Consider the following 72089-nt stretch of genomic DNA (forward strand, 5'->3'; position numbering starts at 1 on the left):
TAGTTGATGGAACTTAACTTGTTTAGAACTACCTCAATATTCCTGCAAAGACCAACAACAGAGCAACCCATGTTTTAATGGAGGAAACCATCCAAAAATGCTCCATAAAGGCAGAACGAAACAAGATCTTGCCTAGAGAAAAGGGCTTTAAGGAGGAACAAGATATAAAGATGGATGTGTTTAGGAAGGAAATTCTAGAGTTTAGGCCCGCCTTTGGTGGCGCGATTAAACTCAGAGATTACATCAGTAGACAGAGACGCATACTCTGCTTTGTCCAGTTAAGTTCCTGTAAACTTTCCCAAGCTGCCAGCCTGTTTGGCTCTGTGGTGCTATGACTGCTTCCGAATCTAACAATTGTGAGTTTACGCTGGGAGCTGCTCAGCATGTGATACTGGCTGGCTTCTCCCAGCAGGCATGAGGGTAAATTTCCTATCTGTTCTGGTGGATATTAAAGACTGTAGGAGAAGCTGTGAATTCTGCTGACAAGCATTCATTCTTAACAATGTGCATTTAGCATCTCTAATATGGGAAATGTCCTGAAGTTCCAACAATATTTTCACAACATTAATATCCTGACAAAGGGATAATACAGTGGTAATCAATATCTGCCCTGTGGGATGATTTGGTCCAGTTCACTTTTGTCAACAGTGACCTGATCACCATTCTTCTGCCTGAACTTACCAGCAGCTGAAGCTCTATGTACAGCTCTTACACTGAAAGTAAAGCTAAGGAAATCCCCAAACCACTCACCTTAATATTACTTCCTAAGCATCAGGTGGCTGTTTCAAGGACTCTACAATAGTACACTGTCCATGTATATCCGGCATTGAGATGGACCCCATGTTAAAACCACCATATTAAAAATGACTAAAGGTCAGCAGAGTTTACTAGCAGTTACCAAACTGGCTGGCAGATTGGGATGGTTTACGGAGAATGTACACAACCAAAGGCCTCTCAAAGTCCAACCCTACATCCCCATCATCAGAGGTGGAAACAGGTAAGTCAGGCCAACAGGGCTCTGGGAAAGCTGTATAGACCAATCCCCTGTACGGAGGATGCAATGGATTGCAGAAACGTTAATGAACTCCAACCATACCGTCAACTTCAGAGGAGATGGAGACGGGAGGTCATCGATGGCCTACACTCCACCGGGAGCAAAGAGCCGAATTGAATAAGTAAGTATGTAATACAGCCAAAGCAAATTATGTGTCTTTGGCTTGTGCTCATTCTCGGTATCACAATAGCTGTATAGGACATCTACGCACAAGGCCCCTTCACCTTTGATGGTGATTGAAGTCTATCTCTGACAGACTGTTGAGCAACTTGAGAATTGGCATTGGTTTATTATTGTCACATGTACTGAAATTCAGTGAAAAACCTTTTGTTTGCATTCTATCCAGGCAGGTAGCGCAAAAAAAAAAATCAGAATATAGTGCTCCAGTTACAGAGAAACCTCCAAGAGGACCGCAAGCTTGTTGTAGGGCTTGGGGGAGGTTCCTGCTTCAGAAATGAGAGTATGAATTCCCACAATGACTGGCAACTACACAACTTGCAACTAAATCAGCCTCTACTAAAAAAACTTGGCACTTCATGCCCCCTATACAGAGGTTTGCCCATTTACCTGACCCATAATATCACACATCACAGATTGTTTTCAACACAGGAGGCCATTCTGCCTGTTGAACCCATGCTACATTTTGTCAAGGTAAGTCTGGTTTCCCCATTCTTTCCGAATGTTATCTCTACAAATATTTATCCAAGCCACACCTACTCTACCTTCTTCCCCGACTCTGGCAACAAATTTCAGATCATAACTGTTTGCTTTCTGAGAAACCTTTCCTCACAAATGCCTTTAAGTTTCTTTTGTAGTCACATTAGATGAATGTCACTGGAGCTCCAGTGACTTTCACACATTTTGGGGGATGCTGGAACACATATGGAGAGTTCCCAAATGTGGAAGCGTTTCCCTGTTTCTAGTGCATTCTTCTTTCTTGCTCCCTGCCCCTCGCCCCCACTGTGGAAAGGCACCAGGCCCTGTCCAACGGAAGAATACTTTCACACTGAATCATCAAGGTTATGATGCTTGCAGTACATGGTAGCCTTTTTTAATGGTATGTTTTTAAATTACTATTTTCCACACAGAGGCAAGTTACTGCGCTCTCAGTGATTCTACAGAAAGATAGAAAACCGAGCCCCCTAGCCACTCAAGATTAATGTTGTGTAGCACACAGAGCAATTGGGCTAATAGGTTCCACAGATGATCAAGGCCTTAGGACACCCCCTGTTGCTACAAAATAGACTAAAGCAGCATTCTTTATGCATTCACATTAACATGTTGACAACCATCCCACTTTTTTGAAAAAAATCTTTAAGCATTAATATGCTCATATCCTCATACTTCCCTGTAACATCAAAGGAAGCCATTTGGCCCATCAGGTCAATGCCAGATCTCAGAGAAATCCTATTGCCCTACTTATTTCCATGTAATTTATTTTTTTCACAAGTATTCTTTAATTCTCTACAAGTTTTCTCAACAATAGGTTCCCAACCTGTGGTCCATGGACCCCTTGCTTAATGGTACTGGTCCATGTATAAAAAAGGTTGGCCACCCCTGATCTGCACACTGGGAGAAATTTACAATATCTAGCAGGGTTTTGGGGATGCTGGAGGAAACCAGAGCACCTAGGAGAAACCCATGTGCTTCCTGGAAGGAGGTGCAAACCCCACACGTTATAATGGAGCTGTGAAGGAGCTGTTCTATCTGCAGAACTGCAAGTGGGCATGATACCATTCTCTCTTTTGGGGTTGCACGGTAGCGTAGCGATTTTACAGTCCGCCAGCGGTAAGATCGGGATTCATTTCACACTGCTGTCTGTAAGGAGTTTGTATGTTCTCCCCGTGACTATGTAGGTTTCCTCCGGCTGTTCTGGTTTCCTCTGACGCTCTAAAGACCTTATGGTTAGGGTTAGGAACTTGTGAACATACTGCATTGGTGCCGGAAGCATGGTGCGGGCCACTCCCAGCATTTCCTGGCGCAAGTGACGCATTTCACTGTATATTTCAATGTACATGCCTAAAATAAAGAAAATTTTAGAATCCTGTTGTTCATATTGTGGTCAGATGGGAGAGGAGAGTTATACAGTGTTCCTTCTTTGCAACAATGTACTAATGTCACAGACTCTGGAACATTCAATCATAGTTCACAGTTCAAAGTAAATTTAGTATCAAAGTACGTCTACGTCTCCATGTACAACCCTGAAATTCATTTTCTTGTGGGCATACTCTATAAATCTATAACAGAATAATAACCATAGCAGAATTAATGAAAGACCGCACCAACCTGGGCGATTGACCAGTGTGCAAAAGACAACAAACTGAGCAAATACAGAAAGGAAGAAATAATAATAATAAATAAACAAGCAATAAATATCAAGAATGTGAGATGGAGAGCCCTTGAGAGTGAGTCCATGGGTTGTGGGAGCATTTCAGTGACGGGGCAAGTGAAGTTATCCCTTTTGGTTCAAGAGCTTGATGGTTGAAGGGTAATAACTATTCCAGAACCTGGTGCTGTGAGTCCTCAGGCTCCTGTGCCTTCTTCCGGATGGCGGCAGTGTGACGAGAGCGTGTCCTGGGTGCTGGGGGTCCCTGATGATGAATGCTGCTTTCCTGCGACAACGTTTTGCAGGAAATGATAGAATCACACAGAACAGAAACAGGCCCTTCAGCCCAACTGATCCATTTCAGCCATGATTCCCATCTAAGCTTGTCCCATTCACTCACATTTGGCCCATATTCCACCAAACCTTTCCTAACTATATACATCTCCAAGGGTTTTAAATGTTGTTAATGTACAGTACCTGCCTCAACCACTTCCTCTGGCAGTTTGTTCCACATAGAGCATAGAATATAGAACATTACAGCACAGTACAGGCCCCTCGGTCCACAATATCATGCCGACATTTGAACCTACTGCAAGCTCAATCTAACCCTTCCCTTCCATGGAATCCTTGTGCCTAAGAGTCTCTTAAATATCCTTGATGTATCTATCTACCACCAGCCCTGGCAGTGTGTTCCACATACTGTCTGTGTAATAAACTTACCTCTGATGTCCCCCTTATATTTTTTTACAATCACCTTAAAATTATGCCGCTTGTGTTAGCCATATATCGTCCACCCTCTGCCTTATAAAGTTGTCTCTCAAGTTCCTATTAAGCTTCTCTCAATCTATGGCTCCAGTTCTTGAATCCTGAATTCTGGGGAAAAGGACTGTGCCCATTCACCCAAGTTATGATTTAGATTTTATAGATCTCTCTATTCCATATCCCTCATTCTCCTGTGGTGCAGCGAATAAAAACCCAGCATTCTCCCTCGCTCTCCTTAACTCAGTCCCTCGAGCACCAGCAACATCCTCGTAAATCTCCACTGCACTCCTTCCAGACTTACAGCATCTTTCTATAGCAGGGAGACCAGTCCGTCGGCTTAAAGTCTCAATACATAAACAGTTTAAGTCTGCTGATCTGCAAGCAGCTCTTTCAGATACGTGTTGCCTCTTAATGTACTTGTAAAGGCAACACACTGGAAGACAATGTCCAACAAGCCCATTACACTCATTTGGTTTAATGTGACCCAGCTGATCCTTGATCTATTAAACTGACTGAATTAATGGTCCAGTACTTTGTGGTTACTCAGCTGTGATCCTTTCCTGGCCAATGACAGCAGCTCATTTAACTAATTGGCCAGAGTCACAGCAGGTTAACGAGCTTATATAACATTCCTCTGCTTTACCTCCTCCAGCTGCTCAACCCTCCGTGGTCTCTGCTTTGCTCTTCTGTACCCTATTGAGTGTTACCCTCTTCTACCCTGTCCCTTCCTTCACCATATTCCACCACTTTCCCACCTGCAAGATCTCTGGACACAAACCCACAGTTTGTAAGTATCAGGAACGGTAGGTGGTGTAGTAATGTCACAATCAGCGCCAACGCTTTACAACACCAGCTCTGAGAGAGGGGTTCAACTCCTACCGCTGTCCATAAGGAGTTTGTACTATCTCCTCACAAACATGTGGGTTTCCTCCAGGTGACCAGGTTTCCTCAGACGTCCGGGTTAGGGTTAGTGAGTTGTGGGCATGCTATGCTGGTGGCCAAAACATGGCGACATTTGTGGGCTGCTCAGCACAGTCTGCACTGATTTGGTTTGACACAAACAACAAATAAAGCTGATCTTTACCTTCATGAAATTACCATAGCTCCAGGGACTTTGGGCAGCTGAACTGGAGATGTGGGGTTACAGGATCCCACGAGAGTTTTCACACCTCCGCCATCGCTGCAAAACTGCAAGACCACTCCTCTCAGTGTCTCAAATTATGACGTCCATACTGTCTGGTGAAAAGGCTGAGCTGCAGAACTCCTTCTCTAAACAGCTTTACAAACTATAAGGTCGCCAACGTTTCTGGAACATGTTGGAATTTCCATGAATTTGAGGTTAACCTCTCGCTGTAACCAACCCAACAGGCAAACAAGAAGCTTTGCAAAGGTTCATTTTCCTTTTAAACTCTTTTATTACATATGAACAGAAAGAGAGATGAGAGGTAAGTGTTCGATGAGAGAAGGCAGGATGGTCAAGAAATACAACGTGTTGAGGACATTCTCACATCTTCTTTAAGGCTAAACTTGATTAGTAACTGTGTCAAACATTACAGGAAAATGGCAAGAGAATGGGGTTGAGAGAGAAGATGTTAAAGGTTCAAAGGTACTTTCAATATCAGAGTATGTATATGGTATACAACCTGAAATTCGTCCTCTTCACAGAGATCCACGAAACAAAGAAACACCAAAGAATGAATGATAGAAACATAGGAGCCCCAAAGCAACATCCTCCCACTCCCTTCGCACAAAAAACAGCAAAGGCACTGTCTCCATCTCCTCCCACCCATGCCAGCAGAAGCACCGAGACACCTCCACCCCTCTTACCCCCACCCCATGCAAGCAACAGCAGAAGCCCTAAAGAGTCCTTGATCCAGAGTCCATCAGACTTTAGTTCACAAACCTGTACTTCAGTAACTCAGACAGGCTGTCTGTCCCAGTGAGGGAGAGACAGGTTGCTCCTGGAATGAGAGCACAGACCCGCAACTTGCTCTTCCGATGTTACAATCTTCCACCTTGTTTCTCCAGGCCCCCCGTCTCAAGGACTCGCTCGAGTACAGCGTCCTTCCTCCAACAGCAGCTGCTGATTAGCAAACGCTCTGCCTGCTGTCCTAGTGTTGCAGAATCCATGTCTCAGTCTCCCATGACACTTCAGTCGGTGAAATTAGCCGTAATTGAAAGGCAGAGCAGATTCTGCAGGCTGAATGACCTAGTTCTACTCCTATGCCTTATGGACTTGAAACATTTGTCCAGCTGTCTCTCATATTCCCTTTGATGGATTGGTCCTAATTGGGGTAGTTGCAACGATGATTCAGGAAATGTGCCCAAAATCAAAGTTCTGACTAGATACAGACAGCTCACATGGGCGGGCAACATTGTTCAACTCTAGGCTCCCGAATCATTACCTCCATTCCAAGTTCTAACACAGCATCAATTTTCAGGTGGACCGACAGAATACTTCGAGTATGTCCTCAAAGTCTTCTTGGCAGACAGTTAATATCCTTGCTATCTTGTCAGAATCTCTTGAGAAGGAATAATTAAGATGGCACAGAGAACTCCAAGTCCCTTCATCAGAAGCCCAGCAAAACTGGTGGAAAGAATGCATCACTTCCCACACCATCCACCCACCATCACCTGTCCCAACGTGGAAGGGTCCACAGACCCCACCTCAGTACTCATGGGACCCCTCCAACTCTTCTCCTCCCTTTCTCTGCTTTCTCTTTTTCTATTGTAAGGGATATATTATCAGCCGAGATTCAAAACAATCCCACATACTCCAAGCAACACACATAAAAAATACTGGTGGAACGCAGCAGGCCAGGCAGCATCTATAGGAAGAGGTACAGTTGACGTTACGGGCCGAGACCTTTCGTCAGGACTAACTGAAAGAAGAGATAGTAAGAGATTGGAAAGTGGGAGGGGGAGGGGGAGATTCAAAATGATAGGAGAAGACAGGAGGGGGAGGGATGGAGCCAAGAGCTGGAAAGTTGATTGGCAAAAGGAATAGGAGGCTGGAGCAGTTATTTTAATCGAACAATTCCACAAACTTCCACGAATACTTTGACCACATCTCCTCCCACACTGCTGCCTAAGTAGATGTTACTCCATTTTTCTAGTCTATGTCTGTTTTGATGATAATGGTCACCAGTGTCTTCATCACCAATAGTCGTCACCACTTCTCCGAGATGGTTTCCTTTCTCCTTAATCACAATTACCCCTCTACAGGTTTCTCAACCACGTCTGTTGCATTCTTGCATTTCTAGTCTTTTCTCCCACAAACAGCAAGGATAAAGTTTTCCCCAGTCTGTATCTTTCTCCCCACCAGCCTTTACATTGTACAGATCCTACTCTGTAATTTAAAGATTGTTTTTTTATTAAGATACAGTGCAAAATAGGCCCTTCCAGTCCTTCAAGTCGCACCGCCCAGCAACCCCCAGTTTAACCCTAACCTAATCACGGGACAATTTACATTGACCAACTAACCAATGTCTTTGGAAAATGGGAGGAAACCAGAGCACCCAGAGGAAACCCACACTGTCAAGGACAGAAGGTACAAACTCCTTACAGACAGCGATGATGGAACCCGGGTCACCTGTACTGTGGTCTGTTGTGCTAACCACTACACTACTGTGCCGCCTCCTTCAATATGAAGCCTCCAGCAGACAAGTTACTCTCTTCCCTCTCAGTGTTTCAAAGAGACCATTCCCAGTGCAATGATGTGCCCAGGTTCTACCTGTCACCCTGGCTATGAAGGATGGGTCTGGCCCCACTCCCGCGCAACGCACCAGTCAGCTGGTCGTTGCCGCCATACCTGTCCTTCATAGAAAAGTTCTTCCAGGACAATGCCTTTGATCACAAGGCTATCAGGCAGTGGTTGGCATGTAATGTCCTGCAGGCACTGCAGGAGAAAGATGTGATGGACATAGTTGGGTGGTTCCCTGAGCAGACCGTCCAGTTCATCTGGCAAAATGCCTCATCGCCAGACCTCACCAACAGGCACCAGGACCTCGCCTAGCTGGTGGTGAGAGGGGTCCTCCCAGTCAGATCCCTCCTGTACGCCCAGAACGTCGTCTCCACACCCCGCTGCCCACGGGAGGACTGCAGTGAGGAGGAGTCTGTGACCCACCTCTTTGCACACTGTCAGTTCGCAAAGAGGGTGTGGAGGAGGATGGACTGGCTAGTGTCACGTTTCATCCCCAGCAGCTGCGTAACAGAGGACTCTCTGATCTACGGGCTGTTCCCGGGGACACACACACAGACCAACATCCGGTGCTGCTGGCAGATCATCAACTCGGTGAAAGACGCTCTTTGGTCGGCCCGAAACTTGATGATCTACCAGCACATGGAGATGTCCGTGGGTGAATGCTGCCAACTGGCACATTCTCAGCTGCAGGAGTACGTGCTGAGGGACGCACTGAAACTTAGTGCAGCTACCGCAAAGGCCCGGTGGGGAAGGACCACGGTTTAGGGTTCTTCTCCCGCGGGAGTGGGAGGGGTCAGGTGGCGGGGAGTATACCCCTCAACAATGGTGTAGTAAAGAGAAACAACAGAGTGACACGTGGGTGGCTAAAAGTGTGGAAATGTATAGACAGTAATGGAAACATCTGTAAAGGATTGACAGTCATTGAATGGTTTATTGTACATAATTTTATTTTTGAATAAAGTATATTTTGGAAAAAAAATGCTTTGGTTTACTCTTCAGCCTCAGCCAAAAGATGTGAATCCTGGCTAAGGTTGAAGAGAAAACCAAAGCATTTTTTTTTTACACCGTCCCATGCAGCAATAGCAGAGAGAACACTTGCCCTTTTACGTAGTGGTGCTAACACTGGCTCCAGCTATAATTCGCTTGTACTTTTTCCAGTTTTGTGTGCTGCCTTTGTGGTCTCAGCAACGAGCTCCTCTTCACTGAAGGAAACATGTTATTTGTGCAAACACCATTCAGAACTTCTCTATTCGGTCCAAGAGGATGGTCTTGAGCTCCCAGTCACTTTAACTCTCCATTCTGAACTCTGTCTTTGGCTTGTACTGTTCCAATAATACCCACCATGAGCTCAAGGAACAGAATCTAAGCTGACTAGGAGTTGAAACTCAGCACTAAATTCGGCAACTTCAGACAACCAGCTTCACTAGTTTGCATCAGAACTGGCCAGTTCATCAATGTGTTGCACTAACCCTGCATTCCTCTCTCTATGGGTGCTGCCTGACCAGATGAATATCTTCAGTATTCCCACTTTAATTTCCGATTTCCAGCATCACAGTTCCTACGTTGGTTTGTTTTCATTTTCTCTCTCTTTCTGTTTTCATTCATTTCCTTTGACTTCAGAATCAGAATCAGGCTTAATATCATTGATATATGGCGTGAAATTTGTTGTTTTGTGGCAGCAGTACATAAAAATTACTATAAATTCCAAAAAATATAGAAATATAAATTAAATTAGAGCAAAAAGAGGGCAAAAGCGGAACAGTAGGTCAATTGTGCTGTATGTGTTATGAGATACAAATTTAATAAAACATAAAGCACTATCTATAAGAGTTTAATATGTCTCAGTTGCTATTGCTTAATTAGGTGAAAATGCGCCATGTGGTGTACTACTGACCCCTTCAGGCACAGGTATTGTCCAGGCTAATCTCCAGATACTGTCAGTGATGATAATGGTGATAGCAGGTCACAGGTGCCTCTGGTTCATCCAAGTGAAATGGAGCTCTCGCTCCTGACTTGTAGGAATACTGACAAACTTGCACATGAACAAAGAATACTTAAATAATTGTCTCGGGAGGGCGGAAGGGTGGGAGGGTGGCTGTCTCCTACAGGGTGCTCCAGATTTTAGTGGAGGAAAGAATTTTAGAAAATCTAGGGTTGCACATTCTTAATGTTCAAATTTAGGAGAATAAGGACATCATACCCAACAGCATTTAGTGGCTATCTCTAGTTGTCTCCAAGGTGGTGGTGGGCCACTGCCATCCTCCCAATCAAGGTGCTTGTAAGAATATGTGCAGAACGAGGTTTCATGGACCTTGAGCCTGCTCTGCTATTATTACATCATTGCTGACATCACAACTATGCAGCGACTATATTTCACGGAGTTTGAGGAGATTTGGTATGTCACCAAAGTCACTTACAAATTTCTACAGATGAACTGTGGAGAGCATTTGAACTCGCTGCTATGAGTTGGCGGGGGGTGGTGGTGCTACTGCACAGGACTGAAAGAAGCTGCAGGAAGTTGTGAAGCTAATGACACCAGCCTCCGTAGTATCCAGGACATCTTCAAGGAGCAATGCCTTAAGAAGGCAGCATCCATCATTAAGGACCCCATCACCCAGGACATGCCCCAGTCTCATTGCTACCATCAGCAAGGATGTGCAGGTGCCTGAAGGCACACACTCAATGGCTCAAGAACAGCTTCTTCCCCTCTGCCATCTGATTCCTGAATGGATATTGAACCTATGAACAGTATCTCAGTAAATTTTATTTTTATATTTGTGCTACTTATTCATTTAACTATTTAATATATTTGTGTATATTTACTGTAATTCACATCTTTTCTCTATTATTATATATTGCATTATGGTGCTACCACAAGGACAACAAATTTCACGACTTTTGCCAGTGAAATGGGCCCTTTGGCTCGTCATATATACACCAACCTGTCTGCCCATCTACACCAATCCCTTCTGCCTGCATTATATGCATATCTTTTATGCCTTAACTCTCTAAATTTCTCTTGAACATAGAGATTTTATCTGATTGCAGCACTTCCTGTGGTAGCAAGTTCTAAATATCAACTACTCGATGCCAAAAAAAACCTTTCCCTCAAATCCCCTTCTAGTTCTCACCTTAAGCCTTGTGTCCTCTTGCTTTTTCATATACCATTACCACATGAAAAATATTCTATCTACCCTATGCATATTGTACCTGTATATACTTGCATCAGGTCAACTTTCTGTTTCCTTTGTTCCACTTCCTTCCTGTAGTGGTGACCAGAACTGTGATCAATACTCCAAGTGTGTTCTTATCAGGATTTTTACAATACAACAACCAAGATGAAATCTGAAATAAAAACACAGAATGCTGGAAATCTTGGAGAGAGAAACTGAAATTTTGCTTCAGATCAATCATCCTTCGTTAGAACTGAACTGACATGATCTGTAATGTTAATGCTCCTTCTGCACTGACATTGCCAGATCTAATAGGAATTTTTGAAAGATTTATTTTATTATTTAGAGATACAGCACAGAACAGGCCGTTCTGGCCCAACGAGCCACACCGCCCACCAACCCACCTATTTAACATGTAATCACAGGACAATTTACAATGCCCAATTACCCCACGAACTGAAACGTCTTTGGACCTTCAGAGGAAACCCATGGATCACAGGAAGAACAAACAAGCTCCTTGGAGGTGGCATTGAAACCGAACTCTGAACTCTAAAGCCCTGAGCTGTAATAGTGTCACACTACTGTGGCGCCCTACTTGTGGTCTATTCATGGTTGACCCAGTCAAAGGCTGAGGTCCACCTTCCTGTCCATCCCAACAACTCTTTACTCACTTATTGGCCAAAGATCTTTCACAGCCTTGAAAATACTTAATGACAATGCCAACTTCTCTCTCCAAAGTATAGAGCTCTCAGAGTATTTTAGAGAAGGGAGCACCAGAATTTAGATCTAACAAAATAAACTAATAGTAAAGAAAGTAACAAGTTATTTACATGATCTTTGGAGACAGCTTATCTACTGATGTCTATTATAAAACCATCCCCTTCTCTCAATTCCTCCATCTCCCCTGAACCTGCTGTCAGGATGAGGCTTTTCATTCCAGAACCAAGGAGATGTCCTCCTTCTTCAAAGAAAGGGGCCTCCCTTCCTCCACTATCAATGCTGCCCTCAACCACATCTTTTCCATTTCTCACACGTCTGCGCGCACATCATCCTCTCGCCACCCTGCTAGGGTTCCTCTTGCCCTCACCAACCAGCCAACCAGCCTCTGCATCCAGCACATAATTTTCTGCAGCTTCTGCCATCTCCAATGGGATCCCATCACCAAACACATCTTTTCTTCTGCCCACTTTCTGCTTTCCACAGGGATAGCTCCCTATGTGACTCCCTAGTCCATTCATCCGTCCCCACTGATCTCCTTCCTGCCACTTATCCTTGCAAGCAGAACAAGGTGCCCCTACACCTCCTCCCTCACTACCGTTCAGGGCCCCAAACAGGTGAGGCAACACTTCACCTGTGAGTTGGTTGGGTTCATATACTGTGTCCAGTGCTCCTGGTGTGGCCTCCTGTATATTGGTGAGACCTGGCGTAGATTGAGAGACTGCTTCACTGAGCATCTACACCCCATCTGCCAGAAAATGTGGGATCTCCCAGTGGTCACTCATTCTAATTCCATTTCCAATTCCCAGTCCGATATGTCTATCCATGGCCTCCTCTACTGTCACGATGAGGCCACACTCAAGTTGGAGGAACAACGCCTTCTATTCCATCTGGGTAGGCTCCCAACCTGATGGCATGAACATTGATTTCTTGAACTTCTGGTAATAACCCCTCCCCCACCCGTCTCCATTCTCCATCTCCTTTTCCCTCTCTCACTTAATCTCTTTGCCTGCCCATCACCTCCCTCTGGTACTCCCCCCCCCCTTTCTTTCTTCCATGACCTTCCCCCTTTCTCCAGCCCTGTATCTCTTTCACTAATCAACTTTCCAGCTCTTTACTTCACCCCTCCCCCTCCCAGTTTCACCTATAACTTTGTGTTTCTCCCTCCCCCCCCCCCATCTTTTAAATCTACTCCTCATCTTTTTCAACTGTACTCTTTTCCATAAATGCTGCCTGGCCTGCTGAGTTCTTCCAGCATTTTGTATGTGTTGCAATTATTTATATGATTACATTTTGAAGTCAACATTTAATGTTGAAATTGCCCACATGACACTTAAGTTGAAATTCCTGAGTAAACAATAGTCTGTAATGATTTGGGATGACATTTGAAGCTTTGACAAACTTTTACAAATGTGCAGTGGATAGTATATTGAATGGCTGCATCACAGCCTGGTATGGAAACACCAATGCCCTTGAATGGGAAATCCCACGAAAAAGTAGTGAATAGGGCCCAGTCCATCACGGGTAAAGCTCTCCCCACATTGACCACATCTACAGGGAGCACTGTCGAAGGGATGGGGCGTCCATCATCAGCGTCCCCCACCATGTCCTGAGTGCTCTCTTCTCACCACTGCTATCAGAAAGAAGTTACAGGAACCTCAGGACTCACACCACCAAGTCCAGGAACAGTTATTATCCCTCAACCATCAGGCTTTTGAACTAAAGGGGATAACTTCACTCAACTTCACTTGCCCCATCATTGAAATATTTCCACAACCTATGGACTCACCTTCAAGGACTCTTCATCCCATGTTCTCAATATTTATTGCTTATTTATTTACTTATTATTATTATCATTTCTTACTTTTGTATTTGTGCAGTGTGTTCTTTTGCACATTGGTTGAACACCCAAGTTGGTGCAGTGTTTCATCGATTCTGTTAAGGTTATTATTCTATAGATTTATTGAGATCGCCCACAAGAAAATGAATCTCAGGGCTGTATATGGTTACGTGTATGTACTTTGATAATTAATTTACTTCTAACCTTTTGAACTTTGAACTTTGGATGTAGTTGCAGACTCCAACCAGGCAGCAGAGGACTTTCTGAATTGACTGCAAAACACCTTGAACAATTTTCCAGTATGTTCACATCTTCACCTATAGGCTCCCAAATAAAATCTTGTTAAAGGTATTTCATGGAACTAATCCTATTACTTTTCCTTGGTTCTGTGCATTGATGATCACAGCCTTGAAGTGCTTCTTTCTATCTGATATGATGTTTGATGTGCAGGCATGAAGATGTTTACACTCAACTGAGAATAGGATCGGGATCGAGAGTGGGGGTGACATTGCTGTCAGAGAATTGAGTGAATATGAAAATATTAGAATCGGAGTATTTGTACTGTCTATATGAAAAGGCATCTACATTGCTTTGCAGTCCAAGGCTGCCCCCTTATGGCCCAAAGAAGTTTAACATCTACAGGAATCATTAATCAAAAATATTTGACTCTTACAAATGCAATTTTCAGTTTGCTCTTCTCTGTACCTGCTATAAGAGATGAGTCCTGCTCGGGAGCATGGGGTGTGGGGGAATGAGGCCCCTCAACACGAACATACCAAAGTAATTCACCAAAGAAATCACTGTCTTATCTCAGTGAAGTGCCCAGAGACATTTCTCTACACAATAGGCAGTGCGGAGATGCAAGCTTTTATCAGTTAAGTTAAATTACAAAATACCAAGTAAACAATGAGCTAAAAAAATTAATGCAGCCCATGGGCCAAGTTAAAGTCTGATGAGAGGAAAGCAATATCTTAAATGTGTACAATTTACAAAACCCAATTAAAACTGAAATGTAAATTGTCTAATTAAAGCAGAATTCATTAACAGTTTCCCCCAATGGTATTAACTAAGAGCTCACCGGAACTAGTGACACTACACCAGGGATCATGTATTTGAGGATGCAATTCCCTATATTTTTCACAATAAAGTGTTATTTTCCCCATCTCATTCCTTCCACTGTAATTTATAGCTGTTGGCGAGAATTATGTGATAAGCATCCTGAACCGCATCTGAGGAGAACAGAACCCTTGGCTTGGACACCATCCAGTTCAAAAGTGTATTTGATCACCCACCATGCTGCCGCCACAGCTAGCTCACTGTAGCGGCAAATTGACAAGGGTCCTTCAAACAGCTCCTCTCAAGTCCATGATCTTGACAGTGTCCCTTCATAATTAGACCATAAAATACAGGATCAGAATTAGGCCATTCAGCCCATTGAGTCTGCTTTGCCATTCCATCATGGCTGATTTCTTATCCCTCTCAATCCCATTTTCCTACCTCCTCTCCAAAACCTTTGACTCCTTTACTCTATCGCCAGGTCCCTCCACGTACACACCCTTACTATCCTTTTTTGCTCTTTATGCACTATTTAGTTAATATATATATATATATATATATATATATATATACACACACACACATACTGGCTAAAGAAATTCCTCATATCTCTGTTCTAAAAGAATGCCCTTCTTTTCTGAGGCTGTGCCTTCTGCTCCTAGACTCCCCTACTCTAGGAAACATCCTCTGCACATTCACTCTATCTCGGCCTTACCATATTTAGTAGGTTTCAATAAGATAGTTATTCTTTTTAACTCGTGAGTACAAGCCTAGAGCCATCAAATGCTCCTTATTCATTAACCATTTCATTCCCGGGATCCTTCTCATGAACCTCTTCTGGACCTTCTCCAATGCCAGCATATTATTTCTTAGATAAGGGATCCAAAACAGCTCACAATACTCCAAGTGCAGTCTGACCAATGCCTAATAAAGCCTCAACATTATCAGCAATTGCACACAATCCTAATTAGTAAATCTACCACCACCTCTTTGTCATGGTATCAAATAGTCAGAACTCCTACCCATTTACGTTGAAGCAGCCATACTGCAGAGGTGTATAAGCCCTTCTTGATGGGCAAAAATAAAAGGCAGCATGGGCACACTGGACAAAAAAAGTTAATAAGTTGCTAATACTTCATGTAGGCAAGAGTCTCAAATGAATGTTATGGTCTTCTGCTGAATCCTTCTACGTTCAGTTCATGTGATCAGATTTAGAAAGTCTTTGTCCAACATTCATTACTATCTACCATTGGCTATTTTATGGGGATCTTTACTGCTCTTAGGGGGATATATAACCATATAACCATATAACAATTACAGCACAGAAGCAGGCCATCTCGGCCCTTCTAGTCCGTGCCGAACTCTTATCCTATCCTAGTCCCACCGACCTGCACTCAGCCCATAACCCTCCATTCCTTTCCTGCCCATATATCTATCCAATTTAACTTTAAACAACAACATAGAAACTTCCTCAACCACTTCTGCTGGAAGCTCATTCCACACAGCTACCACTCTCTGAGTAAAGAAGTTCCCCCTCATGCTACCCCTAAACTTTTATCTAACTCTCAGCCCATGTCCTCTTGTTTGAATCTTCCCCACTCTCAATGGAAAAAGTCTAACCATGTCAACTCTATCAATAGCATCTGCAGTTATGCACAGTTCACCCTCCCATGTGGGGAATGTGGGCAGCATTGTGGTTAGCGTAACGCTATTACATCACCTGCTGTACAATCGGAATTCAATTGCTGCCATTGTCTATAGGGAGTTTGTACGTTTTCCCTGTGACCATGTGGGATTCCTCAGGGTGCAATAGTTTCCTCATACATTCCAGACTTATGATTAAGGTTAGTGAGTTGTGGGCATGATATGTTGACACTGGAAGTTGACACTGCAACACTTGCAGGCTTCCCAGCAAAATCCTCACTGATTTGATTTGATGCAAATGATGGATTTCACTATACGTTCTGATGTACATGTGACAACTAAAGCTAATCTTAATCTATGTCTGAATCAACACACACAAAATACTAGAAGAAATCAGCTGGCCAGGCAGCATCTATGCAAAAGAGCATCATCGATGTTTCAGGTCGAAACCTTTCGGCAGGACTTCTGAGTTCCTCCAATATTTTGTGTGTTGCTTGGATTTCCAGCATCTGCAGATTTTCTCTTCTTTGTCTTAATCAGTTGACTGATGACAGTGGTCTTCTGGATAAGTGTGAACATTACAACTACTGGCAGATGATTTATTGGAACCAAGCCAAAATCTGACCACAGACAGGGTCAATAAGTCAAAGAGACATTGCCATTCAGTGATCCAAGGTACATGACCCATGATTTCTAGAAGGGTGCATCATGGATTTTTCACCCTGAGCTCTTAATAAACCTCAAACACGAGGAAATCTGCAGATGCCGGAATTTCAAGCAATACACATAAAAGCTGCTGGTGAACACAGCAGGCCAGGCAGCATCTCTAGGAGGAGGTACAGTTGACGTTTCGGGCCGAGGCCCTTCGTCAGGAAATAAACCTGTTGGCAAGGTCTTACTAAGTAGAAAATGCCATGGAAAGATGCAAAGCTGATATTTTACCTTTCATCAGGACAGGAGGTGGTTAGTGACCAATTGAGTTTAAAGATGCAGGAAAGGGAGTGAGCTGAGGGGCCGAGAGACTCAAAGCTGAGGTCTGTGATAGGATGCCGACCAGAAGAGATTAAATGACAAAAAAAGTGATAGAGCCGGGGGAAAGAATTGGAAATAAGATTGAATTCAGCAATTCCAAACAATTAATGTTCAGCCTGCAAGCTTGAATGTGCCTGGTTGGATGTGCTGGCCATTCTTCAAACTGGTGGTGTGGTTCAGTGGAATAGTGCAGGCAGAAAGGTCTGAATGAGGAGCATGGAGATCCTTGTCCCCAACACCAATGATTCACTCATAATGCTACTTCAGATTTCCAGCATTGACAGTAACACCTGGGTGTTGTTGACCAGAAATATTAACAGGAAGCTTATTGTTGCTTTACATGAAAGGCAGAATAATACAACTCCGAGAAGCTCAGCTACTTCCCCCAGCCCCAGAGATACTTCAGCCTTATCTAAAGGCTAGGTAAGACTTCGGTGCAAGTAAGCTTTCAGTGCTAGGGATGTAGATCACAATCTGTACATTCACTTCCAGTACATCTATATTAAACTTATCATGATCTTTGAATCCTCAATAGTCTTGTCCCTCCCCATCTTTGTAACCTTCTCCAACCTTACAATCCTCAAAGGTCGCTGCACAACAATTCCGCCATCTTACGCATCCTAATTTTTCTAATTACTCCACAACTGGCTGTAATCTTGAATTATGCCCATGATAATGGAAGTGCACACAGAATATTTAAGAAAAAGGGATTGACAGGTGTGCTGCCATCAGAGCTGTTAGACCCAATGGTTGCCTCCTGTGCTGTGATAATTCTACAATTCTACACCCTCAACTGTTGGAGTCCTATATTCTGGAATTTAGCCGCGTAGTGCAGTGGTTAGCACAATTGCTTTACAGTGCCAGTGATCACCCGCCAGGGTTCGATTCATGCCTCTGTAAGGAGTTTGTACATTCTCCCCATGGCTGCATGGGTTTCCTCACATCTTCCAAAGATGTATGGTTAGAATTAGGGTTAGTGAGTTATAGGCATGCTATTTTGGTGCTGGAAGTGTCGTGACATTTGAGGGCTGCTTCCAGCTTAATCCTCACACTGTGTTGATCATTGATCAAAATGACACCATTCGTTATATTTCTATCTACATGTGACAAGTAAAGCTAATCTTTAATCTTTCCTTCCCCAAACCTCCTTAAAACACAAACCTCACTGACCAAGCATTATTTCACATGCCCGGGTATCCCTTGATATAGCTTCATGTCCAACCTTTAATGGCATTTTATTCTATTTTATTTTGAAATATAGCGTGGAATAGACCCTTTCAACCCTTTAAGCCGTACCACCCACTGCCCCCAGCAACCCCTATTTAACCCTAACCTAATCACGGAACAATTTACAATAATCAACACTACCCAGCATGTCTTTGGACTGTATAGGAGGAAACCAGAGGACCTGGAAAAAACCCATGCAACCCACAGGGAGGACATGCAGAGACTCTTTACAGAGGACATTCAGAATGAACTCTGGACACCCCTAGCTATAATAGCACCACACTAACCACAGTGGCGCCCAAGTCATACTACTATAAAGCACGTGTAGTCAGATGACTAAAGGCTTTATTTACAAGTTACTGCCATTATCCACATCCAGGCACAGCCTTTGTTAATTACACTCCTTTCTTAGTCCCTTTACTTTGTGAGTTCAAACCCAAATCCGGGGACCGTACCACAGAATCTGCACTGCAGTTCCAGTGCTGCTCCAGAAAAGGCATCCTTCTGCTGAGATTTATTCTGGTGCACGTGCCTTCTTCTCTTGCCAGACAAACAGATTGGTAACTTTAAATGCTGAGGTCAAGGGAGTTAATCCTGGTCTCTTGCGCAGTATTCATTTTTCCATCAGTGTCACAAGAAGGACTTCATTCCCTAGAATTTAGGAAAATGAAGGGAGATCTTATAGAGGCATACAAAAGTACAAGGGGTATAGATGGGGTGAATGCATGCAAGCTTTTTCACCCGAGATGGAGTGAGACCAGAATTAGAGCTCATTGATTTAGGGCAGGGGTTCCTATGGGGTCCACGGACCTCTTGCTTAATGGTATGGGTCCATGGCATAAAAGGTTGGGAACTCCTGATTTAGGGTCACATGAATTGAACACAATGGACCATGGCATTCGAGAGGAATAATAAATTAGCCATGATGGAATGGTAGAACAGACTCAACACGCCAAATGGTCTGAATTCCTGTGTCTTATTGGTGAAAGTTTTAACATTGAGGGGGAACTTCTTCACGCAGAGGGTGGTGCAAGTGTGCAAGGAGCTACCAATGGAAATAGTAGATGCGGGTTCAATTGCAAAATTTAAGAGAAGTTTGTATAGGTACATGGATGGGAGGAGTATGTTGGACTATGGTTTGAGTACAGGTAGGTGGGACTAGGCAGAAAAATAATTCAGCATGGACTAGGTAAGCCGAGCAGCCTGTCTCTGTGTTGTAGTGCTCTATGACACAGATTAGCATCGAGTCCTGAAGAAGGATCTTGCACAAAAATGTCGACAGTTCTATTGATGCTGGTTCCTCCAGCATTTTAGAAACATACAAACATGGGAAACCGACAGCACAACACAGGCCCTTCGGCCCACAAAGTTGTGCCGAACATGTCCCTACATTAGAAATTACTAGGCTTATCTATAGCCCTCTATTTTACTGAACTTCGTGTACCTAGCTAAATGTCATTTAAAAGACCCTATCGTATCCGCCTCCACCACCGTTGCCGGCAGCCCATTCCACGCACTCACCATTCTCTGAGTAAAAAACTTACCCCTGACATCTCCTCTGTACCTACTCCCCAGCACCTTAAACCTGTGTCCTCTTGTGGCAACCATTTCAGCCCTGGGAAAAAGCCTCTGACTATCCACACGATCAATGTCTCTCATCATCTTACACACCTCTATCAGGTCACTTCTCATCCTCCGTCGCTCCAAGGAAAAAAGGCCATGTATGCTGCTTTGGCTTTCCAGCCTCTGCAGATTTTCTCATGCTTATCGTTACATTTTTAGGATCTTATTTGGCACTAATTGACTAATTGAGTACCATGCATTCTTTAAGTAATTATACTTGGCGACTTCGAAAGAAATACATTAACATATAGTTTATTTTTTGTTAGATTGTCTAATTTCAGGACATGGGACTTCTGCCCTCAATCTATTCAACAGTGCTCACTGAAAATGTGATAGGAGACTATGTCCAATTTAAACATGCAAAGTGACAGCATTAAGCACACATTGGTAGGAAGGAAAACATCAGAAATTAACATTTAAAAGAATGGTGCAAAACAGTGCTTTTGATTTAAAAAAAAATTTATTGGTCATAGTTGAACAACTGAAAATACCCAAGTACATATATACACTTTACATTTGGTTTTTTGTGCAGTTTATAATATGGTCTCTTTACAATCTCAAACACTAAAAAAAGCCAAACAAAAATCAACCTATAACAAGGGTTGAGACACAAGTTATATTAGTAACAAATATGTGTACAGTAACTGAAGTACCTGTGCCTGCCTTTCACCCCTCAGTAAAACATGTTCCCATCAAACAAAGACACTTTTGATAATTAAATGAGCCAGCGATTTTTCTCCATCCATTCTAATTTTTATTTGTTGGGAGAGGTGGGTGTGGGTGTGAATGGCCTCAAGGAGACAGAACCATAAAGTGTGATGGGGAGAAACCTCTGGCTCCAATCTGGATCTCTCACCACCCACCAGCATCCTTGGCTCCTGGCTCAATTTTATCTCAAGTGAGGCTGGGTGGGGGGAGATCCATTTCACAATTTCGAAAAGTAAGGCAGCCTAACAAGAACCAATGAAAACAAAGTATGTAGATATTGCTAACATACACATTAGGAATGAACAGTGAATAAAGTCTGTGCAGGTGCAAACCCTAAACCTGCTCTTATTAAAATATGACATGTATGGCGCTCCGAAATGGAAAAGGCAATTTAAATACAAACCCCAGAAGCACTGCAGAGGAAACATTTACAGTACAACATTTGGAATAAAAAGGACTTTGTTCTGCTTAGCAATCCCTTACGAATGCTAAGAAGAGAAAACTGAACTAAACAGAAAAACTGGAAGTTAAGAATAATAAAAGGTCAGGGAACACTCAGCAGGTTATGAACATTAGTTAAACAAAGGGAATTCAGCAGATGTTCAAAGCATAAACCTCGGTTTAGAACTGGGTGTTATGCAAAATAATTTAGTTGGATTAATTAATTAATCCATCTCATAAGCACTTCCAGTCACTTGCACACCCTCCTATCTGGAGATGAAGATAAATTATGTTCTGTTGTTCGCTGCTTCCCAGGACTTTAGAATGGCTTATGGTCCACATCCATCCAAATACAATTTGTTCACAGACAATTAAATAAAACTCCAACAAATTTCTCCACAGATACTGTGATCTGCTTACTTTGATCTAGGTGTTTTAACCAGATACTGCTGCAAAAGGGCAGGGTCAAGCCCATAAAACAGCAAAAAAAAGGTGTTGTTTTACCTCAACCGTCTAACCAAATTCATAGTGACAGCCCTTCAATGCAAAGTACACTGCCACATAACAAAAGCAAAATAAACCAAAAGGAGATCACATGAAGCATTTAGCTGATAAAAGATAATTTCACTTACAAGTCCACAATGTGTTAATAAGTGACTTCTAGTATTAGTTTGGAATTAATTGCTCCACAATCTGAGATAATAATAGCTATACAGCAATGAAAAGAGGGCAAAGTACACAGACCTGCTGCACGGACCAACTCCCTCAGTAACTCCTCAGATGTTCAATTACACATTAAATTTTCTTCCCCCTTCTTGCTACATGGGCTACATTATTAGTCTGGATGCATTGCTCCAGTACTCATCCCATGTGGCCATTCTTTACCTGGGAAGCTAGAAGGGGGTGGGAAAGCAGAAATCTCAGTTCCTGATTCAACTCATTTCCCACTGCATTACTCAAGAATGCAGGGGCTTCTGCTTGTTACTGACTACCAATGACCCTTACTCAAGAAGTGTCATTGGTAGGGAGGAACAAGCAGAAGCCCCCTTTCCCAAACCTAGTGTCATGTGAAATGTGACAAAGCACATCTCTCCAAATAGTTTTACCGCAGGTCAGCAAGTTCAGGGATGAAAATTTTCCTTTTGAGCAAAAGTATTTTTATACTCATTAAAATAAAATCAATTGCTCATTTACACACCAACAAATTCACCGTATTTTCTGAATATCACCATTTGTCAGGCAAGAAAACAGACAAACATATTTTCTATGGGTCCAAAATTAAACTTGCTTTGTTCTCTGGGGAAGAAAATGGCTAATGTACCATGAAGTGATCCATTACACAAAGTGATTTACTCTTCTGTTAAGCACAAATTTTACTTTAAAGTTTTTTTGCCCTCTCGATTAGTACAAGGACATAACATAATCCATAAATTTTTTAAGGCTGACTAATGTTCTCCTCTCACACTAGGCGAACACTCAGCAGCATCCTTAATGTCTCGATGATACTTGCTGTAACTCACATTTGCCAGTTTTGTAGTGCTCAGCTGATTTCAAAACAAGAATGGAGCAAACCATCTGGGACCAAATGTTGCATTTTCGTAAACAAGCACATTCAAAGAATAATCTGACGCACATTTGTCCAGTTTGCTCCTCTCTTGCAGCTTGCCTCCGTGAGCTGCCTCTCTGCTGCAGTGCATTTGTTCAAGGTGGAAGAATCCCTTTGTCCTTGTTGCATTGCAACATTAAAAATCTAAAAGTGTACAGTATTACATGGAAAGAGGCCATCTGGCCCATTTTCTCAATGACAGTTCATTGCCTTGTGATGCTTCACACCAAGCAACAATTCCTGGAGTGATGCTACTTCCTTCACTTCTCCGAGTTAGCATCCATGCTTGTTAGAAAAACCTGAATGTTGATTGCAAGCAGGGTATAAATTTGCCCTGATTACCACATTCATCTGTTCCTATTAGCACACTTTTCAGCACTGTTTCATTCCCAGAAGAGACCCTGGGCAAGTTTTCTCCAATATTTGTTCAGATCAGAGCCATTAAGGCCCATAGCACTAGTCCGAATGATAGGTCAACCAGGATTAGCTCATGGCCTAATTAATTATGCTTAAATATTGTTTTCCAATAAGCAAAGTTGTTGACAAGCTTCAGGATACAGTAACAAAGCTCTTCAGTCCATTAATAGTTTAGCCAATTCATAAAACCATGGACTAAAGATAATCTGACACTGCTCACACATAGTGTCAGATTTTCTGCCAGGTCCCTGACCTATAAGAGATTCAACAGCGCTATCCAAGGAAAACTGAATGTGGGTTGTTGGAAAAGAGGAGGCCAAAAGGAATTAAAGCAGGCCAGTCCATCCATTTGATGTCAATTCGTCTATCCCTGGAGCTCTATTAATAAGGGCACTGAGTGACGAATGTGTTGTATGACAGATGATCAGGTCTGCTTGTCCGGTGGGTGGAGAGGAAAGCAGCAATGTAAATCCACTCCTCTAGGCTACTGAACACATGCATAGGTTTAACTCGGCCCCAATTTTAAGAGGGGTCAGTGCCATTTACATGGAAGACTGTATATACTAATGACAAAATGGCCAGGCGAAGTGGACACAACTGGGCAATTCTATCAGTCCTGTTGACCACATTATTATTAATCACAAAGATTCATTTTCAGCATGACTGTTCTCCACTTACTGCCTTTGTCTGGGATAATTACCCTCCTTTTATTCAGAAAAGTAGTTGCAGTTTATTTTCTTTAAGCTTTAAATAATTTTTGAGGAAAGGCTTGGTTAAATAAATACTGTAAGCCCAGTTATACAGCATGCCTTACCTCCAACACATTGCCTGATCCAGTATTATCTACTAATAATGTAAAACAGATCACTGCCATTGCTATAACATTTGTGAAAAAATAAGGCAAACAGACGTTTAAAATGTTCACCTTGTTTTTTTCCCCCAAGGGTGCCCTGGACTAAAACCATATTCATACAGATGTAGTATGAAAAGCCTGTTACATGACTGCGTATGAATTGAGCTCAAGTTGCCTCAACCCAAGTCCTTATGAATACAAGAATCTCACTGTGGAAAGTAACCTAACTTGGCATTGGGTGGTGATCTGAATCAAACAGGCCGCAATTCCTAATGAGAGACAGGGAAAAAAAAACTTGTCAGCCTGGTACAATAAAAGGGTATTATCCACAGTGGGTAGATTCAGATAGCAGCTGATCTTATTGTTGGGTAGAAATTAGAGAGTACTTTATTTCTCTCTATCCAATATTGATGTGCTTAATGCCAAGGAAAGATTGAAGAGTTCCATTTTTCCATTCAAATGTGTTTCATTCTGAAGATCACGTAACTAAATAAATACAGCATTGTAATAAACGATAGTTATGGAGCTTTGGTCTTTTGCTTTTATTTCTTCCAAAGATACAATATCACTACTTCTACTTTCCCGTAAATCTCTAACCCATTTTTTTTTCTCTTTCAGCACTTCTGTTGCCTTTGACTGCAACGTGGAAGTGAAACAATGAATCAGCAATCCATTCAGAACAATCAGCTTTCTATTAAACAGAGCAGGAATTACCGTCAATAACCCACTTCGTATTCTCTTTTAAACAGGAAAAGACAGTTTCATTCTTTCCCTCATGTTCCCTGTTAATAAAACAATTGAAACTTTGAATCAGAATTTAAGATAAATTATAAGCTTATTTCAGTCACTGCATAAAATGCTGTGAAATCTGCATTTTGTTTCTGTACTCAGCGGACATTTTATGTAATTAAAATATTATCTTCAATTAGTGCCAAAGTCACGAGTTCCTTGTAACATAAGGAAAATTAATAGTGGAAGGGAAACACTGTGCCAGTCTGCGCATAGGAAACAGTTGACAGAGTTTGTGCTCAAATTATTCTGTAATGCTTCCCCCTCACCCAATTTCACCATCCCATCTCCAAACTCTTCGACCCAAGGGCTGTCCTGCCAAAACTTCACTGTAGCTCCCCACCCTTCTCCAACCTGAATTTAAATACCCCTTTCATTTTGGCACATTACATTGTATAAATCCCAATTGCTTCACCCCTCTTCTGGTACAGACTTAATTAAACACCTGGGTACAGGAACGTGTTCCGGAGGACTCTCTCGGCAACTCTAACTACAGCTATGAATCCTATCAGTTAAATTACAAACAGCACCAAAATTATTTTAAAAAGGTTTAAAGTATCTTGCAATGAACCCGTAAATTAAAGAAAATCTATGGCATTCAATTGTAGCTTCTTCATGTTTTTGGGGAGGCATGTAAAACGCTTCACAGTTCCAACAAGTATATACTTTGTGAGTTATGCCACATTGGCCAGGACTGAACTTATTTAAGCTAACAATGAAATAATCCTTGAATTGCACACAGGAAACAGGGTTTCAATCAAAGTAAGATAGTACACCGTGGCTGCACTGAAAATAATTAATTCAACAGCAAGCTGGCAAGTTTCTTCCTTGCAAGTGAAGTCAGTTCCCCAAATGTGCCATGAAAATGTCTGTTTACAGGTGAAACTTGAGCTGCAACTGTGGCAACTAGTTTGTACATACTGGTGTCACTGAAAAGGAGATTCATTTTTAAAACCTGTTTTTCTCCATTCCTCCTCCCCAAGAGAACTTTTCAGTGCACTAGAATCACGAGTGCAAAAGAAGCATTCTATGTTAAACAACTGATGACACCCAATTAATTGCTCCCTTTGTTTAAGCAGGCACTCCTACATGACAACATTATACATAGACGTACAAATACATATACGTTTGTACTTAGGTGGTTAGCAGACTTTCTGTATAGCCATCCATAACTTAATAAGGACAAAGTGTAACACAGCACTGTTTTAAATGTAATACAGCTCTGTTGCTAGGAAGGCCATGGAAAAAGCATTTAAAATGAGATGAGATTTGGGGTGCCATTTTAGGCAAAGGTTTAGTTGTTTCTTCCAAAAAAGCAAGTGCTCCCTGCCAAACACAAAACATTGATAACATTGTTGTATGTACATACATACATTTATCCACAGTGAATGACGTAAAAGCAAACATTCCACTCAGTGTAACATCAATTTAAATATTTCATTACAGAAAATTATACGTTTTAATGTTTGCAAATTCCACTTGCTGTAAAGTAAAATTTTAAAGAAAAACAATTCAGACAAATCTTCAGCTTGTCTTTTGAATGACACAGAATGATACAGAAATTTCAAAGTCAGTGTAAAACATCTCCCCCCACCCCATGAAGAAATTCACTGTTCCCTTACTGAAGGGCCTGCTTGTCCTGGAATTGTTACCTGTCGAGTGCCACATAAAACCATAGGAATATTTTTAGTCATTGGTTGGTAATCAGTGGGCGACAGGGAGCTTCTTAAAATTGCACAACAGGTAATGTTGCATTCGCTGTATGTCCCTCGGGTCCTTATTATCTACAAACAAAAATATATAATTAACATCATAAATTTGTCATTTTGCAGTTTGTATTTAACGGCTATGACTTGTCCAACGCAACTAGATTCAGAAGTAAAAATCTTAGATGCTTAAAAAAAAGGTCAAGATTAAATGGTTATTGCACAGAAACAAATCAGAATTCTACTTCCATTTCCACGACGTATCTAATTAGTGTAACAGCACTGGTCGTTGAATGTAAGAATGGATGCAGTCCAATTATAAACATAATGGGCCCCAGATAACATTATAAAAATATGAAAATAATGCTTGGAGGATTATCCAGGCTGTCAGCTGGGCTTGTCGGCAACTTTGCTTTGCACTGGTTACAGTCCTGCAGGAGTAGCACGACCTAGACAATGCTAACTTAACACCAAAGGCATCTTCATTATTAAAATAGCAATGATATCCGCCTACAAAATTGCAACATAACACAGACTTCCCATCTCAAATCTAATGGTTCAATAAAATAGAAAAACATTGGGCTAAGCAGTATTTTTAAACATTTTCTTTTACAGTGGGTGAAACAACCGAGCATGCACTATTAAAGGAAGTCATGTAAAAAGATGCATAATTGATTGGGCAGAAGATTAAAACTGCGATCATGCAACAAATAAGTTGAGATTTAAGCAGGACTATAAAAGACAGCAATAAAGTATAAATCTGGGTTGAAGAGGGAAAAATCAAGTGAATGAAGTTACCAAGAGAGAGTCAAGTTTATATAATCTTTCAGTAAAAGTAATTCCATTTCAAGCAATGGACCCTGCAATGAATGATCAGGAAAGAAATCATTTCAAGTAAAATGCCTTGATTTTATCTGAATAAAAACAAAAAATAATAGGAACATGCACTTTCTGGAAAGAAAGACTTACTATTCTGCACACATATACTTTTGCCATAAACTCAATTTACTCATTCCTAACCAGAAGCAGAGTGACCCTCCCCTATGTATCTCTTCCTCAGTAACTATTTAATTCAGCTGTTTCCAGAGAGCTGCATCAATGCCATTTCAGAACCAGGTATTATTGACCTGTGCCGATGTCCTTTCTAAACAGTGAATTGACTTTTGTAAAGGCAGGGATGGGGCAACTCTAGCTACACAGATGTTCAGCTCATGGCAGCTTTAAGACTGGAGTCTGGTTCATTTTGCAGACTTGAAATACAAAGTGCAAGGCTGCTGGAGGAAACAAGTGAAAAAAGATTAATCACAGAAAATCTTTGTAATTAATTTAACCCCATTTAATGCAATATTTTAAAAAATTATTCACATAGTGACAGACACATCAAGGCCAGCACTTACTGTCCATCCTTAATTACTATCGATTGGTTGATCATTTCTGAACGAGCTGCCAGAGGAAGGAGGCAGGTATATTTAAAAAGCAGTTGGATAAATACATGGATAGGAAACATTTAGGGATATGGAGCCTACCAGAGAGAACACAATTCTAGATTTAATGTTGTGCAATGAACCGGATTTGATCAGGGACCTCGAGGTAAAGGAGCCATTAGGAGGTAGTGACCATAATATGATAAGTTTTAATCTACAATTTGAGAGGGAGAAGGGAAACTTGGAAGTGTCAGTATTACAGTTGAACAAAAGGAACTATGGTGCTATGAGGGAGGAGCTGGCCAAAGTTCAATGGAACAATACCCTAGCAGGGATGACAGTGGAACAGCAATGGCAAGTGTTTCTGGGAATAATGCGGAAGGTGCAGGATCAGTTCGTTCCAAAGAGGAAGAAAGATCCTAAGGGGAGTAAGGGGAGGCCGTGGCTGACAAGGGAAGTAATGGACAGTATAAAAATAAAAGAAGGATAACATAGCAAAGACAAGTGGGAAGCCGGAGGATTGGGAAACTTTTAAAGAGCAACAGAAGGTAACTAAAAAGGCAATACGCGAAGAAAAAATGAGGTACAAAGGTAAACAAGCCAAGAATATAAAGGAGGATAGTAAAAGCTTCTTTAGGTATGTGAAAAGGAAAAAAATAGTTAAGGCCAAAATTGGGCCCTTGAAGACAGAAGCGGGTGAATTTATTATGGGGAACAAGGAAATGGCAGACAAGTTGAACAGGTACTTTGGATCTGTCTTCACCAGGGAAGACACAAACGATCTCCCAGATGTAATAGTGGCCAAAGGACCTAGGGTAATGGATGAATTGAAGGAAATTTATATTAGGCAGGAAATGGTGTTGGATAGGCTGTTGGGTCTGAAGGCTGATAAGTCCCCGGGACCTGATGGTCTGCATCCCAGGGTACTTAAGGAGGTGGCTTTAGAAATCGTGGATGCATTGGTAATCATTTTCCAATGTTCTATAGATTCAGGATCAGTTCCTGTGGATTGGAGGGTGGCTAATGTTGTCCCTCTATTCAAGAAGGGAGGAAGAGAGAAAACAGGGAATTATAGACCGGTTAGCCTGACGTTGGTGGTGGGAAAGATGCTGGAGTCAATTATAAAAGATGAAATTATGACACATCTGGTAGTAGTAACAGGATTGGTCCAAGTCAGCATGGATTTACTAAGGGGAAATCGTGCTTGACTAATCTTCTGGAATTTTTTGAGGATGTAACTATGAAAATGGACAAGGGAGAGCCAGTGGATGTAGTGTACCTGGACTTTCAGAAAGCCTTTGATAAAGTCCCACATAGGAGATTAGTGGGCAAAATTAGGGCACATGGTATTGGGGGCAGAGTACTGACATGGATTGAAAATTGGCTGGCTGACAGAAAACAAAGAGTAGCGATTAACGGGTCCCTTTCGGAATGGCAGGCGGTGACCAGTGGGGTACCATAGGGTTCAGTGCTGGGACCGCAGCTGTTTACAATATATATTAATGATTTATATGAGGGAATTAAAAGTAACATTAGCAAATTTGCTGATGACGCAAAGCTGGGTGGCAGTGTGAAATGTGAGGAGGATGTTATGAGATTGCAGGGTGACTTGGACAGGCTGGGTGAGTGGGCAGATGCAGTTTAATGTGGAAAAAATGTGAGGTTATCCACTTTGGTGGTAAGAACAGGAAAGCAGATTATTATCTAAATGGAGTCAAGTTAGGAAAAGAGGAAGCACAACAAGATCTAGGTGTTCTTGTACATCAGTCACTGAAAGCAAGCATGCAAGTACAGCAGGTAGCGAAGAAAGCTAATGGCATGCTGGCCTTCATAACAAGGGGAATTGAGTATAAGAGCAAAGAGGTCCTTCTGCAGCTGTACAGGGCCCTGGTGAGACCACACCTGGAGTACTGTGTGCAGTTTTGGTCTCCAAATTTGAGGAAGGACATTCTTGCTATCAAGGGAGTGCAGCGTAGGTTCACAAGGTTAATTCCCGGGATGGCGGGACTGTCATATGTTGAAAGATTGGAGCAACTGGGCTTGTATACTCTGGAATTTAGAAGGCTGAGAGGGGATCTTACTGAAACATGTAAGATTATTAAGGGATTGGACACGCTGCAGGCAGGAAGCATGTTCCCGCTGATGGGTGAGTCCAGAACCAGAGGCCACAGTTTAAGAATTAGGGGTAGGCCATTTAGAACAGAGTTGAGGAAAAACTTTTTCACCCAGAGAGTGGTGGATATATGGAATGCTCCGCCCCAGAAGGCTGTGGAGGCCAAGTCTCTGGATGCTTTCAAAAAAGAGATGGATAGAGCTCTTAAAGATAGCGGAATCTATGATTATGGGGATAAGGCAGGAACTGGATACTGATAGTGGATGATCAGCCATGATCACAGTGAATGGTGGTGCTGGCTCGAAGGGCCGAATGGCCTACTCCTGCATGTATTGTCTATTGTCAAACTGAACTAGTTTAGATTAGAAACTCAGTTAGCACAGACCAGATGGGCCAAAAGGCCAATCTCTGTGTTGTTAGAGTATGATGCAGAGTCAATCGCATTGCTATATACAGGTGTAGAGCAGGAGCTCCCAACCTTTTTTACACCATGGATCCCTACCATTAACCGAGGGGTCCATGGACCCCAAATAGTGAACCTCTAGACTGGGGTCAGACACAGACCAGAGTGGGCAAGGACAAAAGATTTCCACCCTTTAAAAAGAATCTTAGCAAACCAAGTTGTTTCTATGACAATCCAGTGATTTCATGGCCACCACAATTAATACAAGCTCACAAAGGTAATTAACAATTTAAATTACAGTATTGCCTTGGCAGGATTTTAACTAGTGCCTCTAGTTCTGAATTATTAATGCTGCAATGCAACAATGGAGGGCTGTGTGGGAAGGAAGAGTTAGATTGATTTTGGAGTAGGTTAATGGGTCGGCACAACATTGTGGGGCAAAGGGTCTGTACTGTGTTGTAAAGTTCTGTTACCATAGCATTGTGATTAGATTATTTGACACGTATCCAATGACCTGGATCATTTATCAGGCGATAGTATTTTGAGTCACATAATTGTAGGGAGTGAATTTAAATTTAAATATTCAATTTGAAACAAAACAAAAATAGCACCAGTACTAGACAGTTGCAGGAATCAACCTGGTTTACGAATGTCCTTCAGAGAAGGAAATTTACTATTTCGACGTGGTCTTGTCTGCAAGGACAAATCCAGAACCACTGCGCTGCCTCCTCAGCTGAGCAGCAACTAGGGTTGGATAACAAACAATAGCCTTGCCAGTTTTATCTACATGCCATAAACACACAAATTAAACAGATAAAACTCTTTGTTCTAGGTCAAAGTGATTGAACATCTGTCCCTGGATGAATATAGGATTTTAAATCACATTGAATACCAAAAACTATATCCAGCAGTCCAGAAGCAGCAAATACTTGCTGGGTTCAGTTGCAGATAGCTGGGAAAGCAAGCTGTTGGATGCACTCACCTCAGTAAACTATCCCAAGTGAGACGATCAACAGTCTTTCCTCCTAGAGCAGGGGTTCCCAACCATTTTTTTTAATGCCACAGATCAATATCATTAAGTAAGGGGTCCATGGAGCTCAGGCTGGGAACCTCTGTCCCAGAGAGTGTAGGATACATAGGTGAAAAGAAGGATGCTTTCTATGACTTTAGGATACAGTTTCGTGGGATGGTGGGGTGGCAACGACACTACTTTAGTTAATAGCCCCTTATCTTCTGACTGTTACTTTATACAATAGATTAAGGCTTCTGATTTCACATCAGAGAATCATTAACGATCTAAGTGGGCAAGATCATCAGTTCACATATTTTCCCCTTTTGTTGAAAGCACAGAGTTTACTTCGATTTAAACAGCAAACACCAACACTACTATCAAGAGAGCTTGTTTATTTAACCTGCTGCTCTCCATTGCGGAGTTAAAACCTGACACCAACTTACTCTTTTTTACTCCAGTCCTCCAAGCACAAGACCCTTGTTGTGAGAAACTGAAGGCTGTGATAAATTTTTTCTGAAGCCTCCCTTCCTTGATAGGTAACTCCTCAAGGGGAAACTGTCCACACTTTCTACAATCTCTTTGGGGAGATGATGTTGTACAACAGAAGCAAGCTGGAAAAGGATCCCTGTTTTGTTGATACGAGTTGTTTGGTCCATTCTCCTATATGATTCAGTAAATTAGGCAATAATGACTTGAGCAGCTTCCAAGCATACACAAGTGCAAGCCACCATCTGCATACCGCAGTTTAATTTCTTTTAACAGATGGTGGTGAATCTGTGGAAGGGATTGCCACAAATGGATGTGGAGGCCAAGTCAATGGGTATATTTAAAGCAGAGATTGATAGGTTCTCGATTAGTAACAGCATCAAATGTGACAAGGAGACGCCAGGTGAATGAGATTGAGTGGGAAAATAAATCAGCTACGATCAAGTGGCAGAATGGCCCAATTCTGCTCCTATGGCTTATCACCTTAACTACTGAAGATGAGGCACGGGGGGAGATTCCAATTCAAGCTGTCACGAATGTGCTGTAATGCCTGGATATTATTGTCAAAGCAGTCCTGATATTTTCTGAGAACTTCAGGGGTGCTAATTACAATGGATTTCAAGGCAGTCTAGATGTCATGGTCATTCTTCTTGGCTGCAAGTTGTCAGCTTATCCATGAGTTATCATTGCAGGGTCTTTATAGACTTTATGTTGACTTTCTTGTGACATTCTATTGCTGCCATTATTTTGGGTCAAGGTTAATGAAAACATGTCATTTGGAGATTATGGACAGGTGTCAGTACCAGGACAGGGGTGAGGTAGTGGGTTATATTGATATCATATTTGATGTTCGTTTCACTGACAAACAGGAATTGATTATGACAAGGCTATGCTCCAGGTATTTTGATATGAGCACTCCACCCAAGTTACTTTTCCCCTACTCCCTCTTGCCAAATCATGTCTTATCAAAGGATTATAATTTTTCTGATCTTATCACTGAAAGCTGCCCAGGATATCAGGATTGTTACAGCAAGCCAAGAGGTGGTGATGGATCAGCATATAGGAGGGAAATTGAAAACCTGGCTGACGGGTGCTACCACACCAACCTCTTACTCAATGTCAGTAAGACCAAGGAGCTGATTACTGAATTCAGGAGGAGGAAACCAGAGGTCCATGAGTCAGTCCTCATTGGGGGAATCAGAGGTGGAAAGAGTCATCTACTTTTAAATTCCTCAGTGTATTCATTTCAGATGACCTGTCCTAGGGCTAGCTACAAAGAAAACACAAAGTTCCTAGACTTCCTTAGAAGTTTACAAAGATTCAACATGACATCTAAAGCTTTGACAGACTTCTATAGATATGTGGTGGAGAGTATACCAACTGGCTGCATCACAGCCTGGTATGGAAAGACCAATGCTTTGAATGGAAAATCCTGCAAAAAGTAGTGGATACAGCCCAGTCCATCAAGGGTAAAGCCCTCCCCATCAATGAACATATTTACAAGGAGTATTGTTGCAGGAAAGAAGAATTCAACCTCATGGACCCACCCCCACCCAGGTCACGCTCTTTTCTCACTGGTGCTGTCAGGAAGGAGACACAGGAGCCTCAGGACCCACAACACTAGGCACAACACAGTTATTACCCCTCAACAGCCAGGGTCTTGAACCAAAGGGAATAACTTCACTCAGCATCACTTCCCCCAATCACTGAAATGTTCCCACAAACTATGGACTCACTTTTAAGGACTTTTCATCTTATGTTTTCGATATTGATTGCTTATTATTATTATTTCTTTCTTTTTGTATTTGCAGTTTGTCATCTTTTGCACACTGGCTGAACATCCAGTTGGCGCAGTCTTTCATCGGTTCTATTATGGTTATTATTCTATTATTGATTTACTGAGTATGATTGCAAGAAAATTAATCTCAGGGTTCTATATAGTGACATATATGTACTTTGAACTTCTGAACAAGGCTGTTGCTCTCTGGAATGTGAGGCTGGAGCACAAGCCGGGGTTCAATTCCTGCCACTTCCTGCAAGGAGGTTTTAACATTCTCCCCGTTACCATGTGTGTTTCCACCAGGTGCTCCAGTTTCCTCCCACAATCCAAAGACTTACTGGTTGGTAGGTTAATTAGTCATTGTAAATTGCCCCATGCTTAGGCTAGGTGGTTGCTCTGCAGCATGGCTCGAAGGGATGGAAGGGCCTACTCCTCATTATATCATAATAAATAAATAGCTTCCAGGATGACCTGCCACACTGATGACCATAATGTGCAGGTTGCTAGAACCAATCCAATGGTCATTTATCCTGCAGAGGAAGTTGCTGAGATACTTCACCAGCTCATTTGTAGTAGCAAAGCTCACCCCATGAAGACAACCAGACACTGTATTTTTGAGCTGCCCATCTCCCGTCCACATCTCATACAAGATGGCAACGTCAATCGCAAAGCTCTTGGGGCATTGTAACTGGGCATTAAGTCAGGTCTGTTATAATTGGAATGGTCATACTCTTATTGATCCTGTGATTATGCATCCAGAATTCTCATGCAACCGGCAACGAATTTCAAAGAATATTTAAGTTTTTTCACATTTTATTTGCTAAAGCATAAATTTTAATTTGAAGCTGATGAAATACCATTCGAGTACTCTGCACAGCTAATAAATTACTCTGGCCTTTATACATTTAGAATTGAGTGATTTGAGTTTAAGTGGAAGCCTGGCCCAGATTAACTACCACTTAAACTAAAATCTATTAATCTGAAATATCGAAGTCAATACATTACCTACATGCGATTTTGTTTTTATGAACATAAACTCAACTAATTTTATTTCAAGCGTTATTCAAAATATTGTTTTAGTTTACACACAAGGGCAGTGCAGTTACAGGCTGATTAGAAGCAATTCCTTCTTTGAAGATGAGGCACTTCATGTGATGGCAGGCACAGACACTCATTTGATTATTGCTGTGTTTCACCCTAATTTATATAATTGCAGTGTAAAACATTATTTAAAAGGGTGAGGAGATAATATATAGCTTGGCAATTTATTTATAGATTTATGCAATTTGCGATTGACAGTATTTTTCCTAGAATTCTCATGCAACCTGCATGTACATGGAACCAGCACCACATTCTCCATGGATAGGAGATAGCTGAGAGTATACTATATTTCATGAAGTCATTTGAAAATATAGAGGCAACCATTTGGCCAAGTCTATGCCAGCTCTCAGAGCAATCCTATCAACCTATGAAAGCATGGGTAATCATTTTTTACTCACGTTTATCTATTTCCCCAACTGTAAATCCTTTGGTTACATGGAAAGAAACCAGCTTTTCTAGGAGAAGCAGACATAATTAAACTCCACAGACAGTTTTGAATCTGGGTGTGGGCTTGTGAAGCAGCAGCATCGTCTGCCAAGCACTGTATGCTGCACATATGCACACATCCATGAGGAGCCTAATGTTTCAGATCCTAAGCAAAAGTGATTCTTACACAGCAGGGTAGCCATTGCACATCAGCTGCCACATGGACTTGGTAGAGTGGGGTCTTGATTCTGTGACAAGGTGGATCCATGGTAACTGGAGATCAAGCTCATGGCACTGGCATTAAATCAGGTGAACTTGCATGTCAGCACCCGTCAATGCACACATTCTTTTGCTCCAAGTATCTCCTGCAGGAACAGCAGCAGGCACCAAAAGATGCTGGGGGCAGTGAAGTCTTCATACTTCACAACTAATACACTCTTTATAAGTAATTGAATAATTTCGAAAGTTTAACTGGATTATAATAGCGTAATTGCAGCAATTTACACACAGCAAGATCTTACACATCTATACATTGAGAAATTTGCTGTTTTAACAATGCGAGTTGAAGATACTGGGAAGATGCCTATGCACTTTTAACTGTGTCTGAGATCTTTCATGTTCACCCAATGGAACGGACTCAGTTTAACAAGTCATTCAAAATCTGACACTTCTGACAAAGCAGCACACTTCTAAAATATCAGCTGCTCTTAAATGTTCAATTTCAATGAGATCTTGAAATGAAGCAAACATGATTCAGTGGCTAGAAAGTCATTTTGAACCAAAGGAAGCAGAAAACTTGGGTGGGAAATGAACCACTAATAGTGTCCAAGCATTTGAAAGCCTAGAATTCCCTGCTAAAATCTACTGAAACCCAAGCAATAGACAATTTGCAAAATGTATAAATTTGCTGAAAGGACCTTTAAATAGAAACCTCTTACTGAAGAACATTAATTTGAATTCACATCAGTGCAAGCTGTTCTATGCAGCCATTTCCAAATAGGCTTTTGTGACTTCAAATCTCGAAGGTAAGAGAGGGAAGAGCAGTGGGAAAGCTTTTCTAAAGAGGCACATGTGATTTTCAAAAGAAAATTTTCATAGCTACTAAACACTAATTAAATTCTGAGGGACTGAAATCCCCAATAATCAATTTAATGAGATTGTATATTACCAGCTGAGTGACAAAGGAAAGGTAATGGCACAGAACTTGCAGGCAAAATAATGAAGAGCTTAATGTGCATACCATTCTTGTGTAAAAGACCAGAATGACATGGAGGAGATACCCATCAAGTGGACTCAATTCCCTGTCTGGACCTTTTATTTTATTTAGAGATACAGCACAGTAACAGATCCTTCCAGCTCAACAAGCCTATGCCGCTCAATTACACCCATGTGACCACTTAACCTACTAGCCTGTAGGTCTTTGGAATGTGGGAGGAAACCGAAGCGTCCGGAGGAAGACCATGTGGTCATGGGGAGAATGTACAAACTCCTTACAAACAGCAGCATTTTCTTGCGTACCATTGTAAAATCAGGGCACAGAACTATCATTTTTATTACTTACTGCAAAAATCACATTTTTTTTTGCCAAAAATGCTTAGTTTTGCTGTGCTCAGCAAGCAGCCATTTAAATTTGATGCATAAAGCAGATAAATGCAATTTTTGTTTATCATGCAAAACTGAAACATGACAAATAGGTAGAGCAGTTTTCCTCAAACATAAAGGACAACTATACAACCACGCTTCTTTCAGTCTTCTTTTCTCCTATATTTTTTGGTCTTTTAAAAACCCACTCCATTAAACTCTACTTCCTCTTCTTTTGAATTGAATTGACTTTATTACTTACATTCTTCATATACGTGAGTAAAAGTCTTTACATTACACCTCGATCTAAATGTGCAATTTATGGTAATTTATTATAAATACTCCAAGTCCTCTGCATTCTGAGCCTGTCCTTTTGTGTGTGTTTTCTCCTCAGTTCAATTTATTCCTCTCTCAATCACACAATAACATTCAGATAAACATGCATGGATATTTAGAAAAGGGATCGTTGAGAAATTGGGAAAGGGATTTTGTTAATGGGAATAAGGTGGGATGGAAAAAGTAACAGCTAGGATTGTGTAAAGCAAAGGACAGAATACCTATCAAACTCACAGCAGAGAAGTGAAGCGTGCCTTGAAGAATTTGGAGTAGTTGAAAAGTCAGCAAGTTTGTGAGGCAGTGTAGTTAACGCTCCTATAAAGGTTAAAAGAGAAAGTAGAACAGAGTTTCAACTATTACAGAAGATCAAATACCTGTGTGTTAAGCTGAGCATTTACTATTTCTTTATGACAGTGTTGAATGGCAAAAGAAAATTAATACATGTAAAAACAGCATACTTTCCACTTCAGGCATTCAATATCTTCAGCAAACTCGTATCTAGTTAGTTTTTAAAAAAGTCAGATGCTTTGTGAATCACAATCTACTCTGTCCAAACAGCAAGACCTCTTCTCTGTATCTGATGGCCTCTTAGACTGTGAAATCCAGGGCAAACATTTGCAAAAGGTCAATGAATCGAAGTATGATCTGGATCAAGCTCTCTAGAATCATTTCACAACATTCCAAGTAGGTCATAAATAATAAAATGAAAAGTGTATATTCCTTTATTTTGCAAATTGAGAGCAAGAGTGATCCCTAGCTAAATTTAACATTCTATCCTCAAAAAGGCAGGTGCAGTATGAAATCACCAACCATAAATGGAAGGAAATATGCCAATTCACCACTATCAAAAACACTAGTCAGTTAGCCAACTGACCAGATTTCAAAGGTTCAAAGGTCCAATTTAATGTCATTGAAAAGTATACAATATACATCCTGAAATGTTTTTTCTTCGCAAACATCCACCTAAACAGAGAAGTGCCCCAAAGAATGAACGACAGTTAAACGTGAGAACCCCAAAGTCCCCCTGCTCCCCCCTCCCGCACGTAAGCGGCAGTGAGCAACAATCCCCCCCTCCCCCCACAGGCAAAAAAAAGCAAGCATCAGCACCACCGCCAAGCACAAGTGTGAGCAGGGCAATAGCAAAGACGCAGACTTGCAGTTACCCCAAAGACTTCCCATTTCATCCGGCATTCGACAAACCACAGGTTCGTTCTCTCCCTAATAGGGGAGAGGAAAGTGTCCCAAGTTCTCACAGCGATTTTAAATACATTTTCAGACATTATAAAGTTTATTTTTAAGACGTTATCAAAAATTGAGTGTAGGTGGTCAGCTTTTGGTCAAAGAACATTATTTTGCCCATTTAGACTCAAACTTCTGAAATACCAATATCACATTTAAGAAATTACTTTTCATCAAAATTTGCTCAACACAACCACCTGGCAACCAATTGATTAACACCCATCTTAACAAGATGTGCAACTTGTTGTTCATGCTCCCCGTAAAACAACTTTGTAGTACTCTCATAAACAGTTTATTTAAAAACCCTCAACTCATCTTGTCTGAATTTCTACCTTGGCTGACCTGGAAAAATTATTCTGGGTTTAACTATTTACATTTGTCTACAAGGTCCTTTCTGTAATTGTAGTTTACCATGGACAAAATATTACATGATTTTGTGCAGGGCGGTGAGTTGCACTGGGTTCACTACTCTCCTCCGCATTGATATGAGCTTTGGATCAAGACAAGAAATGTACATTAATTGTAATGACACACCACATCAAAAATTCTGCAATTCTTAAATGAAAGAGACCAGTTTAAAAGTCTCATTTATTCAAATAAAAAGTTGCCTCTAACCATTTATTTTAAATTTGTTTAATATGTTCAATTTTAAAAGTGTGAGAGATGAGAAGACTTTGAAATATATAACCACACCCCAAAAACATGAAAAGTTAACTCTTTCAGGGTTCAAAAGCTGATGAACAAAGTCATGGACAAAGTCAACAGATGTGGACTGGGCACAGCACATCACCCTAATCAGCACCAACAACAAAACATCACCTCCTTATGCTCTTTGCTTCAAATAGTGTTGTGTCATCATCATCTGTGTCCATTGGAGCCATCTCCACATGATCATCAAAGGAGGATAGCAGCCCGTACTTCTTCCTTTGACTTTTCTTTAACCTAAAAAGCAAAACAAAATTGCTTTTAAAATGTATTACTTTTTCACTTTCTTCATTTAACAATTATTAAAAATCATTTTTGTAAACCCAAATTATAAATAAAGTGCAAGAAATGTTCAGTACATCAGTTAGTGTATCAGTATAACCTTTGTGGAAACTGTAAAGTAAAAAAAAATGGTTTTAAGTTACAGACAGGGTAGGATGAAAAGGATATAGGAAATATTTATGATGAGGTGAAGCTAAGGTTGCCATGGGGATAAACTGTAAATGAGGTCATTCAGTTCGTTTGTTAATGAGGACAATTAGAGAAACAGAGAATCTGAAGAAAGGAACATTAAGAGCAATGAAATGTGTGCAGAGTGAGAACGATAAGGAAAAAACTCTAAGATGCAGAATGCATAGCTGTAGATCAACATGCTAATGGACAGAGAACTTTCAAGCCACTATTTGTAATGAATGATTTACAGCATTACTGGCCAGTTCTGCTTTAGACAAAGAAAGTAAGGTTTATTTATCAAAGGTCTAAGAGTTCTGGACAGTTGTGCATAGGTCATCCAACTGCAGCATCAGCTCAGTTCTCTCTCAATAACCAGACCAGCTGAGTACTTCCATCAAAATACAGCAAGGAATAGACCCTTGCGCCCCACCGAGCTGTATTACCCATCAACTTAACCCTAACCTAATCACAGGACAATTTACAATGACCAGTTAACTACTAACCAGCAAGTCTTTGGACTGTTGGAGAAACCAGAGCAACCTGAATCACAGGGTGAATATAAAAATACCAGAGGGCCCTACCAATGATGACAAAAAGAGAAGAAAATGCTTTGCATTCGTAGAAAAAGAAACGAAGTCAATATTTCAGGATCAAGACACGATCAGAATGGGAAAGAAAACTGGTCATTTCTTTAGGTTGTAGAGTGAATGTTGGAAGAAGTCATTTGGAAGAAATGACCTCATTTACAGTTTATCTAGAATTGGATTTTGAACTTCAACCACCTGAGCTGTAATAGAATTGTGCTAACCACGATGCTACCATGGCACCCCATACTATGACATGTCCTGTTTATGCACTTTGCAATGTTTACATTCCTTTCTGTTTTCACTCTCTAAATGCCCTCATTTCGTAACTTTTATGGTCCCCTGTTCAAATTCTCTTTCTCTCACACACTCGTCCTTCATTAATCCATAGACCAGATAACCTCACTTACAGTTCATTCCCATGGCAACCCTAGTCTGACTCACAGATATTCTCTTTGTCCTATTTGTTCTTCCAACATTCTCTCTACAACTTAAAGAACTTAGTTTCCTTTCCCAATTCTGATATTGTCTTGGACCTGAAACATTGACTTTGTTTCTCCTTCTAGAAATGCAAAGCGTTTTCTTCTTTTTTGTTGTTGTTGTCACTGGTAGGATCGTTTGCAAAGAAACATTCCCTTTTTGCAGATAAATATTAAATCCGGTTTACTGAACAGAAGGAACTAAAATCAGATTCCTACTGCAACTTTAATACAATGGCGCACAATTTTATAAACAAGTTATGGCCAGATTGATCATCCAAATTTGATGGTCTCTTATCGAAAAGTCTTGAAATTCTTGCAAGGTCTTTGCTGATATCAATCTACATGTTTCAATACTAAATGCACGAATTTCTGCCCTAGAGAACCAGCTTCTATTACAATCACTGGGAAATCTGGGAGCTCAATCTGTGACGGATTAAACCTGGCACAGACTTGGCAACTTCATTCATTTCAAAGGAGATGAATGATGAGAAACAGTTTTCAGATAATTGCTTAAAAAGTAGTACGCTAAGTTCATTTGATAGTTGAGGATGTTGGTGTTTCATGTTTCTCCCCCATCCCTCACCTACTTAAATTTATATTTAAATTCCAAACTTAAGTGTTATTTATCAAATATTCTCAATAAAACATTACCTGATCATTGTTCACAGACACAAGAGGTACTGCAGATGCTGGAAATCTAGAACAATACACACAATGTAGTGGAGGAGCTCAGCAGGTCAGGCAGCATATATGGTTGGTAATAAACAGATGACATTTCAGGACTGAAGGGTCTCGGCCTGAAACATCGATTGTTTATTCCCATCCATAGATGCTGCCTGACCTGCTGAGCTCCTCTAGCACATTGTATGCATTGCACCTGATCATTATTTCATTGCTGTTGGTGGGTGCTTTATGGCAAAAAAATAACATTTCTCCTGCATTACTCAGTGGCTGCAGTTCAACAGATTTCTTTTGATGATAAAGTGTTTTGCAATGTAATATTGCAAAAGGTGCTCTGTCAAACAAACCGATATTTTTAAAAACTGAGTGCCACAGACTGAGTCAAAGTAACAGCTGGCAATGAAATGCATGACTGCTAATATTATGCAACCTCTGTTGCCCTGCTAGAGCAGAAACAGCAGGCTTGGTAATAGATCCAGTAAGTTGCTTTACACTCTTTGTGTTAAACACAATGCTAATGGTGCAGACTGCAGGTTAAAACACTGATGTTAAACAGGTTATTTAAGTGTTCTAATTGCCTCATTAGGGATTTTAACACCTTGGGTTACTTAAGGAAAATGGGCTCTCAAATCATTTTTTAACATTTTTACAATGCAATATAGCAAATGGAACAGAAATCCACCGTTAGACATAGCAAAGTAAAAAATCCAGTGCAACACACACAAAATGCTGGAGGAACTCAGAAGGTCAGGCAACATCTATCGAAGTGTATGAACAGTCTGAGTTTCGGGCTGAGACCCTTCTTCGGGAGTCCTGATAAAGTGTCTCGGCTCGAAGCGTTGACTGTTTACCCTTTTCCATAGATGTTGCCTGGCCTGTTGAGTTCCTCCAGCATTTTGTGTGTGTTGCTTCGAGTTCCAGCATCTACAGGTTTTCTCATTTCTGGAGAGGAAGAGCTCTGACAGGAGAGGAGAGTGGACCATGGGAAAAAGGGAAGGAGCAGCAGCACTAGGAAGAGGTGATAGGCAGGTGAGAAGAAGTGAGAGGCCAGAGTAGGGAATGGACTATTTTTAAACCGGATGGGGAAATCAATGTTCATACCATCAGGTTGGAGGCTACCCAGATGGAATACAAGGTGTTGCTCCTCCACCTTGAAGGTGGCCTCATCGTGGCACCCCCTCATATCAGAAAGGGAATGGAAATTAAATTTAAAATAATTGGCCACTAGGAAATTCTGCTTTTGACAGATGAAGAGGGTGTGCTCAACAAAGCTGTCCCCCAATTTACGTCAGGTCTCACCAATGCAAAGGCGGCCACATTGAGAGCAGTGGCTACAATAGACTCATAGGTGAAGTGCTGCCTCACCTGGAAGGACTGTTTGGGGCCCAGAATGGAGATCCACCACAAAGTGAACGAACAAGTATAGCACTTTGGCCACTTGCAGGGATATCTGCCGAGAAGAGGATTAGCAGGGTGGAACAAATGGAGGGAATCACAGAGGGAGGAATCCCTTGCAGAAAGCAGAGAGTGGGTGGGCAAGGTAGAGCTGTACTTGGTGGAATGGTCCCACTGAAGATGGTGGAAGTTGCAGAGAATGACATGTTGGATGAAGAGGTTCATATTGTGAGTGTGTATGTCCAGGAAATGGAGGAGATGCAGGTGAAGGCAACATCAATGGTGGAGGAAGGTAAACCCCATTCTTTGGTGTAGAAGGACATATCTGATGTCCTGGAAAGGAAAGCCCTATACTGGGAACAGATGCAGCAGCATTTCTTGTGCTAAAAATCTAGTTCTGCTCAATAACCAAAAGAGTAACAAAGTTAAAGGAATGATAACTCCTTTATAGAGATAGCACAAGTTTATGGGTTGAGTGGCTTACTTGGCACTGTTTTTCTGACATAAAAGAAAGTTTTACAACTTGGCTTCCAGTTCATTTAATGCCCCAGTAAAGGATGACACTACAACAGTAACTGACTTATAGGGAAGGGAACGTCAACTCAGACCATGAGAGGCCTGCGTCGGGCATTTTCATGCCTTACAAGGCGCAGATTGGAAGACATATAACTTAACCCTATTTTAGTTGACTCTAAAGAAAAAGGCAAAAATTCCCAATATATCCAGTTGCTTTAGTCAGTATAATCAGCTTATTCTGAGTGTTGCAACTACTTGACTTTCAGAACTTTCACCTGATCTGATTAAGCAGGGGCAAGTATGTGAACCAGACCACAAATATCACACTTCTGCAAATAAAGTCAACAGAAACTTCACAGAGGTTAGAACACAAAACTTGCTCCCATGAAATGGTCAACATTAATAGCATACTTATATTTAGGAGGAAGCTGAATGAACAACTGAAGAAAGGTTTGGAAGGCTAGAGTGCAGTTGGGAAAAAAGTAAAAGGAGATTCATTTGGAATATTAACTTGTGGTCCAGTTGGCTTGCTCCTAGGCTGAATTGTATGTAATTCTATACAAGAACTTCTGGGATATACTTAAGTAGGTTTAAATTGCTTTCAGCCATTCTAAATGTAACCTTCTTTAGTTCTGCAAAACAAAATGAAGTTAATTTGTGAAAATTCTCCGGAACAAGTTGTCCCTCTATTGAATCACAAAGTAAAAGTTCATGCTTATACAGCCACCTTTGGACAATGTCAGCATAGAAAATTAACCACACATGCAAGAAGCCTGAAATACAACAGGCTTGTGCACGGTAAGAAAATAGAATTGAATAGAGCAATGCAATCTTTATCATCTACATGCAGCAATGAAGTTGTATAGCACCTTCAATGTAACAAATGCATCCAAAGGTCATTTACAGAACGGTCAGCAAACAAAAAAAAACTGACCACATAGGAGATGAGGAGATTCAACAGTTTTAATGAGAAAAGATTTAGCAGTGTGTGAGGGAATTTCAGAATTTGGCCTTTGACAGCTACTGGCAACTTGGTGATGATCAAGTAGAACTAAGGGTCTCAAAAGGTTATAGGCTAGAGCAAATGAAGACAAAACCAAGCATTTAAGTAGACTATATAACTGGGAGTCAGTGCAGGCTGGTAAAGATGGGGTCAATGAGTGAGCAAGACTTGATGCAAATTAGGGCAGCAGAGTTCTGAGTGTCAAGTTGAGAGCAGAGAACAAGGCTAGCTATATTTTTCAGTGGAAGATTTAATATTTCAACTGAAAAAAGCACCCCATCTGACAGTGCAGCACACTCTCAGCATTAAGAGTTGTATTCCCTAAAAGGGCCCAAGTGCACAACTTGCTAACAATGGGTGAAGAGAATACTGTCTTAAATTAGAACGAGAAAGTGCTACAAACTTACAGAATTATCCAAAGTTGTTGTAAATATGCAGAGTAGAAACCTGCACCCTCTTGAAACACAGAACTCTCCCAGAGTCTATATTTCCTATTCAGTGATTAACACTAATTATTCCTTAATGGTTAAATGTATGCTGTACCCTTATGAATTAAAACTCTGAATATAGTTAGCAGATTAAAGGGTAAATATATTCATCTCAATTCGACTGCTGTCTCTCATGCTCAACCTTTGTTCTTGGGCTTTAGAACCAGTCAGTAGTAGTCTGGGAACAGACATTTAAAGTGAAGTTCTTTTCAAATGACATCAAGGATGGAGCCTGTTCCCTACAGCTCCACATTGCCTTCCAGAATGTCATTGAAAATGAAATAACAGCACCAACTTCAGCAGAATATTCCCCTGGAACATAGCTCAGAAAGAAAAATATTCACTTTAGCTTTACCTTTGAAATAGCTCTGTCAATTCAGAAGAATTAACCTAGCTTACCAGACTGTAATCAGACTTGGGAAATGCCTTCCAAAGGGCATAACATTACCTCAGAAAGGGGTGGAAAGCTGAATAGTATAGCAAGCAGCAATCATTATTGATAGGAGATTGTATATAGAAAAGCTAATATAAAAGCTATCCAAAATACAATGTGCAATAAACTCCTTACATCTGCCTGCTTGAGGCTTGAATAAGTATCATTACTATTCACTATTCAAGAGTGTCTGTACCAAAACTCATTCCTCAACCAGATCTGCCCGAAATTATTAACTGACCATTCAACTTGAGTCAAACAACTGATCACTTTGAAATAGCAACATTATTAATAAAAATGATAAAATACTAAATATTTTATCTTGTAAGCTGGAAACTAAGCTCAATTAAGCACTTTAATAAGCACTATATTAAATGTTTTATTTCTGCAGTTGGACAAAAATTATGAATTCACAAATAATATGGGAAAGTATGTTGTAGCAATCAGAATTTAGATGCTGACATTATTTATGTAATCACAGAAACCTACCAATTAACCCAAATTCCCCTCAGCTTTAAATTTTTCCTTTGAAATTTCCCAGCCAGTCTCAATCCAAAAGTGACTGTCCATTCCTTCCATAGATGCCGTTTGACATGCCGAATTCCTCCAGCACTGTGTGCTGCTCCTCTCCAATAAGCTTTTACCATCAATACAGACAATGCATTCTAGCAACCCACTGTTTTATACTTTTGCTGCATAAATTACTTTAAATCAATTTCCTTTGATGCCAATGCTTTCGAAATTGTAAATATTTTATTTCCTGACTAAAATGCTTTATTACACTGAAAACTCCGAGGTTTTTCTGCCCGAGTCTTTCCACTGATTTGAAATCTTGCATCCCTGATTCAATTCAGCAGCACAAACAAAATACTAGATGAACTCAGCAAGTCAGGAAGTACCTACAGAAATGAATAAACAGTCAACGTTTCGGGCTGTGATCGTTCCTCAAGATTGGAAAGGCACTGTGAACACGAAAGAATAAGGTGTTGGGGGGGGGGGGGGTGAGAAGAAGAATAGCTAGGTGATAGGTGAAACCAAGTGGTTAGGAAAGAGAAAAGGCCAGAGAGAAAAGAATCTGATAGGAAAGGAGAGTGGACCTTAGGAGAAAGGAAAGAAAGAGGGGGCCCAGCGGAGAAGTGATAAGCAGGTGAGAAGAGGTAAGAGGCCAGAGTGGGGAAAAAATTGATGTTCATCCGTCAAGTTGGAGGCTAGCCAGACAGAATATACACTGGGAAAGGAATGGGAATTTAAATGTTTGGCCACCGCCAATTTTTACTTTTGGCAGCTGGAGCAGAGGTGCTTGATGAAGTGGTCCTCCAATTTCAGACAGGTCTCACCAATGAAAAGGAGGTTGTATTGGGAGCACCAGACACAATAGATGACCCCAGCAGATTTGCAAATTAAGTGTTGCCTCACTTTTCTTCAGTTTGTTCCTGATACAAATCCAAAAGGGAGATGCCCAGAACTGGCCACAATACTCCACCTGGGGTCCAATAAATGACCGTTTGCATATCATCTCTATTCAGTCCGGAAGACTCATCTTGAGCTTTCAGTTGTCTACAAAAAAATTCTCCATACCTCTCTGCTTCAGTAGTTCCAAAAGCCAAAGACAAAGGACAAAATCTAAAATAAATAATTGAAATAGTATCTCATCCTCCAAGTTTTAGCCCCCAAGACCTAGCAACAAATTTATCTATTTCGCATTACCAGACTTACCCGCTTGTGTCAAAACTGGCATGTTCTGATGTTCATCAAGCTGCAATTTGTTTTCTTCCACCAATTCATTCATATTTCCAATGCTCCCTTTCCAGCAATTACAGAATTTTTAATTACTCCCCCCCCCCCCCACCTCCATCCCCTTTCTGGTCTTTTGTCTTCATTTCCCTCCTGTTAAGATTTCATCCAAACAGATGAAAGAAATTATCATCATCACTTCATTATGACTTTTGTTCTCCATGTTGTCACTGATATTCCCATTATTTCCCTGCCTACAATTCAAAACACTCATTTTCCAATCTTTGTGAGTTCTGATCAGAATTGGATTTATTATCACTGGCATGTGTCGTGAAATTTGATAACTTAGCAGCAGTAGTTCAATGCAAAACATAATATAGAAGAAAATAAATAAACAACAGTATATGTATATTGAGTAGATTAAAAATAGTGCAAAAATAGAAATAATATATTTTAAAAGTGAGGTAGTATTCACAGGTTCAATGTCCATTTAAAAATCGGATGCCAGAGGGGAAGAAGCTGGTCCTGAATTGGTGAGTGTGTGCCTTCAGGCTTCTGTACCTCCTACCTGACGGTAACAATGAGAAAAGGGCATGCCCTGGGTGCTGGGGTCCTTAATAATGGGCGCAGCCTTTCAGACACACTGCTCCTTCAAGATGCCCTGGCTATTTTGTAGGCTAATACCCAAGATGGAGCAGACTAATCTTACGACCCTCTGCAGCTTCTTTCAGTCCTGAGCAGTAGCCCACCATACCCCACCCCACCTCATACCAGACAGTGATGCAGTCTGTCAGAATGCTCTCCACAGGACATCTATAGAAGTGTTTTGAGTGTTTTTGTTGACATACCAAATCTTTTCAAACTCCTAATGAAGTATAGTCACTGCCTTGCCTTCTTTATAGCTGTATCGATGTGTTGGGACCAGGTTAGATCCTCCTTATACCCAGGAACTTGAAACTGCTCACTCTCTCCACTTCTGTTCCTTCGTCTTAATCTTCCTGAAGTCCACAATCAGTTCTTTCAAAGGTTCAGAAGTCGAATTTAATGTCGGAGAAATGTATACAATATACATCCTGAAATGCTTTTTCTTCGCAAACATCCACAAAAACAGGGAAGTGCCCCAAAGAATGAATGACAGTTAGATGTGAGAACTCTTTCATCTTATTGAGATCGAGTGCAAGGTCGACGCTGTGACACCACTCCACTAGTTGGTTTATCTTCCTCCTGTACACCCTCTCGTCTCGATCTGAGATTCTGTCAACAATGGTTGTATCATCAAATTTATAGATGGTATTTGAGCTGTGCCTAGCCACACAGTCATAGGTATAGAGTGATTAGAGCAGTGGGCTAAGCACACACGGGGGTGCAGCAGTGCTGATTGTCAGCAAGGAAGAGATATTATCAATTGTCATCAATACCAAATGTTTTTGCTTCCATAACTGCTGCCTATCCTCAGGAGTATTTCCAACTTTTTATATATTTCTTTTAAGCATGACTCACACTGTCTTAGCACCATGCTCCATTGCAAAGCCTGTGCCTTGTGAAATCATGATTGGCTCATGTACACTGCACATTTTCCTGTTTCTGTATCTCTGCTCCTGTAAACATTTTACTATAAATGAAGAACAAGATAACAACCTCTGAATATCAGCTACAAGACAAATTATCTCAATAATGGTACAGTAGAGCTGCGGACTCAAACTTAAAATGAAATTAAATGTTGCTGCTGTCATGCTATAAAGATTGCAATTGTTACTGTTCACTCTTCCTATCAAATGAATCACTTCATACTTGCACTGAACTATATTTGTCACTCTTTTTCTCCAATCCATATCTTCCAGAAACAGTGAACATTGAGGAAGCTAGTAACATACCAAAGTTTAAATGTGACACAAAGCTTTGACATGATTTGTTTAGTATAATACACAAGAAAAAAAACAGAAGTAATCCCAAAACCTACCGTCAGTGAACAATACAGTATACTTTTCTCCAGTTTGAAAAAAGGATCATTCAAAATCTCTCTTTGCTCTATGTTTCACCAAGTTTTGTACTTTAAAAAGATATTGCCAGGTTAATATCATGAGTCTCAAATCTGCCAACAAGCATATTATATGGTACATTATAAAATGCTTTACTGAAATTATATGCAACATCAACCACTTGATCCTCATTAGCTCTTACTTCTAAGAACACACTCAAATTTGTCTTTAATAAATCCTACAGCTAACAGTAACATTTTCATGACTGCCAACCAATTTTGCTTTGCATTACTGTCTTTAAAACATCCCCATTATTAACACAGACCAACTATATTGCCAAATCTATCTGAATAAGTCAAATCTGCAGTCCTCTGGCACCACTCCCCAATCACTTCAACAATATTTAACCAGACACAGTTCATCTTGACATTAAATTAAACACTCCCCGGCAATTACAATAAACTTTAAATACAAAAGATTCTCTTATTTTATTAAGTGACGTGTCACAAGAATAAGGGAAGTCTCTGAGTATTTCAAAGAGCTCAAGAACAAGGTCAAGTTTTTAAAACATGAATTAGTTGTATTTGAATCATGCAAGATACTCAACATTCAGAAAAGAAATGTGAGGAATTTTAATCATTCGCCTGAGGTACAAAACAAAAATAAATTACTTGGCACACAAAGGGTTTTACCCTCTTTCACCTGGCTCAGTCATCTTTCTAGTCATTCAGCGTCTTCTGTCCTTCATTGAGACCCCTGTCCATTTCTCCCTATTTAATCAGCAACTTTAAACACTTTCTATTTTCTCTCAGGTTTCGCAGATCATCAACCTGAAGCATTTAACACCTTCTCACGGACACCGTTTCATTTGCATTTTCAGTTATCTCAGATTTCCAGCTTCAAAGAATTTGATTTTGTCCAGTAAATTAACTGATAGTTTATTCAAAAACTACAAACTGCACAATCTGGAAATCTGAAACAAATCAAAAAATACGTAGCAGTTCATGCAGCCCCTACGGAGAGAGAACCAATGTTTAACATTCAAGTCACCACAACAATCCAAAGGAAGATTGTTGGCCTAAAAATGTAAATTCTTCTTTTGTTGTTGCAGATCCCATTGAATATTTTATCAAGCATAAACTTGAGAAGTCTATAGATGCTGGAAATCCAGAGCAATACACACAAAATGCTGGAGGAACTCAGCCGGTCAGGCAGCTTCTACAGGAAAGAACAGATAGTCAACTTTTCAGGCCGTGACCTTCTTCAAGACTCAGGACTTCTGTCAAGCATTTTCTCTGGAAGAGAATTATATGCAAAATTCTGCATATAAAGCTCCAAAATCAGCAGTCAATTAATAATGTTTTAGTGGTAACAACTGAAGGAAAAGTGCAGACAGGAGAAGAGGGATAGTTCTCATTTATCTTCAAAATACTGCCAGTGAACAACCACTTTTAGAAGGAAGTAGCCTGGCTTTAATACTGCAAAACCAATGGATAACCTTCTTGACACTGCTTCTGTTCCTATTAACCTCTCCTTGTTAGTCCTCCTAATGTGTCCCAATTCCCTCTCTCAAACCTAAACCATTTAGTCTAACTTCAACTGAATAATCAAACTAGAACTTCCTGCAAGCCTACTTCAAGACCCAAACTCAAGTGGCAAGATAAGTAATGAAATGCAGTTTTGTAAGAAGTTTTTTAAAGCAGTGGCTCACATTCACTCTAAAATTGCCATGGAAGTACTCAATGAGTGGTGGGTGAGCTGGAGAGAGGGTCAGGGGGAGGGAAGGAATCTCTCTTAATGATCCAACTATCACCATTATTTTCTCAGTCAGTCGTACCACAGCCAACAATTAATCAGTTTCCTCAAAGCTGTTTGGGAAAGATTGTCCTGCACAAACATAGTTGGCTTTTTACTCAGATGCACAACAGCAATTGCACTTTTGAAAGCAATTCATCGTGTACAATGTCATTGAAACATTTTCAAGGAATTTGAAAAAGACGTTGCAAATTTGATAAGGGAATGAAAGGGTTAACATATGAGGAGCTTTTGATGGCTCTGGGCCAATTTAGAAAGATAAGAGGTGACATTGAAAACTGCTGAATATTGAACGACACCAATAGAGTTGACATGGAGAGAATGATTCCAATAATGGTAGAATCTAGGATCAGAAGGCACAGCCTCAGAATAGAAGGACATCCCTTTAAAACAGAGATGAGGATTTCTTTAGCTAGAGGGTGTTTTAATCTGGAATTCATTGTTACAGTCAGCTGTGAAAGCCAAAACAATGGTATATTTAAAGCAGAGGTTGACATGTTCTTGACTGGTAAGGGTGTCAAAGGTTTCAAGGAGAAGGCAGGAGTACGGGATTGAAAGAAAAAATAAATAAACTATTATCAAATCAGAGCAGACTTGATGAGCCAAATGGCTTACTTCTGCTCCTATGTCTTATGAACTATGTAGCAATGACACATCACAGGCAAGTTCACAGGCACATATATAGCATATCAAATCAAACATCAAGTTGTTAAAACCAGCAACAAAATGTAATGATTATTAACTAAAAGGTGAGATTATGAACAGTGGTGCTTGTTTAAAATAAGTTTAAGGCAATTACCCAAACTGGCAAGAATTTTCAACCAAAGTTCTTGGTAAACATTGATTAGTGATAGGTCTGCAAGATTCAAATCTTTCTCTCAAAATAACGGGAAGAGTTAGGTTTTTATGCTATTCATCTATTGAAGTATCTACAGCAAAAAAAATGAGTTGACTGATTTTTAAACCATTTCCTCCCACCAAACCATACCCTCACTTCCTCAACTCCACCCCCACTTCTCTTCCATATCTACCATTGCATCCTTACTTTCACTTAAACCATTTTTTATCCACCCTCCTTTCCCAGTTTAACCGATGCAATAAAACAATATCCTACAGATTTACAAACCCACTCATTGCTAATCCTATTAATGCCCAAATACACTTAATTTCAGATGTTTAATTTTATGTTAACCAACCCAGCCTGTGACTTCTTCTGGCACCCCAACTCCCACCACTCAATTTCCTTCCCTATCCATCTCACTGTCGACCCTGTCTCTCTTTCTCCTCCTCCTGTACCCTCCACCTCGCATCGCACTCCTTTCTCCCCCTTTCCCTTTCCACCCTCGCTTCACCTTAGCCCCCCTTACCCCTTCCTTCTCTCCGCGACAACTGACCAATGTCCCGGCCTTTCTTACCGCAGGCCCCGCACCAACAGGTAGATGAGCCCGAGGACGCTGAAGCCGAGAACCACGGCAACGGCGCGTCCGATCGCCGACCCGTCGTTAGATTTGCCCCAGGCCGGCGTAGACCCGGGCCTGGAACCGCTGCTGTTCAGCGCCGTGGTGTTGCCAGAATACAGGCACTCCCCCGGCGGCGGCAGCAGCAGCAAAGGCAGGCAGAGGACGGCGGCCAGTGCCCAGCCAAGGGAATCACCGCCGTCCAGCCTCATCGTCCAGGATTTCCCGCTCCTGCTTTGGGTAATGGGGAACCTTCACACTGTGACACCGTACTGCAGGAAAGGCGTCACACTCAATCCTCCGGGCAACAAGCAAGAGCTTAGAGCTCACACAGAGACAGATAGGGACGCACGCACGGACACACACCAAAAATTAATTATTAATCCATCCACAAATCCTTTCTGCCTTAAAACTTGTCTCTTTGCAAAAGAACTAATCTGACTTTATTAGGATTTAAAGAAGATTTGTATTTTCGCGTCCAGTATGTATTTTTTCTTCTAAATTTCGTCACAAAGAAAATTATAAATGAAGTGTGTTCGCAATCCTACTTTGTTTTGGCGAGTTTAGTAATTCAGCTTAATCAAGTTACTCAGATCCTGAGCTGTCTGATTGGAAAATCGCTTCGTGATGTTTTATAAGGATCTAATTTCGAAAGTGTTTTGCAATCAGCATGAGCAGTCAAAGCAAGTGATACCAGATTGTTTATTTAGTTTTTTTTTCACTTTTATGGTTGTATATGGCACATCAGGCTGCTAAAATGAAATTCATTGAAAGAATAAAGGGGTATTCTAGGCCTACCAATTTATTATGATGGGGAAAATAGAATATTGTGTGAAATCACAAACGAGAATATCTGCAGATGCTGGAAATCAAAGTAATACACGCAAAATGCTGGAGGAACTCAGCAGACGAGGCAGCATCTATGGAAAAGAATAAACAGTGGGCGTTTTAGTCCTGGGTTCCTCCAGCATTTTGTGCATATTGTGTGAAATGTTAACTTACTTTGTGGGATATCCCAGTCACAGCATGGAATTGTCATGGTTTAAAAATAAAATGCAAAAAAAAAGCTAGGCATTATTTGAACAAATTGTACAGACTACAACATTCTACTCTAGTGATTTATGACACAGTTATTTGAGTTCCAGTGTCCCAATTCTATTCTGTATTTTAATAGGCTACATTTATTTAGGAACACCTTTTTGTAAATTGACATCGAAAAACACAGCTGCCTATTAAGGTCCATTTCAAATTGATTTTTGGACTCTGTCTCATGTACTGATCTTTTGATGTATAATGTGACCTAATCTTCTTATCTGATCTGTTTACTTTTATGTGGAGGATAAGACAAATCCACATGAACGTTATCCTTACCGTGATTAGACTTTACCCTTCAATAAGAGTAACAAATAAACAAGACACCATAAATGTCCTCGAAAACAAACATGTAACTGGAGAAACGTTGACGGTAACTTTATTCTTGCATTAGTGACAATGGAGCCTCAGGTTCACAAGGTCATGGATACAAGTGCCACTTGAGACTTGACCGCAAAAATCTATGGTGACACATCAGTGTTGTATTTTCACACAGGGCATATCTGCTCCCTTGTATGCATGTATAATTCATAAAGAGATTAAGGACTAGATTAGAAAAGAAAAAGAGAAGTTCTCAAAATCATGGCTATATCTATTCATCTTGAGATGTTGGAATATCATCTCAGAAATGGAACACAGAACAAGCACTTTGGCCCATCATGTTTGTATCAACCATGACACCAATCCAACTAATCTCATCTGCCCACAAATGGTCTACATCCCCCTATTCTCTGCCTGTTTATGTGTCTGTCTGACTGCCTCATAAACACTTCTATTGCATCTGCATTTAACGCCATCCTTGGCAGTACATTCCAGACATTCTCCACTTTCTGTGCTATAAAACTTGCCCCGTAGACCTTTTAAATTTTTCCCCCTACAACATTAATTAGGTTTCACTTTTCACCCACACAGCCTGTTTCCAGTATGTTCTGTTTTTATTTTTCATATCTCCAGCATTTGCGGTTCTTCTTTTATCTTTATACTCTAGATCAAATTGTTGTATGTGAGAAGTTGCTATGCCAATTGGCTGCAAAATGTTCTTACATTACAAGACTCTCTACACTACAACTGTGCATCATTAGCTGTAAAATGCTTTAGAGTGTCTAGTAAGGGACTAAAATATTGCTATATTCTTCAGAACGTGTCAATTAATTTGTCCAGATAAGATGTAAATACTCACATTTTTCCCAAGAAAAATATTAGGCTCGTTGTTTCTGTCTGCTTCTGCCCCATTGAACTCCTGCCTGCATTCCTCGACTCCATTCTATCCCCCTTTCTTCATTCTATTCCCACCTACATCTGCCACATTTCACACACTTGCGATCTCCTCATCAACTTTCAGTTCCCTGGCTCTGACCACCTCATTTTCACTACGGCTGTCCAGTCTATCTCCCTTCAAGAAGGCCTTAAAGCTTTCTGCTTCTTTCTGGACAATAGACCACCACCCTTCTCCATCTGGCAGAACTGATCCTCCCACCTCAACAGCTTCTCTTTCATGTCCTTCCACTTTCGCCATACCCAAGCTGTAGCCGTGGGAACCTGTATTGGGCCCAGCTATGCCTTCCTTTTTTGTTGGCTGTGTGGAACAAACTAAGTTCCAAGCTTTCCCTGGTAATACTCCACAACTTTCTGTGCTATATTGATGACTGTACTGGGGCTGTTTCATGCACCCATGCTGAGCTCATTAATTTCATTAACTTTGCCTCCAACTTCCACCATGCTCTTAAATTCACTTGGTTCATTTCTGACACCTCTCCCCTCTTTCTCAATCTCTCTGTCCCCATCTCTGGAGTCAAACTATCTACCAATATCTTTTATAAACATACTGTTACATACCCCATAACTGGGTTGCCAAACCAGCAGAAATGGAACACTCCTTGGAGTCTGTGATTACTAGGAACTAATAAAGTTTTATTAAAGAAGTAATACAGTACACTAACGGCAAGGATATAAATGTAACAGGTTAGCAATGATAGAATACACATATACATAGAAATAGGGTGATAGGAATCAACCAAGCTCTATCGCAGTCTAGGGGTAAAATGATCAGTCTTAAGGTGAAGCAGAGTTCAGTTCAGTCTAGTGCAGTTCGAAGTAATCGCTGTTGTTGTACCGTTGGACAGAGAGAGAGTGAGAGATGCAGTTGGTTTCAGGAAAACCCTTCGATGCCTTCTGATCCAGCTGTGGTCACTGACTGTGACCCCTCCGTTCCGGATGCGATCGTTCTTCCGTGGTGAACCCAGCACCCAGGCAAGGGCAGACACACACCAGGTTCCCACCAATCGTACCTTTACACCCTGTGAGCCTCTGATTGATTCCCGTGAATCGGTCCTCCAAACTCCCAATTTATGAGGCACACTGCTCTTTCCAGGGTCTCGTGGCATGTGTGACGTGCCTTAGCAAACCCGCTATTTTTATCCCCCTGATGGGGTATCACCTGGCCATCAAACTTCAAACAGTTCAGGTTCAAAGCAAACTGTCTGTGGCAGACGCCAACATCTGAATTGTGTCTCTTTCTGGTTAATCTCTCTCTCTACTCTCTTATTAGCATTTTGAATGTTTCTCCATTGTCTTTCGTTATATCTCTCATTAGCATCATCCGTTCTGCAGCTCTGCTTGGCTTCACACATGACAATACCAATTCCTGTGGCTATCTTGACCATACCTCTTCCCACCCTGCCTCCTGTAAAAATGAAGTTCCCTTTTCTCAGTTCCTTTGTCTCCACCACATGTGTTCCCAGGATGAGGCTTTCCTTTCTAGGACATCAGAGATGTCCTCCTTCTTCAAAGATCAGTGTTTCCCTTCCTCCACCATTGATTCAGCCTTCACCCATATCTCTTCCATTTCTCGAACATCCACATTCACCCAACCTTTCCATCACCTTAACAGGCATAGAGTTCCTCTTGTTCTTGTCTATCACCCCATGAGCCTCTGCATTGAACAAATCATTCTCCGCAACACCTGGCATCTTTGGTGGGATCACATCACCAATCACAACTTTATCTCACCTACCATTCTCCACTTTCCTTAAGGGATTGCTTCCTCCATGACTCCCTTGTCCATTTGTCCCTCTCCACGAATCTCCCTCCTGGCATGTATCCCTGGTGCTCCCGATGCAGCCTTCTGTACATTGGTGAGGCCCAACGTAAATTGGGGGACCTCTTGTCGAGCACCTCCTCTCCATCTATCAGAAGCAGAATTTCCCAGTGGCCAACCATTTTAATTTCTATTCCTATTCCCATTCCGGCATGTCAGTCTATGGCCTCCTCTTCTGCCACAATGAGGCTACTCTCAGATTGGAGGAGCAACAGCTCATATTCCATCTAGGTAGCCTCCAACCTGATGGCATGAACATTGATTTCTCCTGGTAATTTTCCCCTCCCCATTCCCTCATCTTCTATTCCCCAATCTGGGCTCCTAACTCTTCTCTTCACCTGCCTATCACTTCCCCCTGGTGCTCCTCCTCCTTTCCTTTCTCCCATGGTCCATTCTCCTCTCCTATCAGATTCCTTCTTCTCCAGTTCTTTGCTTTTTCCAATGATCACCTCCCACCTTCTTACTTCATCCTCCCTCCCCTACCCACTTGGCTTCACCTATCACCTCCTAGCTTGTCCTCCTTCCCCCCCCCCACCACCCATCTTATTCTTGGATCTTCCCCACCACCCCCCACCTTCCTTTCCAGTCCTGATGAAAGATCTCGTCCCGAAAAATTGACTGTTGATTCATTTCCATAGATGCCACCTGACCTGATGAGGTCCTCCAGCATTTTGTACACGTTTATTTTTCAAGAATATTATAGATCGGTCCAAGGTTTGGCTGTCTCAGGTCTACCCTTCTGGTTGACAGGATTTTTTTGCCTCAGTTACATTTCCTGCATGATCCTTAAAGCACCTCTGCAGTCGAAAAATCTATTTCAACCCTCAACATGCCCAGTGATTCAGCCTCTAATATTCTCTGGAGCACCGACTTACAAAATTTCATATAAATTCTTCCTCATCTTTGTCAAAAATGACCAATTGACCCTTTATTCTGAGACTATAACTCTTGGTTGTAGATTCCCTTTGCAGGGAAACATGCTTTCAGCAACGAAACAGAAAGATATATGACCTAACTGAATGGTATTATTGATGATGTGACTGCTAGCTTCTACAGGAATATGCTGATTATAGCAACACATTTATTCCCATCTATCTATTTATACACATGAACTGTCCCTAGTGGTTCAGCTGATAACTGCATTGTCCTTTGCAAAGGAAGAACTTCCCATTACATCACCACTTTGACATTCTCAGGGGGCTAACGTGGATGGGCATCACTCTTGTTTTCTTAGTCATTTCACATAGCTGTAAAGTCCCTCAAGCACTAGGTCAAAAAAAAAGAGCTGTTAAACTGGTGATGTAATTAAACTCAGGAGACTGCTCAAGGCAACGCCTTTGGTGAATCCCACAGGAAGCACTGTATTCTCAGTTTAGCAGCCCATCCACCTCCAGGAATGCAGCACTGCTTGAGGACAGGACTGGTGTGAGTGTAGACTGTGCAGTCATATCCCAGTGGGACTTGAACCCACAACATTCAGATTGAACTGTGGCAGCATGATGAAATGACACAGACAAGAAGGATCCAGCTTGGGTTCGGTCAGTCGATGTTCAGCTGACTGATCCTAGCTTAAGGGCAAAAAAAGAGCCCTAGTGCTGTTCAGAGCTGGCACATTAATCAGTGTTTCTGCTGTTGAGTAACAGCTCCTTCCATAATTGGGGAAGGGCAAATTATGAGGCTATAGGGCTAGAACTTGCGGGTGTGAATTGGAATGATGTTTTTGCAGGGAAATGTACAATGGACATGCAGTCGATGCTTAGGGATTTCTTGCAGGATGTTAGGGATAAATTTGTCCTGGTGAGGAGAAAAGAATGGTAGGGTGAAGGAACCATGGGTGACAAGTGAGGTGGAAAATCTAGTCAGGTGGAAGAGGGCAGCATACATGAGGTTTAGGATGCAGGGATCAGATGGGTCTATTGAGGAATATAGAGTAGCAAGAAAGGAGCTTAAGAAGGGGCTGAGAAGAGCAAGAAGGGGGCATGAGAAGGCCTTGGCGAGTAGGGTAAAGGAAAACCCCAAGGCATTCTTCAATTATGTGAAGAACAAAAGGATGACAGGAGTGAAGGTAGGACCGATTAGAGATAAAGGTGGGAAGATGTGCCTGGAGGCTGTGGAAGGATCTACGAATAATGGTGCATAGTTCCCTGAAAATGGAATCTCATGTGGATAGGGTGGTGAAGAAAGCTTTTGGTACGCTGGCCTTTATCAATCAGAGCATTGAGTATAGGAGTTGGGATGTAATGTTGAAATTGTATAAGACATTGGTGAGGCCAAATTTGGAGTATTGTGTGCAGTTCTGGTCACCGAATTATGGGAAAGATGTCAATAAAATTGAGAGAGTACAGAGGAGGTTTACTAAAATGTTGCCTGGGTTTCATCTCCTAAGTTACAGAGAAAGGTTGAACAAGTTAGGTCTTTATTCTTTGGAGCGTAGAAGGATGAGAGGGGACTTGACAGAGGTGTTTAAAATTATGAGGGAGATTGATAGAGTTGACGTGGTTAGGCTTTTTCCATTGAGAGTGGGGGAGATTCATACAAGAGGACATGAGTTGAGAGTTAAAGGGCAAAAGTTTAGGGGTAACATGAGGGGGAACTTTTTTACTCAGAGAGTGGTAGCTGTGTGGAACGAGCTTCCAGCAGAAGTGGTTGAGGCAGGTTCAATGTTGTCATTTAAAGTTAAACTGGATAGATATATGGACAGGAAGGGAATGGAGGGTTATGGACCGAGTGCAGGTCAGTGGGACTAGGTGAGAGTAGGAGTTCGGCACGGACTAGAGGGGCCAAGATGGCATGTTTCTGTGCTGTAATTGTTATATGGTTATAAGTGAGCGAGGTCCTCAATGAATACTTCACTTTGGTATTTACCAATGAGAGGGAACTTGATGACGGTGAGGACAATATGAGTGAGGTTGATGTTCTGAAACATATTGATATTAAGGGAGAGGAGGTTTTGGAGTTATTAAAATACATTAGGATGGATAAGTCTCCGGGGCCTGACGGAATATTTCCCTGGCTGCTCCACGAGGTGAGGGAAGAGATTGCTGAGCCTCTGGCTAGGATCTTTATGTCCTCATTGTCCACGGGAGTGGTACCAGAGGATTGGAGGGAGGCGAATGTTGTCCCCTTGTTCAAAGAAGGTAGGAAGGATAGTCCGGATAATTACAGACCAGTGAGCCTTATGTCTGTGGTGGGAAAGCTGTTGGAAAAGATTCTTAGAGATAGGATCTATGAGCATTTAGAGAATCATAGTCTGATCAGGGACAGTCAGCATGGCTTTGTGAAGGGCAGATCGTGTCTAACAAGCCTGATAGAGTTCTTTGAGGAGGGGACCAGGCATATAGATGAGGGTAGTGCAGTGGATGTGATTTACATGGATTTTAGTAAGGCATTTGACAAGGTTCCACACAGTAGGCTTATTCAGAAAGTCAGAAGGCATGGGATCCAGGGAAGTTTGGCCAGGTGGATTGAGAACTGGCTTGTCTGCAGAAAGCAGAGAGTCATGGTGGAGGGAGTACATTTGGACTGGAGGGTTGTGACTAGTGGTGTCCCACAAGAATCGGTTCTGAGACCTCTACTTTTTGTGATTTTTATTAATGACCTGGATGTGGGGGTAGAAGGGTGGGCTTGCAAGTTTGCAGATGACACAAAGGTTGGTGGTGTTGTGGATAGTGTAGAGGATTGTCAAAGATTGCAGAGAGACATCGATAGGATGCAGAAATGGGCTGAGTGGCAGATGGAGTTCAATCCAGTGAAATGTGAGGCGGTACACTTTGGAAGGACAAACCCCAAGGCAGAGTACAAAGTAAATGGCAGGATACTTGGTAGTGTGGAGGAGCAGAGGGATCTGGGGGTACATGTCCACAGATCCCTGAAAGTTGCTTCACAGGTAGATAGGGTAGTTAAGAAAGCTTATGGGGTGTTAGCTTTCATAAGTCGAGGGATGGAGTTTAAAAGTCATGAGGTAATGATGCAGCTCTATAAAACTCTGGTTAGGCCACACTTGGAGTATTGTGTCCAGTTCTGTTCACCTCACTATAGGAAGGATGTGGAAGCATTGGAAAGGGTACAGAGGAGATTTACCAGGATGCTGCCTGGTTTAGAGAGTATGGATTATGATCAGAGATTAAGGAAGCTAGGGCTTTACTCTTTGGAGAGAAGGAGGGTGAGAGAAGACATGATAGAGGTATACAAGATATTAAGAGGAATAGATAGAGTGGATAGCCAGGGCCTCTTCCCCAGGCTTAATACAAGAGGGCACGGCTTTAAGTTAAGGGGTGGGAAGTTCAAGGGGGATATTAGAGGAAGGTGTTTTACTCAGAGAGTGGTTGGTGCGTGGAATGCACTGCCTGAGTCAGTGGTGGAGGCAGATACACTAGTGAAATTTAAGAGACTACTAGACAGGTATGTGGAGGAATCTAAGGTGGGGGGTTATATGGGAGGCAGGGTTTAAGGGTCGGCACAACATTGTGGGCCGAAGGGGCTGTACTGTGCTGTACTATTCTATGTTCTACATAAGTTTGCTGATGACACCACTGCTGTTTGTAGAATCTCCAGTGGTGATGCAGGAGTGAAATAGATTGGTTTGGCTGAGAGTGTCACACCAACAGCTTAGCACTTAATGTAGCAAGATCCAGGAACTGAGTGTGGAGGAAGGGGAAGTTGGGAGAACATGCACCAGTCCTTGTCGAAAGGGTGAGCAGCTTTACGTTCCTGTGTGTCAACATCTCCAAGGATCCCTGCTAGGCCGAACACATTGATGCAATCATGAAGAAGGCACAGCAGCGGCTCAACTTTGTTGGAAAATTGGGGAGATTTTTTGTCACCAGAGACACTTGCAAATTTCTCTCGATGTACAGTGGAAAGCCCCACAGCCTAGTATGGAGCTTCCAATGCACAGGACCGCAAGACACTGCAGAGTGTAATAGGCTCAGTCAGCTCCATCACGGGCACAAGTCACTGAGGTTATCTTCAGAAGACAGCGTCTCCAGAAGACAAATTCCATCATTAAGGACCCTCACCATCTGGGATGTGCCATCTTTTCTACCATCAAGGAGGAGGTACAGAAGCCTGAAGACCCACACTCAATTATTCAGAAACAGCTTCTTCCTGTCTGCCAACAGATTTCTGAATGGTCCATGATGTTGTGAACACAACTTCATTATTCTTTTTTCTTATTCATTTTTGCAGACCGTAGATTTGTATATCTTCTCTTGCACTGCTGCCACAAAACAACAAATTTCACATCATACGTCTGTGATAATAGATCTGATTCTGATTCTGGTACATAGAAAGAAATAAAAACTTTTTAAAAAACTTTCATCCTATTCAGTTTTCATAATGCCCAAACACAATGTTAGAGGTAGAGTGGAAGGAATGATGATGAGGAGGATGAGCGAGACATTTCTTTCCAGTCAAATCTCAACTTGTTCTTGTATACATGGTATTGGGAGTGGAGTATGCATGTGGTCAGAGGCAACACCAATATTTCTGTGGCTATGGTCTGGCATCCACTGAGGGAGGTTTATAGTGTTGGTGTAAGAGACCGAAGGCAATGATTTCAGTCTACCCACAAACAAGAGAAAATCTGCAGATGCTGAAAATCCAAACAATACACAACAAAATGCTGGAGGAACTCAGCAGGCAAGGCAGCATCTATGGAAAAGAGTACAGTCAAGGTTTCAGGCCGAGAACCTTCAGCAGGACTGGAGGAAAAAAGAGGAGGAGTAGAGTTAAAAGGTGGGGGGAGAGGAGGGAGAAACACAAGGTGAAGCCAGGAGGGGGAGGGATGAAGTAAAGAGCTAGGAAGTTGATTGTGAAAGTTACAGGGCTGGAGAAGGGGGAATCCAATCAGAGAAGACAGAAGGCCATGGAAGAAAGAAAAGTGGGGAGAGGCGATGGGCGGGCAAGGAGATAAGGTGAGAGAGGGAAAAGGGGATGGGGAATGGTAAAGTGGGGAGGGGCCATTACTGGTAGTTCAAGAAATCGAGGCTGACCAGACAGAATATAAGGTGTTTCTCCTCCAGCCTAAGTGTGGCCTCATCGCAACAACAGAGGAAGCCTTTAATAGACGTATTGGAATGGGAATGGGAAGTGGTGGCCACTGGGAGATCATACTTTTTTTGTCAGACGGAGTGTAGGTGCTCAGTCTATCTTTAGTTTTCCACAAATAAAATGAAGTGAGGTGTTTTATGTTTAACAAAACCCTTAGCACATTTTATTTAACTCCAAAACCTATACCACCAAAGCATGCTAAAAACCTTTTACGTAATAACATCACCATGTCAGACCAGCTCCTTAAAGCTAAACCCCAACTCAACGTACATTTCTCCCAATTACGTTACCTTACACAGCAACCCCCCTCCCCCCCACCGCACCCCGCAGAATACACTAAAACTGGCATAGTGAGCAATGTTCCCTCTCAATTTTAGTAGTCAGTGTGCGCAAAAATCTTATGTTGTGCAAATTTTTTTCCTTTGACAAAAGTATGTGCGCACTGAATGCACACATGGGACAGTTTATGTAAGTTTACAAAATATTTTACAAAAAATTGCACAGAATAACAACAAAATAACGTACATATTTAAGTCACACACACAAAAAATGCTGGTGAACGCAGCAGGCTAGGCAGCATCTATAGGAAGAGGTACAGTCGACGTTTCGGGCCGAGACCCTTCGTCAGGATAACTGAAAGAAGAGCTAGTAAGAGATTTGAAAGTTGGAGGGGGAGGGGGAGATCCAAAATGATAGGAGAAGACAGGAGGAGGAGGGATGGAGCCAAGAGCTGGAAAGTTGATTGGCAGAAGGGATACCAGGCTGGAGAAAGGAGAAGATCATGGGATGGGAAGCCGAGGGAGAAAGAAAGGGGGAGGGAAGCATCAGAGGAAGATATAGTGAGAGGGACAGAGGGAGAAAAAAAGAGAAAGAAAGGCGAAGAAATAATAATAAATAAATAAATAAGGGGAGGAGGGGCAGTAACAGAAATTAGAGAAGTCAATGTTCATGCCATCAGGTTGGAGATATTTAATTTTTATTATATTTAAGTCACTAAGTGATTTTTTTCTCTCTCCTGTCTTTGGCATTTACCCATTCTTTGTAAATTCTATCTTGACTAATAGGACTTATATCCAATTGATAGCTTTTGATTCTCATTAACATATCCAAATGACATTAACCTAAATGTTTTCTCAGCTTGTTTTTGAGTTGATTCATTAGGCTAAAACCTCGCTCACAGTCCGCACTAGACGCAAGAAAGGTTCCCCCAATGTCCATTCAACTGTGCAAGGTCGCAAAACTGTTCATCTTGAAGTACAAATGCCACCATTTGAGCAAAGTTTGAAGTCAGATTGGATTTAATTTTTTCTTGCATGGAAAATTTGAAATCATTAAACTGTCTAACTATTACAGTATTTTCAGCCAGAAAATCATGATATTTTAAACATAAGGCATCAACTTGTTCTTCGCCAAATGTGAAGTCACAACCTGCAATTGCGGAGAAATCAAAAGCTGACCATTCTTGTACCTCAACTTTGATCTCCTCTGGGTTTGATTGTTTTTGCTCTTGCTCACCTGCACTCAACCGTAACATGCATAGCACTCCTGTAACGGTTAATGACAGGTTCTGTTGCCTGAGATTTTGTACACCATCCAAATGCGATTTACTTGTCAAATGAGGCTTCAAAAAGTCAAGTTTCCAAATATCATCCCACTTCTTTCCACTAGCAAATTCTCCAGCAACTTTCACATCACGACAATACAAACAGATAACTCCAGTTTCCGAATCATACATAAACATTTCTCGTAGCTGAACGTTTATGGTCTCATGAGCTTTCCATGTAACAGTTTCTACTACTTTGTAAAGTCATTCAACTTTAAACAAATTTGCAGTTCTTTTGTGCTTCACGCCCTTCGCTTCTTTTGAATTCGACATAGTGAATCAATATTTTTTCCAATAAAAACTTAGTAAGCTATCTGCAGGATTTGATACAGATCTTTGTAAACTTTATGATATGAACACTGTCCGCCAACCATGGCTGCCGCCATGATGCAGCTGTACAAACCGGAACAGGATACGTAAATTAGTGATGTGCATTGTGGTATTTGAAAAAATGACTAACTAGTTAACAGAAACAGTTAACTAAAGTATTATTTTCAATAAGTATAATTACTAACTACTACATTATCTAAAGTAACTAAGCTGTTGTGCACACATTGACTTCCTTTCTGCGCTGGTTGAAAAACGTGTGTGCGCGCGCACATGCGCACAGCTTAGAGGGAACTGTGATAGTGAGCCTGTCTGGAGCTCAGACGAGTCACTCGGCTTGGGTCCTATGTTCCATAGGTGGAGGAATCGCAGGTGCCTCTGGCTCATCCGTAAATGCATTGACACACTCATGGTCATGTTGTGATGCCAGGGGCATGACAGAGGAATACTCCAAATCTTGATGGGCTGGTTTAAGGCGATCTACCGAAATACATTCAGGTTTACCCCTCTTATCTATGATAGAACTCTTTTCTCCCTGTTCCTCAATGTGGAAGTCCATGGTAAGGGGGCCTAAGGGGATGTTGGTGTGTGTCATGGTTGTAGAAAACAAACAAGGTGGATTGTAGGTCAACAGAAATCCAAGATTGCCGTACGCCATGATGGGAGGTAGGAATAGGTGAAAATGAATTGAATTTACTGAGGAGGTTAGTACACTGTTGAGAGGCTGACCAGGTGGTCATGGCATCAGGAATGAAATCACCTGGCAGTTGTAATGGCTGCCTGAATACCAACTCAGCCAATGACGACAGCAGGTCCTCTTTTGGAGAAGTTCTGAGTCCCAGCAGGATCTATGAGAGACAATTATGCCACTACTCATCAGTCAGGGAAGCCCTCAGAGCAGCCTTTAAGGTGCAGTGAAACTGCTCGTATAGGCTATTGGACTGAGGGTGATACATCGCGGTGTGGTGTATCCCAATGCCGAGGTTGTGGGCTACCACAGCCCAGAGATCTGAAATGAACTGGGGACCGCTGTCAAAGGAAACATCAGATGGGGTGCCAAACCGAGCAACCCAGGTCCTGATGAAAGCCCAAGCCATATCTGCAGCAGTCGTCAATGCAGAGGGACGACCTTTGGCCACCTAGTGGTATGGACCACCACGGTAAGAAGGTGCGTGAAAACGTGGGAGGGAGAAAGAGAAGCAACAAGGTCCACATTGACATGGTCAAACCATCAAAAGATGCTAGTGGCGCCAGAACATGAAGGTTAATTTTTGGCCACTGGCACTCCACAAAAGCTGCAGTCCAATCACATGCAGCATTTTTGATGCCATGCCAAACAAACTTTAGTGCAACCAGTTTCTGTGAGGCCTTCCAGACCGGATTGAAGAGGCCATGTATGGTGTCGAAAACAGTTTGGACCAGTTTGTGGGCAGGATGGGGCAAGGGCGACCAGCTGAGGCATCGCACAGAAGGGAAACACTAACTTCTCTGAACTTAGGGTCAGCCAACCACAGGCCCATGATTGCTGTTCAGTAAACCTGGACCTCTGGGTCAGTAACTTGGTCAGTTGCCATTTAGCGTTGTTAATCACTATGTGTATGGCCTCAACAGCAGACCATGAGAGGCAAGTGGTCACGGCATTATTTTTCCCCTTGATATGTTGTGCATTCGTTGTGAACTCCGATATGTAGTTGTTATTGCTGCCATGCAGACTAAGGGACTGACATTTTGACCATCGTGTGCATGAGGGGCTTGTGATCATCGAACACTGAGAAATGGTAACTCTCTAGAAGAAAATGAAAATAGTGAACAGTCAGATGGAGACCGAGAGGCTCACGGTCAAATGTGCTGTACTGCTTTTTGGGGGGAACTAGCGGCTGACTGAAAAAGGCGAACAGCTGCCACACATCTCTGACCAGCTGTTCATACACAACACCCGCAGCATAGTCTAAGGCATCAGTTGTAATGGCTATGGGTGTGTTGCAGAATGAGTGTGCCAGTAGAAAGAGCTGGTTTGGTATCATCAAATACCCTGGTCACGTTGGCTGACTAGTTGAACATTTGATTAGGGGGATTACCTTTAAGCGCACTATACAGGGACAGCATAAGTTCATGGAATGAAGTGGTGATAGAAATTCACCATGCCTAAAAACTGCTGGAGTTTTTAGTAGTATGGGGTGGTGGGAAATCCATAGTAGTGGCTATCTTTGATGGGAGGGGTTTGCAGCTTCTGCGGAGATGCGATGGCCGAGAAAGTCAATCGTTGCATCCCAAACTGCATTTAGCAGGGTTAATAATCAACCCATGTTGGCTTAAGCACTTGAAAAGTGTGCAAAGATGAAATACATGTTTGGACGTTGGCAATAGGTATGTCATCCAGGTAAGTGAAAAGGAAATCTAAGTCTTTTCATGCAGAGTCTATCAACTGTTGGAAAGTCTGTGCTGCATCTTCTGTCCAAACGGCATGTGCCGATACTCAAAAAGACCAGACTGTTTTGGGAATGTCCTCCGAGCACACAGGCACCTGATGGTAGCCCCTAAATAGACTGACTTCAGAAAAAATTTACTTTTCAGCTTAATCTGCTGAACGATCTTGGATGTGTGGGACCGGGTAATGATCAAGGGTGATGGCCTGATTAAGGCATCAGTAATCACCACAGGGGCATCAACCACCACTGCACATAGGAACCATCTGGAGGGATGAAGCCCAGGGGCTATTCAACCAGCATAGATTCCGAGACTTTCCACGTAGGCAAACTCAACCTTCGCAGTTTCCAGCTTTGTTGGATCCAGTCTGCACGCACAAGCACAGACTGGCGGGCCAGTTGTGGGAATGTGGTGCTCGACCCCATGTTTTGTGACTGTTGTGGAGAATATAGGCTTGGTAAGGTCTGGGAAGTCACCCAGCAGTCGAGAAAACTCACATGCAGTGTTGCATGTGCTAGACAGAGTCATTGTGGGGAACTTACTAGGGGAGCAGGGCAACAAGCCAAGGGCCTTGACATCTACAAGCTGGCAATTTGTAAGATTGAATAATCCTTGGGCTTACAAGAAACCTGCACCATGCAGAGGTCTAGCCTCTTTAGCCTGGATGGAGTCCCATGTGTAACTGTCGTAACCCTAAGTCTGGATCTTGCTGCCATTGGCAGCTCCAGCAAAGTTCTGTTGCTCTTTGCCTTCTCATCAATAGGGGATGCTGGTAGCACATTCACTTGTGCTCCTGTGTCACACAGGAACCATCACCCTGAAAGAGTGTCCATAATGAACAGTAGATGACAATGGCAGCTGGAACCCATGGTGTTCACAGACCTCTGATGCCCTGATGCGCTGGCATTGTCGAAGCTGCAAGGTGGTCGGCACTGCCTACTGCTCCAACCAAAGCGAGCATGGTAAAAGCACAGGCCCGGCGTCATCTGTTTCGCAGCCACAGGTGTCCTTATGTTGTGGGTCTTGCTGACCAGGCTTATTGAGGTAGAGAAAGGAGGAGGAATTAACTATTAGCCATTTTAGCCAGCTCCCTGTGGTCCTCTTGGGTGCATTAATGAAGGCTATGTGAACTTGCTCAGGCATTTGCTGCATGAAGTGTTCTTTAAAAATAAAACACGGATGGTGATTTCCCAGGAGAGACAGCATGTGGTTCATTAGCTCCAAAGGCTTAGCATCCCCGAGAGCGGGTAAGGAGAGCAATTGTTTGGCATGCTCAGACTCCAATAGTCCAGAAGTCTGTAAAAGGTGAGTTTCCAGTGATTGGTATTTATTATGTTCAGGCGGCTGTTGAAAGAGACTCACCGCCGTGGAATTGCTGAACCACGCTAGAGTTTGGTATCATCTGTGCAGATTTCTCACCGAGTGAACTGGTCCTCAGCTCGTAGGAAGCAAGTGATGGCATTTTGTTCCCAAAACTCTGGAATCATCCTAGTTGGTCACCGATGTAGATTTCCACAAAAAAATTTAAGTGAGGTGTTTTATGTTTAACGAAATACATAGCACATTTTATTGAACTCCAAAACCTACACCACCAGAGCCCCCTTTTACATAATAATGTATTCACATCACACCAGCCTCTTAAAGCAAAACCCCAACTGAATGTTGGTGGTTGTGAATTGTGTAGATTTCTCCCAATTACATTACCCTACACACCCAGTATTATAAAGATAAAGATAATGAGGGAGAGACCAATGAGAACTAAAACACACAAAGTCTCTGGTAAATGGTTCCACTTCAGTATTCTCAGCTCCAACCGTATCAGTGTTTAACACTTGCAGCAACAGCTCCTCCCTCATCCCAATTCCAAAGCCTTAAGGATTCCTAGTTGGATGAGCTTAGCAAAGTGCTGGAGGAACTCAGCAAGTCAGGCAGCATTAATGGAAGGGAATAGACAGTCCAAGTGGAAGTTGGAGGTAATTTTGAAGAAACGGACTGTTCCTCCAGCATTTTGTGTGTGTTACCTGGGTTTCAGCTACCTTGTTGCTCAACTCCAGAGACAATTGACTTTCCATTCCTTTGCCTAACCTGACAACCATTGGGAGAAGGCACATCTGTTTCAAAGCACCTTTCTGAGGCAAGTGAAGAAATTGGCTCCAGAACCTCTAGCCCTTCTCAAAAGAATAAATGGGAAGTACAAAAGAAATCTGTGGTCGGTCTCCATTAAGTACGCGGTCCTCTGTGTACCTGCAATTCATGAATTAAAACTGTTATTATGCTTTGTTTGTGGAGTTTGGAGCTACTCGGAGAAGCATGAAAATTACTTCTCATTGACTTACTTAACCACGACAGTGAAACTCCTTTAATTATCACCTCAGAACTCTGGTGACGGCAGACCAGCAGATTTTTTGCATTATTGGATGTTTTCCCATTATTCCGACACACCTTTCTCTTTTTTAACATGTTACAATGTAGTGAAATAATTTTTCCAGTGAACCAGTGAGTTTAAAGGAAGTGAGAAATGGAGCCCCCGTGAGTTTAAAGGAAAGCGAAGCCAATGACTGGTCGAGATGTACCCGAGGCTACTGTGGGAAGCAAGGGAGGAGATTGCTGAGCCTCTGGTGTGATCTTCGAATCATCAATAGGAACAGGAGAAGTACTGGAGGATTAGAAGGTTGGAAATGTTGTTCCCCTGTTAGAGAGTGGAGATAACCCAAGAAATTATAGACCAGTGAGTCTTACTTCAGTGGTGGGAAAGTTGTTGGAGAAGATCCTGAGAGGCAGGATTTATGAGCATTTGGAGAGATTAGCGATCGTCAGCATGGTTTTTTCAAGGGCAGGTCATGCCTTATGAGCTTGATTGAATTCTTTGAGTTTGTTACAAAACACATTGATGAAGGTAGAGCGGTGGATCAGTGTATATGGATTTCAGTAGGCATTTGATAAGGTTCCCCATGCAACGTTCATTAAGAAAGTAATGAGGCATGGGATCCAAGGAGACCTTGCTTTCTGGATCCAGAATTGGCTTGCCAACAGAAGGCAAAGGGTGGTTGTGGATGGTTTGTATTCTGCATGGAGGATGGTGATCAATGGTGTTCTGCAGGGATCTGATGTGGGACTCCTCCTCTTTGTGATTTTTATAAATGACCTAGATGAGGAAGTAGGTAAGTTTGCTGATGACACAAAAGTTGGGGGTGTTGTGGATAATCCGGAGGGTTGTCAGAGGTTACAGTGCGGCATTGGTAGGATGCACAACCGGGCTGAGAAGTGACAGATGGAGTTCAACCCAGTTAAGTGTAAAGTGGTTAATTTTGGTAGGTCAAATTTGAAGACAGAATGTAATATTAATGGTAAGATTCTCAAAGCTGCTGTGCAGATTGACAGTGTTGTTAAGAAGATGTATGGTGTGTTGGCCTTCATCAACTGTGGGACTGAGTTCAAAAGCCATGAAGTGATGTTACGGCTATATAAGACCTTAGTTAGACCCCACTTGGAGTACTGTGTTCATTTCCGGTCACCTCACTACAGGAAGGATGTGGATATTCTAGAGAGGGTGCAGAGGAGATTTACAAGGATGTTGCCTGGATTGGAGAGCATTCCTTCTGAGAATAGGTTGAGTGAACTTGGCCTTTTCTCTTTGGAGCGATGAAGGATGAGAGGTGATCTGATAGAGGTTTATAAGATAATGAGAGGCATTGATCGTGTGGCTAGTCAGAGGCTTTTTCCTAGGGCTGAAATGGCTAACACAAGGGTGCATAGTTTTAAGGTGCTTGGAAGCAGGTACAAGGGGGATGTTTTTCACACAGTGAGTGGTGGGTGCACGGAATGTACTGCCAGTGAAGGTGGTGGAGGTGGATACAATAGAGTCTTTTAAGAGACTCTTAGATAGGTACATGGAGCTTAGAAAAACAGAGGGCTAAGCGTCAGGGAAATTCTAGGCAGCTGCTAGAGTAGGTTACATGGTCGGCCGAAGGGCCTGTAATGTGCTGTAGATTTCTATGATGTTTCTATGTTTCTAATGGGTTTTGGCTTGTAAGTTTCCTTTTGTATGCTTCAACTTGTCAAACGAATCCACAGTATTGATGACCATCTACCTGTTATGCCACTGGTGTTTAGGGCAGCAGTGAAGGTCCTCCATCTTTGTCCGTCCATACCATTGCACTCAGATACAGAAAGATTCTTCATTGCTTTGTTTTACCAGTCCGGGTTGTTAACCCTGAGCTGAACCCCCGAACCTGGAATACTGATGGACCACTCTTAGTCTGGTCTCTACCCTTTGCCCTGTTTGGCCTGGATGACCATACCAACAGCCAAAGCACAAGGCTCTTACTCCAGCCAACATAGTTCTCCAGGTCACTGAGGCACACAAGCCTCCAAACCACGAAAATGTTGTGATCCTCTTGGGGGCATGACCTACTATCAAGATTTCTGAAAAATCAAATACTGGGTTATCAGATACTCACATTCATATAGAGACAAAGATGTAGGATAGGGATATCCATTTATCAATGAAGTGGGGTGGGGGGAGGGGAGAAGCTAAAGGAATAATCCAAAGGTTGGCTTGTAAAGGCATCAGGTGTAATTGTGAGCAACACACATAAAAGTTGCTGGTGAGTGCAGCAGACCAGGCAGCATCTCTAGGAAGAGGTACTTTTATGTGTGTTGCTTAAAATTCTAGCATCTGCAGATTTCCTCGTGTGAGGTGTAATTGTAATTCTGCTAAAGGACTTCCCCATGTGCTTCTCAGTCTGATTAATTCAGCAATTTCCTGACCTTTGTAAATAGCAAAGAACTGGATTTTTGGTCAGTAACGTTCGTATAGTAAAATGTTCCAAAGAATTTCACAAGTGATATTACAAATCATCCAACTGTAGAAATTCAATGGTGCTTAGGAAGGTCATTCACAATGATAATGGATGCTGTTTCTGCCTCCACCAGTAGATGGCAGGGAACCTCACTAATCAGAATCGGGGTTTCGTATCACCTGCCTATGTTGTGAAATTTGTTAACTTAGCGGCAGCAGCATAATGCAATACAAAATAAATAAATAAACAAATAAATAGATTTCAGTAAGTATATGTGTATATTAAATAGTTAAGTTAAAAAAAGTGCAAAAACAGAAAAAAAGCAAAGTAGTGCTCATGAGTTTAATGTCCATTCAGGAATTGTATGGCAGAGGGGAAGAAGCTGTT

At 41.8% G+C, this 72089-nt stretch overlaps 1 protein-coding gene across 1 annotated transcript; it reads right to left on the reverse strand.

Moving 5' to 3' along the window:
* Nucleotides 1-24709: 24709 nt before the first annotated feature.
* On the reverse strand, nt 24710-52582 carry LOC140188151 (protein FAM174C-like). The gene is made up of 3 exons (XM_072244138.1): nt 52262-52582; nt 39398-39520; nt 24710-26755 (listed from the first exon to the last, which is right to left on the reverse strand). Exons 1-3 carry the CDS (start codon nt 52513-52515, stop codon nt 26752-26754), a joined length of 381 nt encoding a protein of 126 aa, XP_072100239.1. The 5' UTR covers nt 52516-52582; the 3' UTR covers nt 24710-26751.
* Between the last annotated feature and the right edge of the window lie 19507 nt (nt 52583-72089).

This window comes from Mobula birostris, chromosome 26 (genome assembly GCF_030028105.1).
Source record: "Mobula birostris isolate sMobBir1 chromosome 26, sMobBir1.hap1, whole genome shotgun sequence".
Classification (NCBI taxonomy): domain Eukaryota; kingdom Metazoa; phylum Chordata; class Chondrichthyes; order Myliobatiformes; family Myliobatidae; genus Mobula; species Mobula birostris.

Excerpts from the sequence above, each read along its gene's own strand:
- LOC140188151 (XM_072244138.1), bottom strand. The coding sequence starts at position 52,515 with ATGAGGCTGGACGGCGGTGATTCCCTTGGCTGGGCACTGGCCGCCGTC. Across the intron at positions 39,521-52,261 it reads CTGTTGGTGCGGGGCCTGCG|GTTAAAGAAAAGTCAAAGGA; the intron begins GTAAGAAAGGCC and ends TTTGCTTTTTAG.